Source organism: Zalophus californianus, chromosome 7, assembly GCF_009762305.2.
Source record: "Zalophus californianus isolate mZalCal1 chromosome 7, mZalCal1.pri.v2, whole genome shotgun sequence".
Lineage (NCBI taxonomy): Eukaryota > Metazoa > Chordata > Mammalia > Carnivora > Otariidae > Zalophus > Zalophus californianus.
Genome location: NC_045601.1, coordinates 110,326,119 through 110,398,207, shown reverse-complemented (window position 1 = coordinate 110,398,207; position 72,089 = coordinate 110,326,119).

The following is a 72,089-nucleotide window of genomic DNA, read 5'->3' as shown; positions in this document are numbered from 1 at the left end:
TTGGTAATCTAAGAACTGCCATGATGTTCAAATTGGATGGGACACAGCAGCAAAGAGGACAGCTATGGAAAAACCCAGAAGGATGGATTCCCACTTACCAAGGCCATTCACCACCTACTAATGTCTAACCTGCCAGCATAGAGCAATAGGGAGCCTCTGATAGGTCTCCTTGAGGAACAGTGCTATATCAGCCACTTGGTAGAAACTTTACTCCATTAGATCCTCTCCATCCCAGAAGAGCTAGTAATTGATTATTGCATGGATAGACACCAATTTCAGATATGGGTTCACCTGTCTTGCTCAGAGTTTCAGCCCAGCATTCATCCCCTAGGGACTTACATAGAGCCCTATGTGGTGTTTGATCCACAGCCATGGAATCCCATACAACATGGCATCTGACCAGAGGATCTCCTATATAGTGAAGTTGTGGAAGAACTCCCATGACAATGTGATCCCCTGGTTGTATCACATACCCCAACATCTAAGGGCTGTCTTCCTTATGGAGTAATGGGATGGTCTGAAGGCACAGCCAATGAGTCAGAGGCATAACTTTGCAAAGATGGAAGGCATCACTAAGGATGCGTTATATTCATGTCAGAGAACTTGGTACAGCTTTGTGCTCCAGTAGGAAGATCTAATGGGCCTGGAAATCAAGGGTGCCAAGCAGAAATGGTTTCACTTAACTTTACTGCCTGTGATCCAACTAAGGGACTTTATCTCTACAAGTCTGTTCTGCAGTATTAGTGGTCCTAGTCCCTAAAGGAGAAACACTTTTTCCAGGGGATAAATTGAGGGTCCCAAGGAAGTATAAGCTACAGGTGCTTCTAGGACAGTTTGGACTTCCTGTGTCTATGGAAAAGCAGGTAAAAAGAGAAGACATTCATATCAGGAAGTGATATGGCCTTGGTTACATAGTGGGGGCAGGGAAAAAAGTATGGATTTCATTTGGGTACCTCTTGGTACTATGTTGACCAATTGTGACTAAGGAAGTACAGTTACCCAGTAGAAGTAGGTTATCGAGGGCTCAGGAAACTAGGTTTGGGTCATACCACTAGGTAAACCATGAAGACCAGCAGAGGTATATCTGAGAGCAGATAGAATTAGAGTATATCAGGAAGTGAAGGAATGAGCACTAGTTGTGGCTCTGAGGACAACTAAAGCCATGGGATATAATTCATCCCATTAGTATTTATAAAGTTTTTTTTTTCAGTACAAGACACCCACCAGAACCCTGGAAGACCTGATTTTTGAACATGTATGGGGAGCTAGATCCACATGGCATAGGGATTGGACTGTAACAGCCATAGAGGCATGCCCTCCAAGCTTCCTTTCAAGAAAGAACTGAACACCTGTGAGGAGTAATATCTGACAGCCTCCACCTATAACACTTTTTGGATTCAAGACAGCATATGAACTGATGCTACCTTCTCCAAGCAAGCCCCAGCAGAATGGTAGAGGTTCTAAAGTCTAGCTACCTGTACCCATTGAGGGGAAATTGTCAACAGAAAATATTTGACCTGTTGCTCCCCCATATACTGAGCTGTGGTCTGAGCCTATGCACATTTTTATAAATTCAAGTCTGACACTTGTCAGTCTGGAGGCTTTCTCTGCATATTTCTGGCTCCCTTACCCTCTGACTCAAACATGAGACCAACAAAGCTCTGGTGCTTCCAATTCCATTTGGTGTACTTCCAACACATTTGGTGTATGTCCAGTACCTTGGAGAGTGCCCAGCACAAAGTAGGTATTCAAATATTTGATTAATTGGTACTTGGTGCTGAGATAGAAATGCAGAGGACTTCTCCAGATCTCATTTTGTAAGAGGTTTTGGCAAGGGTGGTTAGAGGATGGATGCAAATACCGGAAGTAAGAGGTGTATTTGTGCTGGATGTTATAGAGACCAGAAGAGTTGAACTTGCATGAGTATTTTTGGTAACTGTCATCTTGCCTTGATAGGAGAGGGAAATAAGATTATTGATGACTCACCACCAGACCCTTTCCAATCCCTGAGATCTTACAGGGACATTGGCCAGAAGAACAATTCTAAAGTCCACCTCTTCACACAGTCATAATCTGAACCCAGGGAAACCCTAGCTATAAGAGCAAGGCATCTACTTGGTTATTGTCTTCTTATCCAGTCAGACTACTTATTCAATAGACCCCTGTTGGGACATTGACATCAACTGAGCAGACTAATACTGATATAAGGGTACCCTCAAGTTCCACTTCCAATGCCTCTGGATGCAGTTCCCAGTCAACAGCAGCAGTGGAACTGCTCATTCACCTACTTGTCTCCATGACTCTCAGACCTCTAATTTCCTCTGGGGGACCTCAGCCTCCACCCTGCTCTTGGCTTCCCCAGACCAAGCCACTGTCATTTAAAGAAGTACCTGGCCAAGCCAATTTTGGCTCCCAAGGAAAGGGAAGTAGAGATGTAAAAATGAGGAGACAAGAGTTGTAACATCACTTAAGATACACTTATATTGTTATGTAAGTACAGGTTCAACAACAACTCATCCTTGTTTTAAGTTCTCTGGAACCAGTACATTTGCCTAGTCCCATTACCTGAACTCCATAGCAAGTAGAGGATTTCAGCAAAACCAAGATGTACTTTCTCTGGGTGTTCCTGTCCTAAGTTTTTTTGTTTTTGTTTTTGTTTTTTTTTACTCGGAATAAATCCAGAGCATTTCATCTCTTAGGATGGAACATCTTCATGATCTTGAAAAGTTTTTTCCTGTAACTGGTTTCTACCATTGGTAGAGACGTTCAAATAGTTGTTTGTAGGTATACACCCAGAACAGAGTGTAGTGCTAAGCAACAAATACAGATGTACCAGCCAAGTTGGCTGCTTGGGAACTGGAAGCCAACCTGAGACTCATCAATATCATCCTAGTCATGCAGTCATCCTTAGACCAAATTCTTCTTCCTAATTGCATCGTGTTTCTGATTATTTGGGATTTTGTCATGGTAGTCTGTGTCAAAAAGGTAGAAATGATAGACAAGTATGAAAATCTAGACAGTTTATGGGATATGAAAATGACTTTCAGCCCCCGATACGTAATAGTATGTGAAGGTTTTATATGCTGTGTAGACACAAAGAAGTAGTCCAGAGTACTGAGCTAGTTGCTAAGCCCACAGACCCTAACTCCAGGCTCACTTCATTCAGAAGCTTGTTAGTTTCCTGAAGTCTTGGCTAGTCCTAGGTCAGGCTGATAGTCTCTCCCATCATTCATAGCACCACAAACAACCAGTACTAAAGGTGCTAGGTCTTTCCCAAACCTGACAGAGGTCTTTAAACTATGGGTCAAGCAGGGCTTTGCCATCAATCACAACTTTAAGACAAAGTTAGTCCACAAGCAGTAAGCTCATGGCAATAGTATGAGAGGCCCCAGAATTCAGTCCTTTCTTTTCAACTTTGACTTGCCTTGAGATACGACCAAAAAAGCCATCCTCTTTCGCTAGATACCAATGGGATCAGGTATCAGCTATGATTACACCGCTCTGAACTGTCTGGCACAAGTCTTTTTTAAATTTTTTATTGTTATGTTAATCACCATACATTACATCATTAGTTTTTGATGTAGTGTTCCATGATTGTTTGTGCATAACACCCAGTGCTCCATGCAGAATGTGCCCTCTTTAATACCCATCACCAGGCTAACCCATGCCCCCACCCCCCTCCCCTCTAGAACCCTCAGTTTGTTTTTCAGAGTCCATTGTCTCTCATGGTTTGTCTCCCCATCCGACTTACTCTCCTTCATTCTTCAAAAGTACAGATCTGTGATTCAACAGTCTTACACAATTCACAGAGGTCACCATAGCACATGCCCTCCCCAATGTCTATCACCCAGCCACCCCATCCCTCCCGCCGCCCACCACTCCAGCAACCCTCAGTTTGTTTTCTGAGATTAGGAATTCCTCATATCAGTGAGGTCATATGATACATGTCTTTCTCTGATTGACTTATTTCACTCAGCATAACACCCTCCAGTTCTAGCCACGTCGTTGCAAATGGCAAGATCTCATTCCTTTTGATGACTGCATAATATTCCATTGTGTATATATACCACTTCTTCTTTATCCATTCATCGGTCGATGGACATCTTGGCTCTTTCCACAGTTTGGCTATTGTGGACATTGCTGCTATAAACATTGGGGTGCACATACCCCTTCAGATCCCTACATTTGTATCTTTGGGGTAAATACCAAGTAGTGCAATTGCTGGATCGTATGGTAGCTCTATTTTCAACCGTTTGAGGAACCTCCATACTGTTTTCCAGAGGGTTTGCACCAGCTTGCATTCCCACCAACAGTGTAGGAGGGTTCCCCTTTCTCCACATCCCCGCCAACATCTGTTGTTCCCTGACTTGTTAATTTTAGCCATTCTGACTGGTGTGAGGTGGTATCTCATTGAGGTTTTGATTTGGATGTCCCTGAGGCCGAGCGATGTTGAGCACTTTTTCATGTGTCTGTTGGCCATTTGGATGTCTTCTTTGGAAAAATGTCCGTTCATGCCATCTGCTCATTTCTTGATTGGATCATTTGTTCTTTGGGTGTTGAGTTTGATAAGTTCTTTATAGATTTTGGATACTAGCCCTTTATCTGATATATCATTTGCAAATATTTTCTCCCATTCTGTCGGTTGTCTTTTGGTTTTGTGGACCGTTTCTTTTGCTGTGCAAAAGCTTTTTATCTTGATGAAATCCCAATAGTTCCTTTTGCCCTTGCTTCCCTTGCCTTTGGCGATGTTTCTAGGAAGAAGTTGCTGTGGCTGAGGTCGAAGAGGTTGCTGCCTGTGTTCTCCTTTAGGATTTGGATGGACTCCTGTCTCACATTGAGGTCTTTCAACCATTTGGAGTCTATTTTTGTGTGTGGTGTAAGGAAATGGTGCAGTTTCATTCTTCTGCATGTAGCTGTCCAATTTTCCCAACCCCATTTGTTGAAGAGACTGTCTTTTTTCCATTGGACATTTTTTCCTGCTTTGTCAAAGATGAGTTGACCATAGAGTTGAGGGTCCATTTCTGGGCTCTCGATTCTGTTCCATTGATCGATGTGTCTGTTTTTGTGCCAGTACCATACTGTCTTGATGATGACAGCTTTGTAATAGAGCTGGAAGTCCGGAATTGTGATGCCACCAGCTTTGCTTTTCTTTTTCAATATTCCTCTGGCTATTCGGGGTCTTTTCTGGTTCCATACAAATTTTAGGATTATTTGTTGCATTTCTTTGAAAAAAGTGGATGGTATTTTGATGGGGATTGCATTGAATGTGTAGATTGCTCTAGGTAGCATTGACATCGTCACAATGTTGGTTCTTCCAATCCATGAGCATGGAATATTTTTCCATTTCTTTGTGTCTTCTTCCATTTCTTTCATGAGTATTTTATAGTTTTCTGAGTACAGATCCTTTGCCTCTTTGGTTAAATTTATTCCTAGGTATCTTATGGTTTTGGGTGCAATTATGAATGGGATCGACTCCTTAATTTGTCTCTCTTCTGTCTTGTTGGTGTATAGGAATGCCACTGATTTCTGTGCATTGATTTTATATCCTGCCACTTTACTGAGTTCCTGTATGAGTTCTAGCAGTTTTGGGGTGGAGTCTTTTGGGTTTTCCACATAAAGTAACATATCATCTGAAAAGAGTGAGAATTTGACTTCCTCTTTGCGGATTTGGATGCCTTTGATTTCTTTTTGTTGTCTGATTGCTGTGGCTAGGACTTCTAATACTATGTTGAATAGCAGTGGTGAGAGTGGACATCCCTGCCGCGTTCCTGACCTTAGGGGGAAAGCTCTCAGCTTTTCCCCATTGAGAATGATATTCGCTGTAGGTTTTTCATAGATGGCTTTTATGATATTGAGGTAGGTACCCTCTATCCCTATACTCTGAAGAGTTTTGATCAAGAAAGGATGTTGTACTTTGTCAAATGCTTTTTCTGCATCTATTGAGAGGATCATATGATTCTTGTTCTTTCTTTTGTTAATATATTGTATCCCGTTGATTGATTTGCAGATGTTGAACCAACCTTGCAGCCCAGGGATAAATCTCACTTGGTCGTGTTGAAAAATCCTTTTAATGTACTGTTGGATCCTATTGGCTAGTATTTTGGTGAGAATTTTTGCATCCATATTCATCAAGGATATTGGTCTGTAGTTCTCCTTTTTGATGGGGTCTTTGTCTGGTTTTGGGATCAAGGTAATGCTGGCCTCATAAAATGAATTTGGAAGTTTTCCTTCCATTTCTATTTTTTGGAACAGTTTCAGGAGAATAGGTATTAATTCTTCTTGAAATGTTTGGTAGAATTCCCCTGGGAAGACTTCTGGCCCTGGGCTTTTGTTTTTTGGGAGATTTTTGATGACTGCTTCAATTTCCTTAGTGGTTTTAGGTCTGTTTAGGTTTTTATTTCTTCCTGGTTCAATTTTGGTAGTTGATACATCTCTGGGAATGCACCCATTTCTTCCAGGTTATCTAATTTGCTGGCATAGAGTTGCTTATAATATGTTCTTATAATTGTATTTCTTTGGTGTTGGTTGTGATCTTTCCTCTTTCATTCATGATTTTGTTGATTTGGGTCATTTCTCTTTTCTTTTTGATAAGTCTGGCCAGGGGTTTATCAATCTTGTTAATTCTTTCAAAGAACCAGCTCTTAGTTTCATTGATCTGTTCTACTGTTCTTTTGTCTGGCGCTAGTTTTGCCCCTATCAACTGCTAAGTGCTGAAAGCCCAAGGGGCTCCAACCTGAGGGTCCACCAAACTGTGTTCTCAGTACAATTTCAAGGACAAACCTAGCCCCTGGGACTGGGACAACATCCTTTACACCAGCAAAGTCCACGTGAAAAAGGAACTCTGCTCCTAATCTACCTTGAAGGTGACAGCCTTCTTCCAGGACATGAAGCAGGGCCTACTGTCCATTGGTCTGACTCTTATTGCTAAGTTATTGTTGTTATTATATATTTTTTACGAGAGTCAAAACTTAGATTCATACCTTAGAGCACAGCTGCTTTATTATTAGGATGCTGAACCACATCTTGTGCCTGGCAATACAAAAATAAGACACATTCTAAGCACTTCTCAATTACCTTCTACTATTTGGCAAGGCAGACAAGTCGGGGCACAGATAATCCATCTGACAGCAAGGATTGACTAGTTACACAAGGAAATCCAAGAGATGCTTTGACACCTGGCACCATTCTCATTGGTATGTCCTCTTCTAGATCAGAGTGAACCAATGCCTAAATTGGGATGAAGAATAAATTATTGGATCTGACTTGCAACTATTTGGGGGGATTCTATCTGTCTTGCAAGGTAGGAGACTACAAGCCAAGCCAATTCCTTGAGAGTTGTGTTAAGCATTTAACTGTTTTAGTCTGACATCAGCAAGAACTAACAATAAGCCTTGGGCACCCTATACCTGAAGTACCACAGGGTCATGCCAGAGGAAGCCAGGAAACAAGAACAGCTCCTCATTCTCTAATACCCTGCAACCATAACTGAACCAGACCAGTCAGGATAGTAAGGGCTGCACAAAAAAAGCATCTCTGGCTGCCGTTTTTTTTTTTTTTTTTTTTTGTTTGTTTGTTTGTTTTAGAGAGTTTTTTTTTTTTGAAGGATTTTATTTGGGAGGGGGAGAGAGTGAGTGAGCACACATGAATGGGGGGGAGGGACAGGCAGAGAGGGAGGGAGAGGGACAAACAGACTCCATGCTGAGTGCAGAGCCAGATCTCATGACCCTGAGATCATGAGATCATGACCTGAGCTGAAACAGAGCTAGATACCCAACCAACTGTGCCATCCAGGCACCCAAAAAATTTATTTTAGGGTGCACACATGTGAGCTGGGGTAGGGGCAGAGGGAGAGAATCCTTAGACTTCCCACTGAGTGCAGAGCCCAACATGGGGCTTGATCCCAGGACCCTGAGATCATGACCTGAGGGGAGAAAATTTGTGGGTCATCTTGAGCTTCATGAACGAGACCTACCATCTCAGCTGATAGAAGCTGCCTATAGTTCATCTTCCTCAAGGCCAGGAACATTATGAATAAGTTGGTGTCAAGATATAAAAGCCTGTTGCTGGAGGAGCTGTCAGACGACCAATGCCAAGTACATGTGGGCCCCACAGACTAGGCTTTCCACCAATGCCAACCTTGCCCAAGTCTACCTACCCAATACTGAGGCTCCAGTGTTGTCCTAGATTGCTACTATCTTTGCTCTTCTTTCTCGCTCTTAGTCAGGAAGACACCAGCCCTGATCGTGGCAACTACCTAGAATCTAGAAGATCTGGTATGCCTGGGCTGTGTTATCAACTGTAAGTTGATGCTAGAGAACATGCTGTGCTCAAGTCCACCTCACTTCCAAGCATCTGGCTCCAGCTCCCATGGTGGGGGTCTGGGAAGAGATGATCTAGAACAGTAGTATACTACTCAGTTAGGTCTGCCCTTCAATTCCTAGGCCATGGCAGAGACAAATATGATAAGTAGACAAGTCTTCTGTGACAACCAAGGGAATACATCTCAGATCTGACTGCAGGGAGCATGACTAACCATGGTCCCACACTACAATGCTCTAAAACCTATCACTCCATTGTACCAAGGCTACACTTTTCATGGCTACTCCCAGGCATTGATCAATAATGGCAGGTATAACTAATGGTCTGTTCCTGGGAGAGGTGGGACTCCTGACAAGCAGCTTTTGCTTGACTCAGTGTAGCCTAAGACCATTCTACCCAAACTTCATTCCCTCTCCATTCACTTGAGGCCAGACTTCTTTTGCAGTCTGACAGTTCTCCAGCCTCTTTGACTCTTTCCATTTTCTTACACGTTTCCCCCAGTGAGTTTCTTCCATGGTTAATCCAGTCTTGGCATCCTTTTTGTAAAAGCTGGACGATCACATTTCCTCAATTTATAGAATTCACCATGTATCAGACACAGAAGTGATTCTGCATAAACTCAGAATGGAATACATCAACTGGTTTTAAAGCCAGAATGACCTTGATATAATTGAAAAGAGTGTCGCAAGAAAACTATAATCAAGATGCCTCAAAGTACTTCAAAGATCCTTAACCTCTTAAATTAAATCCAAGTATAAAACTATCACAACTATGTAAAACTTATCCCAGGAATGCCAGGTTAGTTTAACATGAAAGAAAAAAAAAATCAATTCACCATACTAACAGGAGAGAAATCATAGCTCTGATGCAGGAAAAGCATGTCAAAATTTAATATCCATTCATTACAATTATTCAGCAAACTGGAAATAGGAGACAACCTTCCCAACTGGAAGAATGGTCATAAAATTACCTGTGGCTTGTGAAATCCTTGGTTGTGAAATATTAAGTGTTTTCCTCAAGATTAGAAGGCAACAACTACTTCTATCCAACACCTTGTTAGAGGTCATAGCCAGTGCAAGAAATAAGTTTATAATGTTTATGTCTATGCATAAAAGTGTTTATTTACCCTATGAAAGTGGGCAAGGAGGTAAGCAAGCAGTGGGGTAGATCCAAGTTCAGCACCCACAGCCTCTGCCCCAGTAGACTGAAGAAATGCAATTGGAGGTTCCCAAGACCTTTCACTGCACTTCTCACTTCAGATCCTGGGGCACAGGGTTGCCTCAGTTAGTGCCTTTCCATAAGCCCCCAGAAATACCTCAGGTTCCTGAAAGAGTAAGCACCAAGTGCTGAGGGAAGAAGTATGGTCCAGATAAGCATGGACATCGGCCAGTTGAATGGGGATATTTATTCTAGGGCAGCCCTTCTACTGAGATCCTAGCTATCCTACTTGTGAGTAAGGCTCAGAAGAAGTGGGCAGAGCTTGGAACAGAAAGTTGTGACTAGGTTGATACAAGAAGACATTTTCCCCCAGTTCTAGCCTCTCCTCACCCTCCTTCCCCCCTACTTCCCTGCTTTGGGTCAGCCCCACTCACAGCCTGGGTGTGGGAGGGGGCAGGAAAGCAGAAAACTCCCACCTTAGCTCTTGTCTCCAGAGTCTTCTTTACATCTAGCTCCCTCACCATCTTCCCAAGGCATGGAGCCAAGAGCTCTGTGAAGGGACATATTGAAACCCAGGAGACACAGGCTACTTCTCTTTCACCCCCTTAAGTTGGAAGCATCCTTCCTACTCCAACCCTAAACCAGACAAGTAACTTAGATGTGGTTAGAAAAGTAAAACTGGATAAACCTTGAGGCTCATAGCCTCTCCCCTCCTCTGGTAAGTCTCTGGAGCCCACAAACTCCCCTCATCTGTTAATAGATAATACATCCCCTCCCAGAAAGGGGTGTCCTCCACCTTGATGGCAATTCACAAAACTCTAGGGAGATTCCTAGGTATAATCTGAAACCTCCCCCATATGCAGAGGGCAGAAAGAGTAAAGAGGCAGGTCACTCCAGTTTGGTAGGAGGCAGTTTTAAAAAGGGAACTCATATGAGGCTTGTTTTGTACATCAGCAAGACAAACAGATCCCCTCACTCCCCCAAATCTTAAAATTTATAAAAGAAGCCTTAACTGAGTTCAGTCATTTATACCATGCAGGTATTCAACACCATATTATTATCTAAAGACTAGGTCCTTGGAGCAGCATCTGTAGGTAGAAAAGGCAAGTGAAACCCACATTCCAAGGCCATGATGGTGAGGAGTCTGAGGACCCAGGTCCAGCTCATGGGGCAACTGGTACTCATGTCTTTGATGACCTTCCCCAACACTTAGCCACTGACCCACAGAGTCCTTCCATTCTGCAAGTTGTCTACTAGGTTCCTTCCTTTTCCTGGGAGAGACAGGATGAGCTATCTAGTTTTTATGCATTTAAGATAGAAAAAAAATCCTTGGCTTTGAATATTTTCCATTGTAATGTTTACAGCATTCTCTTAGACTCATTGATTTTTTTCTGTGACTGGCTTACATGTTACTCATGGCCAAGAGAACATTCCTATTCAAGGCTATGCTAAGATGATACATAACAAGGGTAAGATTTGGAAGTAGTCCATAACTTTCAAATGTTTATTGAAATACTAGAAGCATATACAACTTAACATATCTGTTGTCATATACCCCCTGCCCATTGCCGATTTTAGCTGTAGTGCCATGGGAGTGGAGATTGATACACAGGGAACATGACTGAGGTGAATCTACTTCTTGCCTGAGATCTGTTTCCAGTGAGCCACCCAACAGCTCTCAGGCTAAATACTTGAGAGCAACCATCTACCAACAGAATGCAAAAGTCCATTAGGTGGGGGGCGGAGCAAGATGGCGGAGGAGTAGGAGACCTAGATTTCATCTGGTCTCAGGAATTCAGCTGAATAGGGATCAAAACCATTCTGAACACCTACGAACTCAACAGGAGATCGAACAGGAGAATAGCAACAACTCTCTGAACAGAGAAGCGACCACTTACTGGAAGGTAGGGCGTGCGGAGAAGTGAATCCGAGGCGATATTCGGGAGGATAGACGGCGGGGGAGGGGCCTCCGCCAGCCGCTTCTGGCAAGTGCTAGAGCCGCGGAGCACAAAATCGGACCTTTTAGAAGTTGGCTCGGCGGAGGGACGTCGCTGCAGTGGCTAAGCGGGGGGTGGAATCCTCCCGGGACAGTGTGGTCTCAGGACCCTTGGGGTCACATAGAGACCAGGGGTGCCTGAGTGCGCCAGAGCTCTCAGGTATCAGAGCGGGGAAGCCGGCTGCAGAGACGGAGCAGAGTCGCGGGCTCTCAGCTCGGGGTTGCCATAAACTGTGATCTGCGGCCCAGTCGGGGCACGGCTCCTCCAGCAGGGACCCAACAAGCAGCAGATCCGGGGAGACTCCCCTTCCTTCCCGGGGAGGAGCGGTGCGGGAACGCACTGCAGGGATCTGCTGGGTTTGGAGACTCTGCGCGGGGTCGGGTGCCAGAGATAGCAACGCTCGATCACAGGCCGGGTGAGCACAGAGTGTGGCCGGAGACGGGGGACACGGAAGTGACTGCTTTTCTCTGGGGACACACTGAGGAGCGGGGCCCCGAGTTCTCAGCTCCTCTGGGTGGAGATTGGGAGGCCACCATTTCTGCCCTGGTCCTCCAAAGCTGTACCAAGAGCTTGCAGGGAACAAAAGCTCCTGAGAGCAAACCGGAGCAGCTTCCTTAGCCCAGACCGACAAGGGCGGGGCAATTCTGCCTCCGGTAAAGACATTTGGAAACCACAGCAACAGGCCCCTCCCCCAGAAGATCAGCACAAACAGCCAGCAAGCCAAGACCAAGTTGATCGATCAAGGAGAATGGGAGAACTCCAGCACTAGGGGAATACTGCACATAGATTCATGGCTTTTTTTTTTTTTTTTTTTTACCATGATTCATTATTTCATCAAAGTTAATTTTTGTTGACTGTGTTTTTTTTATTTTTCTTTTTCCCTTTTACAACCAACATCTTATCAATCCCCTTCTCAAAAAAAAAAACAGTTTTTATTTTTCATTTTTAGAGTCATATTTTATCCCTTCATAGTAGTTACCCTTATTTTTGGCATATATATATAAGTTGTTCTCTCTTTAAAATTTTGGGGTACAGTTTCTTCTAACAGATCAAAATATACCCTAAATCACTAGTGTATGGCTTTGTTCTAGTCTCCTGCCTGATTACATTCTCTCCCTTTTTCTTTTTTTTTTCTTAAATCTTCTTTCCTTTTTCAAACAACTTATCTTACCAAGTCCTTTTATAAAATCTTTTATAATTTTCATCTTTACAGTCATCTTCCATCCCTTCATTGTATCAACCCTTATTTTGTACATATATGTCTTTCTTCCTTTAAGATTTTAGGAGGCACTTTTTTCTAACAGACCAAAATACGCCCAAAATCTAGTGTGTGGCACTGATCGATGCACTAGCCTGATCATATTTGATCACATTCTGCTTTTTTTGTATTGTTTTGTTTTTGTTTTTATCTTTTTTTTCTCTTTCTTTTTTCTTTCTTTCCCTTTCTTTTCCCCTGGTTTCAGGTCTTTTCTGATATGTATACAGTATATTTGCTGGGAACGTTGTAAACCTGTTAGCATTTTGTTCTCTCATTCATCTATTCTCCTCTGGACAAAATGACAAGACGAAAGAAATCACCTCAGCAAAAAGAACAAGAGGTAGTACCGTCAGCCAGGGACCTATTCAATACGGACATTAGTACGATGTCGGACCTAGAGTTCAGAATCATGACTTTAAAGATACTAGCTGGGCTTGAAAAAAGCGTGGAAGTTATTAGAGAAACCCTTTCTGGAGAAATAAAAGAACTAAAATCTAACCAAATCGAAATCAAAAAGGCTATTGATGAGGTGCAATTAAAAATGGGGGCACTAAATGCTAGGATAAATGAGGCAGAAGAGAGAATCAGCGATATAGAAGACCAAATGATGGAAAATAAAGAGGCTGAGAAAAAGAGAGAGAAACAACTACAGGATCACGAGGGCAGAATTCGAGAGATAAGTGATACGATAAGATGAAACAACATTAGAATAATTGGGATCCCAGAAGAAGAAGAGAGAGAGAGAGGGGCAGAAGGTATATTGGAGCAAATTATAGCAGAGAACTTCCCTAATGTGAGGAAGGAAACAGGCATTAAAATCCAGGAGGCACAAGAGAACCCCTCTCAAAATCAATAATAATAGGTCAACACCCCGACATCTAATAGTAAAACTTACGAGTCTCAGAGACAAAGAGAAAATCCTGAAAGCAGCTCGGGAGAAGAGATATGTAACCTACAATGGTAGAAACATTAGATTGGCAACAGACCTATCCACAGAGACCTGGCAGGCCAGAAAGGACTGGCAAGATATCTTCAGAGCACTAAACAAGAAAACTATGCAGCCAAGAATACTATAGCCAGCTAGGCTCTCATTGAAAATAGAAGGAGAGATAAAAAGCTTCCAGAACAAACAAAAACTAAAGGAATTTGCAAACACGAAACCAGCCCTCCAAGAAATATTGAGAGGGGTCCTCTAAGCAAAGAGAGAACCTAAAAGCAGCAAAGAGCAGAAACGAACACAGACAACAGACAGTTAACAGTCACCTTACAGGTAATACAATGGCACTAAATTCATACCTTTCAATAGTTACCCTGAATGTAAATGGGCTCAATGCCCCAATCAAAAGACACAGGCTATCAGATTGGATTAAAAAACAAGACCCATCCATATGCTGTCTGCAAGAGACTCATTTTAGACCCAAAGACACCCCCAGATTGAAAGTGAGGGGGCGGAAAACCATTTACCATGCTAATGGACACCGAAAGAAAGCTGGGGTGGCAATCCTTATATCAGACAAACTAGATTTTAAAACAAAGACTGTAATAAGAGATGAGGAAGGACACTATATTCTACTTAAAGGGTCTATCCAACAAGAAGATCTAACAATTGTAAATATCTATGCCCCGAACATGGGAGCAGCCAATTATATAAGGCGATTAATAACAAAAGCAAAGAAACACATTGACAACAATACAATAATAGTGGGGGACTTTAACACCCCCCTGACTGAAATGGACAGATCATCTAAGCAAAAGATCAACAAGGAAATAAAGACTTTAAATGACACACTGGACCAAATGGACTTCACAGACATATTCAGAACATTCCATCCCAAAGCAACGGAATACACATTCTTCTCTAGTGCCCATGGAACATTCTCCAGAATTGATCACATCCTAGGTCACAAATCAGGTCTCAATCGGTACCAAAAGATTGGGATCATTCCCTGCATATTTTCAGACCACAATGCTTTGAAACTAGAACTCAACCACAAGAGGAAAGTCAGAAAGAACTCAAATACATGGAGGCTAAAGAGCATCCTACTAAAGAATGAATGGGTCAACCAAGAAATTAAAGAAGAATTAAAAAAAATTCATGGAAACCAATGAAAATGAAAACACAACTGTCCAAAATCTTTGGGATACAGCAAAGGCAGTCCTGAGAGGAAAGTATATAGCAATACAAGCCTTTCTCAAGAAACAAGAAAGGTCTCAAATACACAACCTAATCCTACACCTAAAGGAGCTGGAGAAAGAACAGCAAATAAAGCCTAAACCTAGCAGGAGAAGAGAAATCATTAAGATCAGAGCAGAAATCAATGAACTAGAAACCAAAAGAACAGTAGAACAGATCAACGACACTAGGAGCTGGTTCTTTGAAAGAATTAACAAGATTGATAAACCCCTGGCCAGACAGATCAAAAAGAAAAGAGAAATGACCCAAATCAACAAAATCATGAAGGAAAGAGGAGAGATCACAACCAACACCAAAGAAATACAAACAATTATAAGAACATATTAGGAGCAACTCTATGCCAGCAAATGAGATAACCTGGAAGAAATGGGTGCATTCCTAGAGATGTATCAACTACCAAAATTGAACCAGGAAGAAATAGAAAACCTGAACAGACCTATAACCACTAAGGAAATTGAAACAGTCATCAAAAATCTCCCAAGAAACAAAAGCCCAGGGCCAGATGGCTTCCCAGGGGAATTCTATCAGACATTTCAAGAAGAATTAATACCTATTCTCCTGAAACTGTTCCAAAAAATAGAAATGGAAGGGAAACTTCCAAACTCATTTTATGAGGCCAGCATTACCTTGATCCCCAAACCAGACAAAGACCCCATCAAAAAAGAGAATTACAGACCAATATGCTTGATGAACATGGATGCAAAAATTCTCACCAAAATACTAGCCAATAGGATCCAACAGTACATTAAAAGGATTATTCACCATGACCAAGTGGGATTTATTCCTGGGCTGCAAGGCTGGTTCAACATCCGCAAATCAATCAACGTGATACAATACATTAACAAAAGAAAGAACAAGAATCATATGATCCTCTCCATAGATGCAGAAAAAGCATTTGACAAAGTACAACATCCTTTCTTGATCAAAACTCTTCAGAGTATAGGGATAGAGGGTACCTACCTCAATATCATAAAAGCCATCTATGAAAAACCTACAGCGAATATCATTCTCAATGGGGAAAAGCTGAGAGCTTTCCCCCTAAGGTCAGGAACGCGGCAGGGATGTCCACTCTCACCACTGCTATTCAACATAGTATTAGAAGTCCTAGCCACAGCAATCAGACAACAAAAAGAAATCAAAGGCATCCAAATCCGCAAAGAGGAAGTCAAACTCTCACTCTTTGCAGATGATATGATACCGTATGTGGAAAACCCAAAAGACTCCACCCCAAAACTGCTAGAACTCATACAGGAATTCAGTAAAGTAGCAGGATATAAAATCAATGCACAGAAATCAGTGGCATTCCTATACACCAACAACAAGACAGAAGAGAGACAAATCAAGGAGTCTATCCCATTTACAATTGCACCCAAAACCATTAGATACCTAGGAATAAATCTAACCAAAGAGGCAAAGGATCTGTACTCAGAAAACTATAAAATACTCATGAAAGAAATTGAGGAAGGCACAAAGAAATGGAAAAACGTTCCATGCTCGTGGATTGGGAGAATCAACATTGTGAAGATGTCAATGCTACCTAGAGCAATCTACACATTCAGTGCAATCCCCATCAAAATACCATCCACTTTTTTCAAAGAAATGCAACAAATAATCCTAAAATTTGTATGGAACCAGAAGAGACCCAGAATAGCCAGAGGAATACTGAAAAAGTAAAGCAAAGCTGGCGGCATCACAATTCCGGACTTCCAGCTCTATTACAAAGCTGTCATCATCAAGACAGTATGGTACTGGCACAAAAACAGACACATAGATCAATGGAACAGAATCGAGAGCCCAGAAATGGACCCTCAACTCTATGGTCAACTTGTTTTTGACAAAGCAGGAAAGAATGTCCAATTGCAAAAAGACAGTCTCTTCAACAAATGGTGTTGGGAAAATTGGACAGCCACATGCAGAAGAATGAAACTGGACCATTTCCTTACACCACACACAAAAATAGACTCCAAATGGTTGAAAGACCTAAACGTGAGACAGGAGTCCATCCAAATCCTAAAGGAGAACACAGGTAGCAACCTTTTCGACCTTAGCCGCAGCAACTTCTTCCTAGAAACATCGCCAAAGGCACGGGAAGCCAGGGCAAAAATGAACTATTGGGATTTCATCAAGATAAAAAGCTTTTGCACAGCAAAAGAAACAGTCCACAAAACCGAAAGACAACCGACAGAATGGGAGAAAATATTTGCAAATGACATATCAGATCAAGGGCTAGTATCCAAAATCTATAAAGAACTTATCAAACTCAACACCCAAAGAACAAATAATCCAATCAAGAAATGGGCAGAAGACATGAACAGACATTTCTCTAAAGAAGACATCCAAATGGCCAACAGGCACATGAAAAAGTGCTCCACATCGCTCGGCATCAGGGAAATCCAAATCAAAACCTCAATGAGATACCATCTCACACCCGTCAGAATGGCTAAAATTAACAAGTCAGGGAACGACAGATGTTGGCGGGGATGTGGAGAAAGGGGAACCCTCCTACACTGTTGGTGGGAATGCAAGCTGGTGCAACCCCTCTGGAAAACAGTATGGAGGTTCCTCAAACAGTTGAAATTAGAGCTACCGTTCGATCCAGCAATTGCACTACTGGGTATTTACCACAAAGATACAAAAGTAGGGACCCGAAGGGGTACGTGTACCCCAATGTTTATAGCAGCAATGTCCACCATAGCCAAACTGTGGAAAGAGCCAAGGTGCCCATCGACAGATGAATGGATAAAGAAGAAGTGGTATATATACACAATGGAATATTATGCAGCCATCAAAAGGAATGAGATCTTGCCATTTGCAACGACGTGGATGGAACTGGAGGGTGTTATGCTGAGTGAAATAAGTCAATCAGAGAAAGACATGTATCACATGACCTCACTGATATGAGGAATTCTTAATCTCAGGAAACAAACTGAGTGTTACTGGAGTGGTGGGGGTTGGGAGGGATGGGGTGGCTGGGTGATAGACATTGGGGAGGGTATGTGCTATGGTCAGCGCTGTCAATTGTGCAAGACTGTTGAATCACAGATCTGTACTTCTGAAACAAATAATGCAACATATTTTAAGAAAAAAGATAAAGAAGAAGATAACAGGAGAGCAAGAAAAGGGGAGTATGTTAGAGGGGGAGACGAACCATGAGAGATGATGGACTCTGAAAAACAAACTGAGGGTTCTAGAGGGGAGGGGCGTAGGGAGATGGGTTAGCCTGGTGATGGGTATTGAGGAGGGCACGTTCTGCATGGAGCACTGGGTGTTATGAACAAACAATGAATCATGGAACACTGCATCAAAAACTAATGATGTAATATATGGTGATTAACATAACAATAAAAAAAAGTCCATTAGGTAAGAGAGGTCCCTGCTTCCCAGGTTTCTGGCTGACAGTGCTGCATGGCATCCTATACATTTCAGGAGATTTCAGAGGTATCAAGTTCCCATTGCCCATGGCAGAAACCACAATGCTTTCCTTTTCATGCTTTGGTTTCTTCACACCTACTGTTTGGAATTCATCTTCAAATAGACCACTTACATTGAAGTCTTGGTCTTGGGTTCTGCTTTCAAGGAAGCTGAGCTACAGAACAGAAGAGGCCCTAGAGAGAAAATTTTTGGGTTGCAATTTGTAACTAGAACATTGGGAATAATATTACAATGCTGTTGGTAGGTGGGCTGGTGATAGCTGCCAGTATAATGCAGTATCACAGTTGAGACTCACCTATGATGTATTTGGAGAAGGCACAGAATAAAGGGGAAACGTTTGGGGTTTGCAACAGTTCTAGCACTTCTACAGTATGGGAACAATAGTAATAAGTTCAAGAGTTGGCTGGTACTTGCTAACTGCTTTAGAAACCTGAAAGGAAAGAGGACAGACTCTTAGCTGTCGACTAAACTCAGGGCATGTGGTGACAGCCAGGGCCTATATGGCAATCTTAGAGGCCCTTTTATCTTACACTAAAGGGCTATAATAATTAGATTCTGGGCTTGAATAGCAGAGTTGCAAAAGATTAGATGTATGCTACTAGCAGGTCCTCTGTACTACAGACAAAAACCCAATAAGGGAGGAGTAGGACTCTGAGACCTGGGTCAGGGTTATCCTAAGTAGGTGAGCCCAAGAATATGGGACCAGATTTCTCTGAAACCTCCAGGATGGCAGAAGCAGACCCTTTCACCTGCAAGTGGAGATCCACTGCCCATTGCCCAGAGATTCTCCTAAGATCTCACTTGAAACACTTACAAGATAATGCTTGTCATCAAAGTCATTCCTCTCCCTTTCTCATTTCATTAAGGCAAATAACTAGGGCTGGCTGTTAGCATAGCCTGAAGAGGAAAATAAGCTTGCTTTAGGAAGAAGTAAACATTCAATGAAATATTTCTATTACCTAATCTGTATCAACAGGAATTGGAAAGTAGATCTTGAGGGTGTTAGAAAGGGGGTGGGCTGATTAAAAAGCTGGATAGAATGGCATACCACCATTATATGGGATTTAACATCCTGAAAATGACACCCAAAACTGGTCTTATGCTTCCTTGAAGCTTCAACATCTTAATGACTTTTAACAACTAAGGTAGAAGTTCCAGAACTATCTGAGTACACCGGCAAGGCTTAGATGCTCAGCAGGGTAAGACCAGTCTTAACATAATATACACAATATATGTAATATACCCACCAGCTGATTGCATTCCTTCTAGTAGGTTCAGAGGACATAGCATTTAAGAGGAAAAGTAATTGTTTATGAGCTTAGTGCGGGCTGTCTGTCCCCTGTAGGCCAGAAAGGAGATAGAAGTTGCTCTGAAACAGGAATCCCTAGTATAGATGGGGATAGCAACCAGAATTGGCACTTAGCCTTTAGAGGCAAAGAAATTATTCTAATGAGCAGAAAGCCTGGTGTAGCCACTGGTGTATCCTGACTTGCAGAAAACTTTGATCATGGCTAGTATACAGTGATATTCCTAACGTTCAAGGAAGATGTTCAGATGACTGGAATATTTGACTTGTAGATTGGGGGCAGGGAGAATCCCAGGAGCTGGGAAGGATGGTATTAACCACAGAAGTGTGAAATCCTGATTCTTCACCTAGTTGCCAGATCTAAAGCAATCTTCAAACCAAGACCCCACTGCTTGAAGATAATAAACTGGATCTCACTGAAGGATGTTTCTGGAATGCTGTAAGTATGCTGTAACTATTTTAAACCTTTGTCAAGGCCATTTACCAAAGTTGTACACAAGAGGCTACTTAACATCAGAACTAAAACTCAGACAAAGACTTAAAATGCTGCGACGTTCCTTCAAAGTAGAGGCCAGGTAAGAGTTGTAACTCAGGTCAGTCTCACATAGTCCAGTGGTTCCAGAGACATAGCTTCACCTAATAAAGTATTTCCTGAGTCTAGGAATGCATACTGAGGATGGATAGACCTGAATCTAGAATTACTCAATTGGTTCCTTAGCCTAGGGTGTAAAGGCATGGAGAGGAACAATTTCAAGGGCTTGGAATTATTCCTTCCAGCATACCGATTCTAAGTAATACTGAATTCTGGGATGACACTACAGAGAAATAGTACCAAAGACTCAAAATCACTAGCACTGCATCTCATTTATGGTCTTTAAACAAGATGCATCGTGGCAGATGATAAAGGTTAGTTCTCCATGTGATCCCCAACTGCAGCTGCTTTGCTAGATGTGGTATATTTGATAAAACCAATATGACATGCATGTGATATGCTCTAGGAGCATGGCAGGAAGGTTCTCAATCCCCATGAGATGATTTAAAGCAGTTTACATTTGTGTGGGGAGGTCAACAGTACAGCTTCAAAGCCTTAAAAGTCCATTAACTTTCCTACTCTTTGGCTATATAGGCCATAAGATCCTGATCACCCTGACCTACCACAAGATATCATATTAGTCCTTTATGTTGAGGCCATGCAAATCAGACCTGGTGACAGGAGTAGCAAGTTCCCTGCCTGCCCTAGAAAGACATGTCAGGTGTCAAGAGAAACCCTACCAAGTTAAAGTGTTCCCATATGTGAGGATTTTAAGATTCCAGTCATCTGATATATACCAGGACTTTGGAGATAAAGGACACAGTATCAGACCTTGTACTCCCTACTGCCAGAGAAAGTGACAAAATTTGCTGGGCTTTTAGATGGAAGCAGCATATGACATTTGGGAACATTGTTCCAATATATTTGTCAGGTTATGCCGAAGGTGCAAGTTTCAATAAGAAAAAAAAAACAAGTTTCAAATGGGCCTAGAGATAGACAGCTCTGTAAGGAAATTGAGGCTACTGTGCCAGCTGTTCTGTCACTTGGTCTATGGAACCCAACCAGTTCCAATAAGGGATAGCTTTGGTACAAACAGCAATAGGGAATATCTAGCAAGCCACAGTTTGAAAGCCTTAAGGTTTCTGAAACAGTCATGTTAATTGCAGCATGGAACTATTTAGTCATAGAAGAGCTCCTGACACACTGCTGGGCTCTTGAAGACTAAGGCGTCTATCTTTGTGACTTCTAAGTGACTGGGTACTGGCCATAATGAGCTAATACAGACAGATGCACCAAATCACAAGGTTAGGTGGGCAAAGTAGGAAGTATTTTAAAATGGACATAATACATTCAGGTGGAATGTGAAGTCTTGAGGGCACAAATTACATAAGCCTGTGGTCCAGACCCAGTATCACTTACCTCTTTCCCCAAGTTCACACCCATCGCCTCATGGGGAGTAGTTTCTTACAGTCAACCAACAGGAGGAAAAAGAAAAACAAAAATATGACTCCAGTGCAAAGCTCAGTGAAGGTGCTAGCAGAATGTCCATAGTTGTATTATAGGTGTACTATGGCGTAGTCTGAAATAACACTGATAAGAGGAAAACCTCTTAGTGGACAGAAGCTCAGAGAATACAGACATACATCATCTTATTACACTTTGTTTTATTGTGCTTCATAGTTAAAAAAAAAAAAAACTGAAGTTTTGTGGTAACCCTGCATCAACCAAGTCTATTGGTGCCATTCCCCTTCTCCCAAATATCACTAGTCCGTTAGTGTCACATTTTGTAGTTCTTATAATGAAGTTTGAAATATTACATCTGTTACAGTGATCTGTGATTGATAATCTTTGATGTTATCATTGTAATTGTTTTGGAATGGCATGAACCATGCCCATGAGACTGCAAACTGTTCTGACGGCTCCAACTGGCCTCTCAGGTATTCCCTCTTAATCCCAGAGATACAGTATTAGATTAGGCCAGTTAATAACCCTACAATGGCCTCTAACTATTGAAGTGAAAGGGCACATATCTCTCACTAAGTCAAAACTGCACAATATTAAGCTTAGAAGCTACAACAAGCCAAAAGTTAGGCCTCTTGTATCAGTTAGCAAAGTGAAAGTTCTTGAAGGAAATTAAGAGTACAACTCCAGTGAACACACAAATAAGTGAAACAGCCTTATTGGCGATATGGAGAAAGTTTCAGTGGTCTGGATAGAGATCAAATCAACCACAACATTCCCTTAAGATCACAGTTTAATCCAGAACAAGGCCCTAACTCTTCAATTCTGTGAAGGCTGAAGGTGAGGGAGGTGGTTTTAGAAGTGGTTCATAAGGCTTAAAAACCATGTAAGATGAAACAGCAAGTGCTGATGTAGAAGCTGCAGCAAGTTATCAAGATCTAGCTAGGATAATTAAGGAAGTGGCTACACTAAATAGACATTAATAAGAGGAGAGAGAAGAACCATACGGTCCTCTCAATTGATGCAGAAAAAGCATTTGACAAAATACAGCATCCTTTCCTGATTAAAACTCTTCAGAGTATAGGGATAGAGGGAACATTCCTCATGTTCATAAAATCCATCTATGAAAAACCCAAAGCAAACATTCTCAATGGGGAAAAGCTGAGAGCCTTTCCCTTAAGATCAGGAACACGACAAGGATGCTCACTCTTGTCACTATTGTTCAACATAGTACTAGAAGTCCTAGCAACAGCAATCAGACAACAAAAAGAAAAGGTATTCAAATTGGCAAAGAAGTCAAACTCTTTGCAGATGACATACTTTATGTGAAAAATCCAAAATACTCCACCCCTAAGTTACTAAAACTCATACAATTCCAAAATGTAGGAGCATACAAAAAAAAAAATCAACTCACAGAAATCAGTTGTTTTCCTATACACTAACAATGTAACTGTAGAAAGAGAAATTAGAGAATTGATTCCATTTACAATAGCACCAAAACCCATAAGATACCTTGGAATAAACCTAACCAAAGAGGTAAAGGATTTATACTCTAGGAACTACAGAACACTCATGAAAGAAATTGAAGACACAAAAGGATGGAAAAATATTCCATGCTCATGGATCAGAAGAATGAAAATTGTTAAAATGTCTATGCTACCCAGAGCAATCTACACTTTCAACACCATCCCGATCAAAATTCCAATGACATTTTTCAAAGTGCTGGAAGAAACAATCCTAAAATTTGTATGGAATCAGAAAAGACCCTGAATCACCAAGGAAATGTTGAAAAAGAAAAACAAAGCTGGGGGCATCACGTTGCCTGATTTCAAGCTATATTACAAAGCAGTGATCACCAAGACAGCATGGTACTGGCACAAAAACACACACATAGGCCAATGGAATAGAGAGCCCAGATACAGACCCTCAACTCTACGGTCAAATAATCTTTGACAAAGCTGGAAAAAATATACAATGGAAAAAAGACCATCTCTTCAATAAATGGTGCTGGGAAAATTGGACAGCCACATGAAGAATGAAACTCAACAATTCTCTAACACCATTCACAAAGATAAACTCAAAATGGATGAAAGACCTCAATGTGAGACAGAAATCCATCAAAATCCTAAGGAGAACATAGGCAGTAGCCTCTTTGACATTGGCCACAGCAAATTCTTTCAAGACACGTCTCCAAAGGCAAGGGAAACAAAAGCAAAAATGAACTTCTGGGACTTCATCAAGATAAAAAGCTTCTGCACGGCAAAGGAAACAGTCAGCAAAACAAAGAGGCAACCCACAGAATGGGAGAAGATATTTGCAAATAACATTACAGACAAAGGGCTGGTATCCAAGATCTATAAAGAACTTCTCAAACTCAACACCCAAAAAATAAATAGTCAGGTCAAAAAATGGGCAGAAGACATGAACAGATGCTTCTCCAAAGAAGACATACAAAAGGCTAATAGACATATGAAAAAATGTTCATCATTAGCCATCAGGGAAATTCAAATCAAAACCACATTGAGATACCACCTTACACCAGTTATAATGGCAAAAAATGACATGGCAAGAAACAATTGTTGGAGAGGTTGTGGAGAAAGGGGAACCCTCTTACACTGTTGGTGGGAATGCAAGTTGGTACAGCCACTTTGGAAAACAGTGTGGAGCTTCCTCAAAAAATTAAAAATAGAACAATCCTATGACCCAGCAATTGCACTCCTGGGTATTTACCCACAAAGACACAGATGTAGTGAAAAGATGGGCCACATGCACCCCGATGTTCAGAGCACCAATGTCCACAATAGCCAAACTGTGGAAAGAGCCGAGATCCCCTCCAACAGATGAATGAAGAAAATGTGGTCTATATATACAAAGGAATATTACTCAACCATCAGGAAAGATGAATACCCAACTTTTGCATCAACATGGATGGAACTGGAGGAGATTATGCTAAGTGAAATAAGTCAAGCAGAGAAAGTCAATTATCATATGGTTTCACTTATTTGTGGAACATAAGGAATAGCACGGAGGACATTAGGGGAAGGAAGGAATAAAAGGGGGGGGGATTGGAGGGGGAGAAAAACCATGAGAGACTATGGACTCTGAGAAACAAACTGAGGGTTTTAGAGGGGAGGGGGGTGGGATAGGTTAGCTCAGTGATGGGTGTTAAGGAGGGCACATACTGCATGGAGCCCTGGGTGTTATACAAAAACAATGAATCGTGGATCATCACATCAAAAACTAATGATGTATTGTATGGTGACTAACAATAAAATTAAAAAAAATAGACTTTCAACATAGAAAAACCACCTTCTATTAGAAGATGACATCTAGGACTTTCATAGCTAGAGAAGCAAAGCCAGGTATGGTTTCAGAGCTCCTGAAAGACAGATTGACTCTCTTGTTAGGGACTACTGCAGCCAATGACTTGAATTTGAAGCCAATAGTCTGAAAATCTGAAAATCCCAGAGCCCTTAAGAATTATGCTAACTCTTCTTTCTATGCTCTGTAATTGGAACAGAGCCCAGAACAGCACATCTGTTTATAACATGGTTTACTGAAATTTTAAACCCACTGAGAACTACTGCTCAAGGAAAAGATCCCTTTGAAAATATTACTGCTCATTGACAATACACCTGGTCTCCCAAGAGCTCTGATGGAGGTGTTCAAGGAGATTAGTGTTTTCTTCCCTGTTAACGCTATATCTATTCTGCAGCCCATGGATCAAAAAGTGATTCTGATTTTCAAGTCTTACTATTTAAGAAATACATTTCATAAGGGCATAGCTGCTGTGGATAGTGATTCCTCCCATGAAAAGCCTTCTGGAAAGAGGACTATCTTAGATGGAACATTTGTGATTCATAGGAAGAGGTCAAAACATTAATAGGAGTTTGGAAGAAGAGGATTTCGACCCTCATGGATAACAGAAGTTTAAGAGTTCAGTGAAGATAACTTCAGTGTGGTGGAAAGAGCAAGAGAACTAGAAGTAGAGTCTGAACAGGTGGCTGAATTGCTGCAGTCTCATGATCAAACTTTAACAGAAGTTTGTTTAAAAAAAAAAAAGTTTGAGATGGAATCTACTCCTGGGGAAGATGCTGTGAAGATTGTTGAAGGGACAAAAGATTTAGAATATTACATAAACTTAGTTGATAAAACAGTGACAGGTTTTGAGAGGATGAACTCCAGTTATGAAAGAAGTTCTACTGTGAGTAAAATGCCAGCATAGGTTATTATGTGCTGCAGAGAAATCACTCATGAGAGAGACAATTGATGTGCCAAGTTTCAGTCTTAATGTCCACAGCTGCCTCAACCTTCAACAACCACCACTCTGATCAGTCAGCAACCATCAAGGCAAAACCTTCCACCAGCAAAATTTTGACTCCTTGAAAGCACAAATGGTTAGCATTTAACGATAAATTAAGGTATGTACGCTTAGTAGACTGAGTATGTGTGAACAGCTTATATGCATTGGGAAACTGAAAAATTCATTTGACTCACTTTATTGCAGTGGTGTGCAGCCTTACCTGCAATATCTCCAAAGCATTCCTGCATATCTAACCCTGTATTAGAAGGAAAGTGGCCTGAGGCAAGGATATGCAGGGACTTCTAAGCAAATGGTTTTGATATTTGGCCAGATGTCTGCACGAAATGAGAATGGAAGAATGAATATAAAGTTCTCAGAAAGGGGCATGTCATTTGATCAGTAGAATGATCTGAACGTCTCATGTCAATGTTCATAAGACATTGAAAGATACTGAACAAGATAAAATGATTAACTTGTCTATTTGAAGTCAACCAGCTTCTGTCCTTAGCTACTCTACTGCTTCCTGAACCAATGAAGTAATCATGATGTCAAGAAAGGAGGTTATTGGCATGGGCCCGACAGCATGAGTTTCCTCTCACCAAAACTTACCTAGTTATTGCCACTGCTTAATAACCTGTAAGCTGCATAGGCTTACATCTTGATGAGGCTATGTAGAGAAGGTCACTCTCTCTCAATATTGACTAGTCACTTGGGGACAAGCTGAGTATTGGGTCCCTTTGGTCCTAGAAGGAGTAGTGATTAATCCTTATTAGAAATCTGTATTCTTGGTATGGGCTTGCTTCTCCTGCTCAGTGTCTTCGCCAGCAGCACTACCCAAGGGCTCACTAAATGTTATTTAAATAACAGATCTCAGACTAAGGAATCCATTCTATAAGTAGATATTCAATGGGAATATGACCAAGAATTATTGGTCCTACCAGATGACCTGGAAACTGCAAGCCCAATGATGTTAGAATGGCCTTTTGAAGCTATGACTAAGAAACCAAACAGGACATAGAATCTTTCAGTACTTGGGCACAGTCTTTAAGAATGAGATAGATATTTCAAGCCAATAGCCATTATATGGTATCTTCTCCCCCACTATCTAGAGAACATGGGTCCTGGAGGCAAGGGGTAGAAGGATCCTCCCCCCTTTATCATCATAGATCCACATGAATTTGTGCTTTTCCATATACCTTTAAGTGCTGTTGGACTTGAGGTCTGATTATCTAGGAGGGAAAGTAGAATGCCTCTATCAGGACACAGTAAAGGGTCTACTAGATCTGAACTCATAGATCAGCAGGCAAAGAAAGTTTATTGGCAGGAACAGCTAGCTATTATTGTGTGGAGATAAGTCTGTTGCTACATAACAGGAATAAATGTGTCTGCAACACATGAAGCTTCTGGGTGTTCCCATTTTATGTAACTGTTTAAGTAATTGCAACAATAGTATGATAGGGACTTATTAACTAGGGCCTCAATCCTATTGGAACAGTGGAGTCTAATGTTCTCAATAGGCAAGTAAACCAGATCAGCAGAAGTGCAGAATGGGTGGTAGGAGGAAGGTGAGTATCATCACTGGATAAATTTTAGCAAGAGAAACTGGAGCATATCCTGCTGGCCATTCTGAAGTAATATTTTGTAGGTTTATTAAAAAACAGCTCTGCTTTTTTTGAAAGAAAATTTCAGTAATTTTAGTAATTAATAGACTTTTGCTGCAGCTTTAGGTTTACCAAATAAATGAGCAGATAGGGTTCCATATATCACCCCACCACCAGCCCCATTTATTTTTTTAATTAAACAAATACATGAATACATCATTCACCTTGAAAACAATTAACACAAAATTAACCTGTTTTTTTTTCTCCCCTCCCCAGTAATCACTGTTATCAGTTTGGTGTGTTTTCCTCTAGAAATTTTCCTGTGTATTAAGATATATATGTAGGAGGGCGAAGCAAGATGGCAGAGGAGTAGGAGACTTGATTTCATCTGGTCTCAGGAATTCAGCTTAATAGGGATCAAACCATTTTGAACACCTACGAACTCAAAAGGAGATCAAAGAGGAGAGTAGCAACAACTCTCTGAACAGAGAAGCGACCACTTACTGGAAGGTAGGACATGCGGAGAAGTGAATCCGAGGTGATATTCGGGAGGTTAGACGGCGGGGGAGGGGGCCTCCTCTGGCTGCTTCTGGCAAGTGATAGAGCTGTGGAGCACAAAATCAGAACTTTTAGAAGCCGGCTCCGCTGAGGGACGTCACTGCAGTGGCTAAGTGGGGGGTGGAATCTTCCCAGGACAGTGTGGTCTCAGGACCCTCGGGGTCACAGAAAGATCGGGGGTGCCTGAGTGCGGCAGAGCTCCCAGGTATTGGAGCAGGGAAGCCAGCTGCAGAGACGGAGCCGAGGCGCCGGCTCTCAGCTCGGGGTTGCCATAAACTGTGATCTGCAGCCCAGTCGGGCCACTGCTCCTCCAGCAGGGACCCAACAAGCAGCAGAGCCGGGGAGACTCCCCTTTCTCCCCTGGGAGGAGCAGCGCAGGAACGCACCGCAGGGATCTGCTGGGTTTGGAGGCTCCACAAGGGGTCAGGTGCCAGAGATAGAACTGCTTGGTCACAGGCCGGGTGAGCACGGAGTGCGGCCAGAGACCAGGGAGATGGGAGTGACTGCTTTTCTCTGAGGGCGCACTGAGGAGTGGGGCCCCGAGTTCTCAGCTCCTCCTGGTGGAGATTGGAAAGCCACCATTTTCGCCCTGGTCCTCCAAAGCTGTACCGAGAGCTTGCAGGGAACAAAAGCTCCTGAGAGCAAACCCGAGCAGCTTGCTTAGCCCGGACGACCAGGGCGGGGCAATTCAACCTCCGGCAAAGACTTTTGGAAACCACGGCAACAGGCCCCTCCCCCAGGAGATCAGCCCGAACAGCCAGCAAGCCAAGACCAAGTTTACCGATCAAGGAGAACGGGAGAACTCCAGCGCTAGGGGAATACTGCACATAGAATTCATGGCTTTTTTTTTTTACCATGATTCATTAGTTCATCAAAATTAATTTTTTTAACTGTCTTTTTTAATTTTTATTTTTCCCTTTTCAACCAACATCTTATCAATCCCTTTTTAAAAAAAACATTTTTTATTTTTCATTTTTAGAGTCATATTTTATCCCTTCATAGTAGTTACCCTTATTTTGGGCATATATATACAAATTGTTCTCTCTTTAAAATTTTGAGATACAGTTTCTTCTAACAGATCAAAATATACCCTAAATCACTAGTGTATGGCTTTGTTCTAGTCTCCTGCCTGATCACATTCTCTCCTTTTTTTTTTTAAATCTTCTTCTTTTTTTCAAACAACTTATCTTATCAATTCCTTATATAAAATCTTTTATAATTTTCATCTTTACAGTCATCTTCCATCCCTTCATTGTATCAACATTTATTTTGTACATGTATGTCTTTCTTCCTTTAAAATTTCAGGAGGCACTTTTTCCTAACAGAACAAAATACGCCCAAAATCTAGTGTGTGGCACTGATCTATGCACTAGCCTGATCATATTTGATCATATTCTGCTTTTTTTGTATTGTTCTGTTTTTGTTTTTATCTTTTTTCTTCTTTTTTTTTTCTTTCTTTTTTCTTTCTCTTCCTTTCTTTTCCCCTGGTTTCAGGACTTTTCTGATTTGTATACACTGTATTTGCTGGGGACGTTGTTAACCTGTTAGCATTTTGTTCTCTCATTCATCTATTCTCCTCTGGACAAAATGACAAGAAGAAAAAGATCACCTCAGCAAAAAGAACAAGAGGTAGTACCGTCAGCCAGGGACCTACTCAATACGGACGTTAGTACGATGTCGGACCTAGAGCTCAGAATCATGACTTTAAAGATACTAGCTGGGCTTGAAAAAAGCGTGGAAGTTATTAGAGAAACCCTTTCTGGAGAAATAAAAGAACTAAAATCTAACCAAATCGAAATCAAAAAGGCTATTGATGAGGTGCAATCAAAAATGGGGGCACTAAATGCTAGGATAAATGAGGCAGAAGAGAGAATCAGCGATATAGAAGACCAAATGATGGAAAATAAAGAGGCTGAGAAAAAGAGAGAGAAACAACTACAGGATCACGAGGGCAGAATTCGAGAGATAAGTGATACGATAAGAAGAAACATTAGAATAGTTGGGATCCCAGAAGAAGAAGAGAGAGAAAGGGGGGCAGAAGGTATATTGGAGCAAATAATAGCAGAGAACTTCCCTAATGTTAGGAAGAAAGCAGGCATCAAACTCCAGGAGGCACAGAGAACCCCTCTCAAAATCAATAATAATAGGTCAACACCCCGACATCTAATAGTAAAACTTACGAGTCTCAGAGACAAAGAGAAAATCCTGAAAGCAGCTCGGGAGAAGAGATATGTAACCTACAATGGTAGAAATATTAGATTGGCAACAGACCTATCCACAGAGACCTGGCAGGCCAGAAATGACTGGCAAGATATCTTCAGAGCACTAAACGAGAAAAATATGCAGCCAAGAATAATATATCCAGCTAAGCTGTCATTGAAAATAGAAGGAGAAATAAAAAGCTTCCAGAACAAATAAAAACTAAAGGAATTTGCAAACACAAAACCAGCCTGAAAGAAATATTGAAAGGGGTCCTCTAAGCAAAGAGAGAGCCTAAAAGCAGCATAGACCAGAAAGGAACACAGACAATATACAGTAACAGTCACCTTACAGGCAATACAATGGCACTAAATTCATATCTTTCCATAGTTACCCTGAATGTAAATGGGCTAAATGCCCCAATCGAAAGACACAGGCTATCAGATTGGATTAAAAAACAAGACCCATCAATATGCTGTCTGCAAGAGACTCATTTTAGACCCAGAGACACCCCCAGATTGAAAGTGAGGGGGTGGAAAACCATTTACCATGCTAATGGTAATGGACACCATTACCATTATGGACACCGAAAGAAAGCTGGTGTGGCAATCCTTATATCAGACAAATTAGATTTTAAAACAAAGACTGTAATAAGAGATGAGGAAGGACACTATATCCTCCTTAAAGGGTCTATCCAACAAGAAGATCTGACAATTGTAAATATCTATGCCCTGAACATGGGAGCAGCCAATTACATAAGGCAATTAATAACAAAAGCAAACACATTAACAATACAATAATAGTGGGGGACTTGAACACCCCCCTGACTGAAATGGACAGATCATCTAAGCAAAAGATCAACAAGGAAATAAAGACTTTAAATGACACACTGGACCAAATGGACTTCACAGACATATTCAGAACATTCCATCCCAAAGCAAAGGAATACACATTCTTCTCTAGTGCCCATGGAACATTCTCCAGAATCGATCACATCCTAGGGCACAATTCAGGTCTCAACAGGTACCAAAAGATTGGGATTATTCCCTGCATATTTTCAGACCACAATGCTTTGAAACTAGAACTCAATCACAAGAGGAAAATCGGAAAGAACTCAAATACATGGAGGCTAAAGAGCATCCTACTAAAGAATGGGTCAACCAAGAAATTAAAGAAGAATTAAAAAAATTCATGGAAACCAATGAAAATGAAAACACAATGGTTCAAAATCTTTGGGATAAAGCAAAGGCAGTCCTGAGAGGAAAGTATATAGCAATACAAGCCTTTCTCAAGAAACAAGAAAGGTGGGCGCCTGGGTGGCTCAGATGGTTAAGCATCTGCCTTCGGCTCAGGTCATGATCCCAGGGTCCTGGGATCAAGTCCCGCATCGGGCTCCCTGCTCCTTGGGAGCCTGCTTCTCCCTCTGCTTCTCTCTCTCTCTCTCTCCCTCTCTCTCTCTGTCTCTCATGAATAAATAAATAAAATCTTAAAAAAAAAAAAAAAGAAACAAGAAAGGTCTCAAATAAACAACCTAACCCTACCCCTAAAGCAGCTGGAGAAAGAACAGCAAATAAAGCCTAAACCCAGCAGGAGAAGAGAAATCATAAAGATCAGAGCAGAAATCAATGAAATAGAAACCAAAAGAACAGTAGAACAGATCAACGAAACTAGGAGTTGGTTCTTTGAAAGAATTAACAAGATTGATAAACCGCTAGCCAGACTTATCAAAAAGAAACGAGAAAAGACCCAAATCAACAAAATTATGAATGAAAGAGGAGAGATCACAACCAACACCAAAGACATACAAACAATTATAAGAACATATTATGGGCAACTCTATGCCAGCAAATTAGATAATCTGGAAGAAATGGGTGAATTCCTAGAGATGTATCAACTACCAAAACTGAACCAGGAAGAAATAGAAAACCTGAACAGACCTATAGCCACTAAGGAAATTGAAGCAGTCATCAAAAATCTCCCAACAAACAAAAGCCCAGGGCCAGAAGGCTTCCCAGGGGATTTCTATCAGATATTTAAAGAAGAATTAATACCTATTCTCCTGAAACTGTTCCAAAAATAGAAATGGAAGGAAAACTTACAAATTCATTTTATGAGGCCAGCATTACCTTGATCCCAAAACCAGACAAAGACCCCTTCAAAAAGGAGAATTACAGACCAATATCCTTGATGAACATGGATGCAAAAGTTCTCACCAAAATACTAGCCAATAGGATCCAACAGTTCATTAAAAGGATTATTCACCACGACCAAGTGGGATTTATCCCTGGCTGCACGGATGGTTCAACATCCACAAATCAATCAACGTGATACACTACATTAACAAAAGAAAGAACGAGAATCATATGATCCTCTCAATAGATGCAGAAAAAGCATTTGACAAAGTACAGCATCCTTTCTTGATCAAAACTCTTCAGAGTATAGGGATACAGGGTACATACCTCAATATCATAAAAGCAATCTATGAAAAACCTATAGCGAATATCATTCTCAATGGGGAAAAGCTGAGAGCTTTTCCCCTAAGGTCAGGAATGCAGCAGGGATATCCTCTATCACCACTGCTATTCAACATAGTATTAGAAGGACTAGCCACAGCAATCAGACAACAAAAAGAAATCAAAGGCATCCAAATCCGCAAAGAGGAAGTCAAACTCTCACTCCTTGCAGATGATATGATACTGTATGTGGAAAACCCAAAAGACTCCATCCCGAAACTGCTAGAAATCATACAGGAATTCAGTAAAGTAGCAGGATATAAAATCAATGCACAGAAATCAGTGGCATTCCTATGCACCAACAAGACAGAAGAGAGACAAATCAAGCAGTCGATCCCATTTACAATTGCACCCAAAACCATAAGATACCTAGGAGTAAATTTAACCAAAGAGGCAAAGGATCTGTACTCAGAAAACTATAAAGTACTCATGAAAGAAATTGAAGAAGACACAAAGAAATGGAAAAACGTTCCATGCTCATGGATTGGGAGAACAAACATTGTGAAGATGTCAATGTTACCTAGAGCAATCTACACATTCAATGCAAACCCCATCAAAATACCAACCACTTTTTTCAATGAAATGGAACAAATAATCCTAAAATTTGTATGGAACCGGAAGAGACCCCGAATAGCCAGAGGAATGTTGAAAAAGAAAAGCAAAGCTGGTGGCATCACAATTCCGCACTTCCAGCTCTATTACAAAGCTGTCATCATCAAGACAGTATGGTACTGGCACAAAAACAGACACATAGATCAATGGAACAGAATCGAGACCCCAGAAGTGAACCCTCAAATCTATGGTCAACTCATCTTTGACAAAGCAGGAAAGAATGTCCAATGGCAAAAAGACAGTGTCTTCAAAAAATGGTGTTGGGAAAATTGGACAGCCACATGCAGAGGAATGAAACTGGACCATTTCCTTACACCACACACAAAAATAGACTCCAAATGGTTGAAAGACCTAAACGTGAGACAGGAGTCCATCAAAATCCTAAAGGAGAACACAGGCAGCAACCTCTTCGACCTCAGCCACAGCAACTTCTTCCTAGAAACATCGCCAAAGGCACGGGAAGCTAGGGCAAAAATGAACTATTGGGATTTCATCAAGATAAAAAGCTTTGCAGAGCAAAAGAAACAGTCCACAAAACCAAAAGACAACCGACAGAATGGGAGAAAATATTTGCAAATGACATATCGGATAAAGGGCTAGTGTCCAAAATCTATAAAGAACTTATCAAACTCAACACCCAAAGAACAAATAATCCAATCAAGAAATGGGCAGAAGACATGAACAGACATTTTTCCAAAGAAGACATCCAAATGGCCAACAGACACATGAAAAAGTGCTCTACATCGCTCGGCATCAGGGAAATCCAAATCAAAACCTCAATGAGATACCACCTCACACCAGTCAGAATGGCTAAAATGAACAAGTCAGGAAACGACAGATGTTGGCTGGGATGTGGAGAAAGGGGAACCCTCCTACACTGTTGGTGGGAATGCAAGCTGGTGCAAACGCTCTGGAAAACAGTATGGAGGTTCCTCAAACAGTTGAAAATAGAGCTACCATTCGATCTAGCATTTGCACTACTGGGTATTTACCCCAAAGATACAAATGTAGGGATCCGAAGGGGTACCTGCACCCCAATGTTTATAGCAGCAATGTCCACAATAGCCAAACTGTGGAAAGATCCAAGATATACATCGACAGATGAATGGATAAAGAAAAAGTGGTATCTATACACAATGGAATATTATGCAGCCATCAAAAGGAATGAGATCTTGCCATTTGCAACGACGTGGGTGGAAGTGGAGGGTGTTATGCTGAGTGAAATCAGTCAATCAGAGAAAGACATGTATCATATGACCTCACTGATATGAGGAATTCCTAATCTCAGGAAACAAACTGAGTGTTGCTGGAGTGGTGGTGGTTGGGAGGGACGGGGTGGCTGGGTGATAGACATTGGGGAGGGTATGTGCTATGGTGAGCGCTGTGAATTGTGCAAGACTGTTGAATCACAAATCTGTACTTCTGAAACAAATAATGCAACATATGTTAAGAAAAAAAAAAAGAAGATAGCAGAAGGGGAAGAATGAAGGGGAGTAAGTCAGAGGGGGAGACGAACCATGAGAGACGATGGACTCTGAAAAACAAACTGAGGATTCTAGAGGGGAGTAGGGTATGGGGATGGGTTAGCCTGGTGATGGGTGTATAAAGAGGGCACATTCTGCATGGAGCACTGGGTGTTATGCACAAACAAGGAATCATGGAACACTACATCAAAAACTAATGATGTAATATATGGTGATTAACATAACAATAAAAAATTTAAAAAAGATATATATGTAGATGTATTCTAGCAAGTATAATTATTATTATTCTGAAGTAAATTCGTGTACTGCATATTTTGGTGTGTAGCTTGTTTTCTATAATTAACATACTTCGAAGATCTTTCCACGTTAGTTTATTTGTTTACCAATGGATCGATATTCAGTCATTTTTATTATTTTATTTTTTATTTATTTTTTATTTTTTTTATTATGTTGTGTTAGTCACCATACAGTATATCATTAGTTTTTGATGTGTTCCATGATTCATTGTGTATAACACCCGGTGCTCCATGCAATACATGCCCTCCTTAATACCCACCTCCCCTCTAAAACCCTCAGTTTGTTTCTCAGAGTCCATAGTCTCTCATGTTTCGTCTCCCCTTCTGATTTTTCCTCCCCTTCATTTTTCTCCTTCCTTCTCCTAAGGTCCTCCATGCTATTTCTTATGTTCCACAAATAAGTGAAGCCATATGATAATTGACTTTCTCTGCTTGACTTATTTCACTTAGCACAATCTCCTCCAGTTCCAACCATGTTGATGCAAAAGTTGGTTATTCATCCTTTCTGATGGCTGAATATTCCATTGTATATGTAGACCACATCTTTATCCATTCATCTCTTGGAGGGCATCTCAGCCAGCTCTTTCCTCAGTTTGGCTATTGTGGACATTGCTATGAACATTGGGGTGCATGTGGCCCTTTTCCCTACATCTGTATCTTTGGGGTAAATGCCCAGTAATGCAATTGCTAGGTCATAGCGTAGCTCTATTTAACTTTATTTATTTTTAACTTTTTGAGTAACCTCCATCTCTGCTTTTAGTATGCCAAGACTCAGGGAAGTAACAGGACCATTGGTCTACTCTCAGAAAAAGGTGTCCTAATAACGTCAGAAGCAAATTTAAATCAAGTCCACAATTTTTTTTAAGTTTAATTTTATTATATTATGTTAGTCACCATACAACACAACATTAGTTTTTTTGTTTTTTTTGTTATGTTATGTTAATCACCATACATTACATCATTAGTTTTTGATGTAGTGTTCCATGATTCATTGTTTGCATATAACACCTTGTGCTCCATGCAGTATGTGCCCTCCTTAATACCCATCATGGGGATAACCCATCCCCCCACTCCCCTCCCTCAGTTTGTTACTTGGAGTCCATAGTCTCTCATGGTTCATCTCCCTCTCCGATTCCCCCCCCCTTCATTTTTCCCTTCCTTCTCCTAATGTCCTCCATGCTATTCCTTATGTTCCACAAATAAGTGAAGCCATATGATAATTGACTTCCTCTGCTTGACTTATTTCACTTAGCATAATCTCCTCCAGTCCCATCCATGCTGATGGGAAAGTTGGGTATTCATCCTTTCTGATGGCTGATTAATATTCCATTGTATATATGGATCACACCTTCTTTATCCATTCATCTGTTGAAGGACACCTTGGCTCTTTCCACAGTTTAGCTATTGCAGACATTGCTGCTATGAACACTGGGGTGCATATGGCCCTTTTCACTACATCTGTGTATTTGGGGTAAATATCCAAGAGTGCAATTGCTGGGTCATAGGGTAGCTCTATTTTTAAATTTTTGAGGAACCTCCACACTGTTTTCCAAAGTGGCTGTACCAACTTGCATTCCCACCAACAGTGTAAGAGTGTTCCACTTTCTCCACAACCTCTCCAACATTTGTTGTTTCTTTCCCTGTCCATTTTTGCCATTCTAACTTGTGTAAGGTGGTATCTAAATGTGGTTTTGATTTGAATTTCCCTGATGGCTAATGATGATGAACATTTTTTCATGTGTCTTTTGGCCATTTGTATGTCTTCTTCAGAGAAATGTCTTTTCATATCTTCTGCCCACTTTTTGACTTTATTATTTGTTTTTTGGGTGTTGAGTTTGAGAAGTTAATAGATCTTGGATACCAGCCCTTTATCTGTAGTGTCATTTGCAAAGATCTTCTCCCATTCTGTGGGTTGTCTCTTTGTTTTATGGACTATTTCCTTTGCTGTGCAGAGGCTTTTTATCTTGATGAAGTCCCAAAAGTTCATTTTTGCTTTTGTTTCACTAGCTTTTGGAGGTGTATCTTGAAAGAAGTTGCTGTGGGTGATGTCAGAGAGGTTATTGCCTATGTTCTCCTCTAGGATTTTGATGGATTCCTGTCTCACATTGAGGTCTTTCATCCATTTTGAGTTTGAAAGCCTTTCCCTTAAGATCAGGAATATGTCAAGGATGCCCACTCTCGCTACTATTGTTCAACATAATACTAGAAGTCCTAGCAACAGCAATCAGACAACAAAAAGAAATAAAATTTATTCAAATTGGCAAAGAAGATGCTCTTTTTGCAGATAACATGATACTTTATGTGGAAAACCCAAAAGACTCCACCCCCAAATTACTAGAACTCATACAGCAATTCAGTAATGTGGCAGGATACAAAATCAATGCACAGAAATCAGTTGCTTTCTTATACACTAACAACACAACTGTAGAAAGAGAAATTAGAGAAATTATTCCATTTACAATAGCACCAAAAACCATAAGATACCTCGGAATAAACCTAACCAAAGAGATAAAGGATCTATACTCTAGGAACTATAGAACACTCATGAAAGAAATTGAAGACACAAAAAGATGGAATATTCCATGCTCATGGATCAGAAGAATAAATGTTGTTAAATATCTGTGCTACCCAGAGCAATCTACACCTTTAATGCCATCCCGATCAAAATTCCAATGACATTTTTCAAAGTGCTGGCACAAACAATCCTAAAATTTATATGTAATCAGAAAAGACCTGAACTGCCAACGAAATGTTGAAAGAGAAAAACAAAGCTGGGGGCATTACATTGCCTGATTTCAAGCTATATTACAAAGCTGTGATCACCAAGACAGCATGGTACTGGCACAAAAACAGACATAGACCAATGGAACAGAATAGAGAGCCCAGATATGGACCCTCAACTCTATGTTCAAATAATCTTTGACAAAGCAGGAAAAAACATGCAATGGAAAAAAAGACAGTCTCTTCAATAAATGGTGCTGGGAAAATTGGACAGCCACATGCAGGAGAATGAAAACTTGACCATTCTCTAACACCAGATTGTTTTATTTAAATTCAATCAGGTTATGTTGAGAGCTGGGACATTCTTTCTAGAAAGACTACCATTTCTCTAACAAGATTTAAACAAGATTGTGATTGGGTTAGGTTTTTCCTTCACAGGGGTGGGGTACTGCTGTTAGAACTAGGCTTTCCTTATACAAGACTTTCCATCCTCAAGATGGGTTTGTAGATTGCATCCTTTGAACCATTGCACGAGTGTCCTAGTTCTTGTCAGTGTGTCATCTCTAGAGATATGGCCATCTTCGATCATAAAGACAAGATTTACTGTGCCCTCATCAACATAAATCTGCTATTAAATAATGGCAGAACGGTTAGCAATATTGAACCTTGTCCCCCATGCTTGTGAAAGCCAAAACCTGGCAAATACTAAGAACTTACTAGACAAATAGGCCAAATGTAGACCCAGATTTAGAAATAGAGCCAGCAAGCAAGATATTACATCTTTGGCATCCTTATCAGACTGAGAAACATTTTAAGGAATGCAGATCAAAACAGGTGTCCTTGCTCTCAGCTTCAGACCTAGGTCAGTGACCACTTACTGGTATTTGCTTGAATTCTGCACTGGTCTTGAATTCACTCCTTGTTTTCATCCCATGCATCTCAGGATGCTTAAACTCCTCTAAGCAGATTAATACACTCTCCCCTCAAAGGGCAAGACATTCTTGAAGTTAGGGTCAAGCTGATGGAAACTGCTAGTTATCCCCTCAATGTTCCTCCCTTCTATGATAACAGGTTTTCTCTAGGCACATGGACATACAACTAGAAACTGCCTTTCCAGGTCTTTCTTGCAGCTAGCTATAGATGCATGACTAGACAATAGTTAAAAAGATTGAAGAGTTGGATACAATTTTGGAGTCATTCCCTTGAAGGTGTATCTCCCAACCCCTTTCTTGCCTCCAGTTTATTGGACTAGAAGTATTTTGAACTCAGAGAAGCCTAATGTGGCATGCTGCCTCCATAATGGCATTTGAGCCTGATAATTCAAGAACTAGGTGCCACTTAAGAGCAAGACACCTACAGCCCTATCCCAGGAACGTTTCACAAGTAAACTTTACCCCTTTACTCTCTACCTTTCTCCCACCGGGCTCAGAGTTGATCCTTGAAGATCTACCAAGAAGCTACTAAGGTAGATACAGGATTAGACAGGACCATGAAGAATGGAAAAGTAACCCCAGTAGAATAAGGAAGTAGAGGCATCAAATTAACAAGTAGAAGACTGGCAAGCTAATATTTTTGTTACAGATTCAGGGAAACCAGAAAAAGCTTGTGTACCAATGGTTTACTTAGGGACATGATCATAGGAATGACTGAAGGATAAAGACAGAGGGAGGCCAAGAAAAGTTTGCATTATTAAGTTGGCCACCAATACCAGCAACTGTTTGCTCCTCCAACAGAATTACCTGAGAAGCCTTATGAAGTCTCCATCCCAGGACTCAGGAGAAGATAAAGGGATGCATTTATCCATTGGCTCCCAGCTCCCATCTGTCAAGGAGTGCCTCCAAATGCTAAGTACCCCATACTACCAGGTTCCTTGGCATGAATACCCAGTGGATTCTGAACATCTTATGCCTCCAAGTTAGAGAAAAGTTCTGAGGCAGAAATTACAAAGTAGTTGGTATGAGACTGAAATAAGGTACTACCAGGTTATACCAGCAACCATAGCAGGATTAGAAGTGAGGCAGAAGGAATGCAAAATGGGACACAAGAGGAATCAATACACCAACTGATGTGAGAAAGGATTAAGTATGAAAGATATAAATCTGGGTGCCTGGGTGGCTCAGTTGGTTAAGCGACTGCCTTTGGCTCAGGTCACGATCCTGGAGTCCCGGGATCAAGTCCCGCATCAGGCTCCCTGCTCAGCAGGGCGTCTGCTTCTCCCTCTGACTTTCCTCCCTCTCATGCTCTCTCTACCATTCTCTCTCTCTCAAAAAATAAATAAAAAATCTTAAAAAAAGATAAATCAAATCAGGTTTCAGGTACAGAATGACATTTCCTATGCCACAGGTTTTATCCATTTTATTTAGAAACATGACTTGCAGTTGTAGGGAATGTGAAATAACAGAAGTAACCAAAACTAACATATGCCAAGTACTAATACAGTAATAAGAAATTGAGTAACACAAAATAAAACCAGAAGCATTAAAAGCTGTGACAAAGAATGGTAATGATTTTAGATGTATTTTAGTGGATTGTAAGTCTATGCTTAGGTTTTGAAGTGAGAATTGCTAGAAACTTAACTTCCTTGAAAGATCAAGAAATCCAAGATATGGAAAGTTTGAAGAACTTTGAAAGTATGAAGAACTACTAGCTCAATACGGTACACATATAGAACTTCACACCTTACCAGAGGTACGTTCTTATCTCTGAATATTGACCCAGCTCTGAGTAGGAGCCTTTCAACATCCCTTTGCCAACACAGTGTGGCCACCGGAATTAAGTTGAATAGCATTGTCTTATTCTGGTTTTTGATCTTTGCTTCTGCCTTTACAGGGCCTGAAACCCTTCCATTCTGAATCTCATAACCAACATTCATTTTTCCCTTTGGGGTCAGCCTTGCTTTGGACTGTGTTATTTTGATCAACTGACTCTTTAACTGACCCTGAGGACCTGCCCAGCTTTGATGGTGCCCCTGGTTCCCAGCAGGGAGAGCCTGATAGAGCTTGGATGCCATTTGAGTTTTAGTTTACCTTGACATCTGACTTCCTAGTAACATGATGTTTAGCTAGAGGCAACAGGTAACAGGTACTTCCAACACTGAACTCATGAGACAGCTTCATACAAGTCATTACCTCACTCCCCAGGTACACTGTTGTAGGAGCAGTATGCAGAATGTTACCCTAGGAGTACTGAGCTAAATCCCCCTAAGGGATATAGGCTCCAAAAACCAAGCTCTCTATGCTCCACAATAGGGATTATGTTAGGCTATGCAAACAGGTGAAAACTCAGGGGAAGAATCTTGGGACAATCCCCTAGACCAATTCCAAGTGAGCTTGGAAGGAGAGGTCGGCTTTGTCAAGTTTAATCTCACCCCCAAAATGAGATCTATTTTTTTATTATGCTATGTTAATCACCATACATTACATCATTAGTTTTTGATGTATTGTTCCATGATTCATTATTTGCACATAACACCCAGTGCTCCATGCAGTCTGTGCCCTCCTTAATACCTATCACTGGGCTAACCCATCCCCCCACCCCCTTCCCCCTAAAACCCTGTTTCTCAGAGTCCATAGTCTCTCATGGTACATCTCTCCCTCTGATTCCCCCCCTTCATTTTTCCCTTCCTTCTCCTAATGTCCTCCATGCTATTCCTTATGTTCCACAAATAAGTGAAACCATGATAATTGACTTTCTCTGCTTGACTTATTTCACTTAGCATCATCTCCAATCCCAACCTACTCTTGTGGTAGTAGGAATCCTTTAACATGGAGGCCACATAAAATTACTGTTCAGATGTTGAACATATTCCTTATTGCCTTTGGGCATAAGGCTTTATGGATGATAGGACTATTATGCTTTGGGTTCTGTGACTCATTTTAAAGAGTTAAGAGTCCCTTATCTTCTTAGATTAGATGAACCTAATTTGAGCAGATGCTTACTGCCCCTCTATTCCATCCTACAATCTGAATTCTGCCAAACTAGACTGTTCCTCAAATATAGTACATTTCACTCTTGCCAAAACAAAGCCAACCAACCATGATTACTGTAGTGCCCACAGTTCTGCTTAGAATATTTGAAGTTAGATAACTATCATCTCTTGGTTCAAGTGCTCACATGAACAGTAACTATAGCGATGAGTTTCTATGGTTGAGACCAAGACCAACTGTCTTGCCACTAAATCCACGAAGGATAAACTATCTTGTACCATTTTCATCACTCAAAATCTGACTGACTTCAACTCTAAGTATTAAGGCTTTGATTTCTGATCACATATGCCTCCTTCCACAGTTCAAACTGACTACCATGTTGTACACAGGGTCTCCCTGCCGTGAGGGGAGTAGGTGCAGGGAGTAGTGATCTATAGTCTTCAGACTAGGAAAGGTTCATGGATTCTTGCCTACTTTGAAGGCTGTGGGTGAATCTGTGTTCTACTCATCCCCTGAGAGCTGTTTTGCTATCCTTGTGGCAGGGAGCCAACTTTGGACTGCAAGAACTTGCTTATGTGCAAAGAGCCTGAAGTGCCTGGGGAACTTCTATTCCCCTGTAACATTCAAGACTAGCATATGGAAATGTCCATTCCTACCATCTTGATCCCTCAATCCTACATTGAATCAGCTAGACAAATCCACTACAACCCTGCTAGCCCATGGAAACTTTACACCAGTTCCAGTGAGTCAATTCAATAGCCAGCTACTTGATAACTTTATCATCCAAATCCTCAAAGTTGGGGTCGAAGATGACCCCAGTAAGTCATCTCTAGCCTGTCCAGAATTTGGTTCCTTATCCTAGCATATAGACTTTGGTTTTTCTTTGGCCTTTTACTTTGGTTTTTCAGTTCTGTTTACTAAGGAACTCCTTATCCTGCCTTAGGCCTCTGAAATGGTCCTGGCCCTGGCCACCTGTGGACATACTTGCACATCCTATATTCCGTTACTCAATATACCTGAGCCGTGTTCATTCACAAGGCTTCTCCCAGTCCATTGACAACACCAGCCTCAGGTACAAATAAACATCTGGAGGGGCTAAAACATCTAGTACCAGGAATTAGTCCAAAGCACTTGCTAGTTGGCCAGGGATGCCAAGAAAGAGTCCTAGCTGGCAGTGCCAACATTTGGTAATTTTTACCATAGGTCTTTCATGAAGGCTAACAACTTACTTGCATTGGCCAAATTGTGGAGACATTTAAGCAAATGTTTCTATCTTCAGGCAACATGCATCATCTTTAGCTGTGCTTTATCTAGGGTGCCCAACAAGTTCTGGTTTACCAGGGATGCTCCTTTAGCAATGCAAGTGCCTTCTTCCCAGGGAAACTGGGACACTCACTCACCATTTTTATGGCAAGCTCATGAAGTCACTCTCTCTGCCCCCACCCCGGCTTAACAATCCAAGACTAGTAACCAAAGTACATACTAGAAACAGGGGTATGGCTGCTTTTAAGCATGTATACTCCTTTTCAGTGTGTTTTCTGCAGGGAGATCAGGAACTCCCAAATTTTGCCCCAAATAGCCTACCAGGGTGATTTCAGTGGATTATAATGGAGTTATAATCTCAATTCCCTCGGGGAATACTGTGTGTGTGTGTGTGTGTGTGTGCACGTGCACGCGCGTGTGCAAACACACACACATGCATACACACACCCTTCTGGTCAAAAAGCTAATAAGCCTGGACACAACCTGTGAATAGAGCATTAGAGAGCCTAAGAACTTGCTCAGGACTCTAGTACAGGGATTCTCAACACCTTAGCTGCCATGTAAAGATGAGTAAAAGCTATAACTCATGAGAAGTAATTTGGACCTACAAACCCAGGTATAGGTATGTCAAGAGTGAAGGTTAGACATTCAACCCCGTGCAAGAAGGGCTGTGGCTGTTAGGTGCTCTCCCTTTTGGGGATAAGATGCTGGAGCTGACAAGGACCCCCAACTACAGACTAGTAACTATTGTTGACAGTTTGGTGCACAATAGAAGAATCCCTCTGCTAGGTCACAGCAAGCAGTCATTTTTCTGAACAAATCTCAGAGCTGTGTGAGAATGCCATTCACGCCCTGTGTCCTCAGGGATATTAGTGTCCATTTTGATGGTAGTACTGTCAGCCAGCCTAAGTCAGTCCCAATCTTAGAACTAAATTCTCACAGGACTTTGAAAAATGCATTCAGTAATTCTAATTCCAGTGTAATCATGCAGTATTTTGCTCATTTCTTTGGGTTCTCCCACCACTATCAAAGCACACACATGTGTTATCACTACTGGAGAGTTTTATTCTGTGTTTTAGGTAAGTTTAGTTAATGCCATGGTTTAGTCTGACCAATCTTATTGCCACAATGCACACAGTTTTACTGCTTTTCCCCAACCCCACCACTTCCACTTAGGAGATTGAAATGGGCCAGAAGACTGTTTATGGTTACTATAACCTCTGAAAAGCAATTTGCTAACTTAGATCATTAACGCCTGAAAGGGCCAAATTGAATTGGGTGCACAGATGACACTTCTACATCACCCATTTAGCATGAAGTTAATGGCACTGATCTTTATTTTGCTTAAACTATTTGTTTAAACTGTTGAGCTTGAGGATTTCCCTGAGAGTTTGTCCCTACTCTTGACTGCATGGTCACTGGATTATGCCTATCCCCAAGTAGGATCTACATCTTGATAAGTTTTGCAGATACTGCCATTTAGTATACAGAAGTTTTGCTTTCAAAACAATGGAAAAAGACTATGTGTCCAAGATTTTGGTAGATAATTTTAAAGTAAACTCTTGGACCAAAAGTAAGTCTTCAGAGAAGATATGACAGGAGGCAAGTAGCAAAGTGACTTTGCAGGTTGCTAAACAACCTTGTCAGGCCATTCTTAATCCTTCACCAGCTTGATAACAATGCTCCCTTCACAATAAGGAGTAGTGTACATATATTGTTCCTGGCTTCATGACTTAGATCAGTAGAACAGATCAAAATTTTGTTAGCTGAGAGTGCACAAGTAGACTAGCCACAGAAGTATCCATCTTTACTACTCTAGTGGAAGTAATAGGTCAAGTTTATATTTGTCAATGGGCTAAGGAATCCTGTATAAGGGTTTATCCCTTAAGAGGAGTCTGAGCCAGTGAGCTGGTTTCCAAAGCTCCAGAGCCAGTAGGGTTTCAAATCAGGTCTTCAGAGTTTTTCCTCTACATGTCAGTTGCCATTCTGGCTTCTTCCATTCTGACATCCAGTAGTTAATCTTGATTCACAGCTAACTGCATTTGATGATCCAGTTCTTATTTCTGAGATTGGTGCACCAGTTTGCTTCTGGTAGAATCAGGGCACAGTGGTATTCCAAAGGACCAGAATCACCTTTGGGAAAGCTAGTCAAGGCTCTGGCTACTTCTCATACCCCATGGGGAAGCCCTTTCTGACGTTCTTCGGTGTGCTACTTCATGGTTGAAACCACTTTTTGGGTACAGCCATCCCTATATCACAATGCTCAGCAGCTCCTAGGCTTATGTATATCCTAAGAGGCCCCCATGAACTCCATGAATCCAGAGGAGTTGGTACCCACTTCCTGTGGAATGGAATGGGTGGGCATTATCAGGTACTGGAGTTGGAAGAGTGATTCTACAACAGGACATTCAGTTTGTTTTGGAAGAAGGATCTGGGGGTTTCCAGGAAAACTGTACCAGCATATCATGCTCCATGTTCATCAAGAAAACCCTAGTCTGAGTCACTATGCCCTACCAGTTAGATCAGAATTGACTTCAGTGCTTTTTGAGATAAATTGGCTTATATACCCATGGCCAGCCTATAGCCTGGTAGATTGATTACCCTGAATCTGACATAAAAGGAGGTTGAGCCAAGATATGCTTCAAAACAGTGAGAAGTTCAGTTCAAGTTTGGTATCTAGCCTCTAGATATCTTGTTCCAGGACTCTAAGAGGAACAGATCAGATAAAGGATAGGCCATAAGTTAGGTCAAGCAGATTAAACTTGATGCAAAGGTTATATTTAAATCCACTTGGGCCCATTAAGTTAGGTCAGGGTTCCATCTCCACAAATGTCACAAATAAGCAACTGGATTAAGTGCCCTTCAGTCATCCATACTATTCAATACAGCAAGTAATCAGAAGTTATCAATAAGATGGATAAAACATGACAAGTTAATGTCAGCACTGGATAGTAATTAAATGTTACACTAGTCCATGCAGGAGGATAAGACAGATGCTCTTTATCTTTACTGACAATACCTGTTTCAGGGCATGTTATGCCCCCATATAGGGCTATGTATACTTGTAGTATGTTTCCCTACTTTTACATGGAATATCTAGTCTGTAAGCTTTTTCCTGCACACACATATAGAGAGCTGAAACAGGGATCAGAGACCCCTTGATTGAGAGCTTTGGCCTACTAATCAAGTTCACTGGATTTATAAGCCTGCCTCTCATTACAAGTTAAGGCAGACTTTATCTGTGGTCTGGGAGTTAGATTTCTAGATCCTTACCCTACCAAGCTCATAGAGCTGGTATCCTGGATCATTCAGGCAGAGTCCCAGTTGTTAAAGACGTGGTGAGATATAGGCCTGGAATATCTAGGAATTTAACTTGTACCTAATACCCTGACCTCAATGTTTTCTGATCCTACTCTAACTTATGCTCTACCATGGCTGGGGTTGAAGGATGCTATAGTGAAAGTGACCAAGGAGTTGGGTGACTTTTTCTTCACTCCTTTGCTGTTTACAACCACCAACCCTTAGAATTCTTCCATTCTGATCCCATTAACCTGCCTTAGCATTTCTTCCTTCAAGCTAGACCAAATTTCCATGGCTACCTCATGCCCATGAGGATTGGGTTTTAAGGAGTTCTTGCCCTGTCCTATAGTTGGACTGACTATTCCAATTTAGTAGACACATTGGATGTTCTCAGCTCCAATAAAGAGTACATTGGATTAGATCTCTATCCCTTAATCTCCTTCAAATAAAGTCTAACTTTTAGGAGTTGGCTTTTAATAACTGCTCTGAGATTGTTCTCTAAGTAGATTCAGGTAAGAAGTTTTTCATGGACCATGTTGAAATTTATATGATCACATAAGGAATATAAGTCCCTGAGGGTTCAGTTCTAATGAGTGATGGAACTAGTCTCAAAACCAGGCCTTCATGAACATCTAGGACATCGCAAAAAGCCAGCACAGGCAGCTAAGCAAGATATATTTGTGCTATCTGAACACTCTGGATTATCTAAAGTCAGGTAGAGGCACCAGTTAACAAGGTTAGGTTAATAACATGGAATGGACAGTAGTGTCTCTAATGGGAGAAAGTGGTTTATTCCCTGAAAAAATGTAGGAACTAGCTAACATAAGCAGGACCTGGAATATTTTGGAGAAGGGCAGAATACAGGCTGTATGGAAGAGAGTATTAATCAGGAGTATCTTCTTATGACTCAGCAGTTAACATCTCAGCAAGAGTGCCTGAAGCTAGTCCTAACATGCTACTAGGATGGTTCCTTGATGTTTGAAAACAGTGGCCTTTCATAAGAAGGGATGAGTGGTAATTAGGGGGCCAAAAGACTCAAAGATGGTCATGATAGCATAACAATTGGGGAAGCCACCACCTGACCATGTTTCTGGAAAAAACAGGCAGATACACACATAGCAACTGATGGAAACCACACACTAGTCCCCAACCCATGGAACAAAAGCAATCATAATGGGCAAGGCCAAGTAGAATCTCTTAAAACCGCTCTCCACACAGCCAGAAGTAATTTAGGAGCATATCCTATCCCAATTTAAAGATAGTTCTGGGGAAGGGGTTTCCTATCAACTGCTTGATTCACTAGGATGGCTCCTAGAGAAGTGAGCTGAATTATGGCATAAACTCAAGATGGTATCTCAATTATAGTCTGCTGTGCTAGATGTGGCATTTCTACTGAAAAGTCCCTTTGGACACTTAGTCAAAGCTATTGATCTAGAAAACTCATTCTCCTCAACTCCTTTGGGGAGATTGAAAGCCATGTTTACTTGGGATAAGCAGCAGTATACTATCTTAAATCAGGGTTCTATAGGTTCTTCCTGTTCTGCCACAATAGTCTCAAGTGAATTCTATAGTCTTGAGATTCTGAAGACCACCACAGTCCACATTGGTCTATCATGTCAGTGACAAGTGTTCAACCTGATGAGCAGAAAGAAGTTATGGATGTCCTTACTAGGACACCTGCATGCCAAAGAGTAGATTAATCCTTTAGATATTCAGAAGCCAGCCATATTTGAGGGAGCCAGTAGTTTGGGGTATGACAGAACATCTACCCCATAAAAGAGTAGTTACTGTTATAGCACCCTTACACCTCCTACCCCTTGGTAGGTCTCTTTGGATTTGAAGAGCAGCACCATCTTATGCTTGGGAATAGTGGAGTAAGGCCTAAAATGAAAGCTCTACAACAGGTCCAGGATTCAATATAATCTTCCCTATGGTTTGGGCCCCATGATCCTACTTATTAGAGATGTCAAAGGTGTACATGGTAGATAGAGACAGCATATAGGGTTCTTGAGCAACAGACACATTCTGCAGCACAGAACCACTCAGTGTTCATAAAAGTAGCTCCTGATCTGATTCTAGTCTCTAAGAGGGGAATAAAGACTATAAAACATCAAGGAACTATAGAGCTGCCATTTTATGCATGGTATTTGACTCAAGTCTGAGTATAATTGGAAGCTTGAACAAACATGTTAGAGGGTGCAATACATAGGGGTCCAGAGCTTCAGGTCACTTATAAGTCCCCAACTCACATCTAGGCCTTACTGAGTAGGGCAGAGGTGGGGAGGCAGTCCTCTTGACTGCTTAAAACACTCTGGTTCAAGATGGTCACCTAGATATGTCAGCCAAAAAGATGCTATACTAAAGTCTCATTCATAGTCCTGAGAGCAGTGCTGATAAAAGTCCTCCCAATGGGCAAAGACTCAAGCATTGTATTTGGTCACCTGCTTCAGGAGGAAGGAGAAGTAGACAAGGGTAAAGATACACATTCCTGAGTAGTGAGTAATGACTGGTTTTAGGTGGGTGGTCAGGAGCCTAGAAGGGACAAGATTGCAAAGTGAGAGACAAGGAGCCCTGAGAGAAGGATGTAGTTAAGCCTATGGGAGATGGCAAAGTATGTGCCTTGATACTTCTGTAGCTCAGAATCCTATCAAAGGCTGTCAACCTTGTGCTTGGCCCCAGGAGTCTCTCTGGAGCAGTGAATAGACACTGGAGGATACTGAACCAGATATCCATGTTGGGCAATTTGAGCTGAAGCATGACCCCAAGTCTTTCCAGGAGCAAATTTAGGGTATGCCCTTTCCAGAAATAAGACCCTCAGGCTGCAGCTTCCAAGATTAATTTGATGTTCAGAGATAGACCTGCATCTGTGTATATGGATATTCAGATCCTGTATCAGCTATAGTTTGAGACCCCTGGTCCATCCCCTTCTTCACCTATCGTGTCGTGGGTTGGGTTCTTTTGCTGAACTAGTTACTTAGAAACATTAGGTGGAGACTCTCCCACCTCCTTCCATTCAGAGGCTGTCAGGCATATCTCCCAAGAGGCCAAGAAGGGACTCTTTGTATATACCAGATAAAGGAAGAGGAACGCTACTTCTCCTAGTATGGAAGGGCAAAAAGATAGTAGGGAGCCCCGCTTTTCTCTAAACTGAGAAGATAGAAAGTTCTAGGTGTCAGGTAACAGAACTTAAATGGTTTAAACAAAAAAATATTGGAAAGCCTCAGTGGGACATAAAGGATTAAGGGAACAAAGGATGAGGGAACAAGGGGCTAGCAGTGGTGAGAAGTTACTACCAACAAATAAAGCCAAAAGGCAGCAAGAGTTAACTGAATTCAGTGAAAGCCAGAACTATGGGGTCCTATACATGGCAAGCGCAGCAGGTTTGGAGGGACATACTTATGGTCTGAGATATCCCTATAAAGCCAAATGAGTTGGGAATTAGGGCCCCGTATCTTTTCTAGCCAATACCTCCCAGTAGCCAAACCCATCAAGATATCAGCTTTCAGGGGCTACTGGATGATGCATAAGGGTCTACCCCTACTGCAACACAAAACAGGGTAGAGAATGTATCTGTTAAGAAGGGTTGGAGAGATAGACATTGAGGAGGGTATGTGCTATGGTGAGTGATGTGTATTGTGTAAGACTGTTGAATCACAGACCTGTACCTCTGAAACAAATACATTATATGTTAGAAAAAAAAGATAGCAGGAAGGGAAAAAATGAAGGGGAGGAAATTGAAGGGGGAGACGAACCATGAGAGACTATCGACTCTGAGAAACAAACAGGTTTCTAGAAGGGGGGGTAGGGGGATAGGTTAGCCTGGTGATGGGTATTAAAGAGGGCACATAATGAATGGAGCACTGGGTGTTATACGCAAACAATGAATCATGGAACACGACATCAAAAACTAATGATGTAATGTATGGTGATTAACAATTATAAAAGAAAAGGTTGGAGAACTGATAGTTCACTTGTGGACTAATGAGGGAGGTGAGAATTGGAAAGTAATAGCTAGCCACCATTGCCCTAGCCAATGGATGTTCTCAGCACATGGCTTTCAGGCTCAGGGCAGTTCCCCTACTCCTTTGCTCCCTGAACAGGGTTAAGCTCATTTTCTTAGTCCTATTACCAGGGAGGTCTTCTACCTTTGTAATGGAGTTAGATCAGATAAATCATTCCTGATTAAGAAGGCATTATCCTGTTAAAAAGGTGCCAGAATCTCAGCTTGGGAAATCTGTATTGGGGACAATGAGAAAGATTACCACTCCAGGGATTGTTCTCTACTTAAGCATTTAAAAATAGGCCTTCAGTTTGCTTTTGGTTTAGCATAGCACTGTTCGCTATTTGAAAACGTTGCCAATGCTATACAAATGTGATTTTTTCCTCATTCTCCTAGAAATACCTTCTCTCCTCTCCTCTGTCTGTACAAATTCTATCTTTCCTCTGAGTCTGTTTTGCAATCCTCTCCCACTCCCTTTCGAAATGCACCAGTCGACCCCAATCTCTTTCTTCTTGGAAATCTGATTGCACTTACAGCCCAATGATTAATGGCTACTCTACTTCTTCCCTAATGTGTAAGGCTTTCTGTCTCACTATTATTCCCACTAGATTCTAAGCTCACTAAAGCTGACCAAAGAGTGAACACTTTAGGGGCACCTTTAGACGGCTCAGTTGGTTGAGCGTCCAGCACATGATTTCAGCTTAGGTCATGATCCCAGGGTCCTGAGATCGAGCTCCACATCAGGCTCTGTGCTCAGCGGGGAGTCTGCTTGGGATTCTCTCTCTCTCCCTTTCCCTCTGCCCCTCCCCCTGCTTGTGCACTCAAGCTCTCTGTGTCAAAGTCTTAAAAATTTCAATTTTGTGTTTGGCTTAGGCAAAAAGTCACTTCATTTCCACCTCAAGTTCATTTCTATCAACTAATGGTTGCCTACCACTGCTTGGGCACCTGTCTCCTAGAAGATTTAACAAGTTTATAAAGGAGAAAGTTCTAGGAGGATAGGACAACGTTTGAAGTTCAAGGGTCAGAACACAGACATGTGAGTTAATTCCAGCACTCCACCCTCCCCTCCATTTAAGGGGAATGGTCTTTCCAATTCTCTCTAGCTTCTCCCTTGTTCTTTGTTACTTGGTTATTGGCCAACTGAATAGCTTCCCCACATCTCAATCTTTCAGACCTGAGACCTTTTCTTCAAGGGCCACTTAGAAAACCTTGAATCTTAACAGCAAGAGCAGGATGGGTGGGAAGGATTCCAATCCCTTTCCAGGAAATGGGCATTTGACAAGTGCACACCCTACACAAAATTTAGGTCTTGAAGCAAATGGGGTTGGTGATGGGCAAGTACAAAAGACAGACTGAATCTAATTAGGCACTTCAAGGAGGAAGGCTCAGGAAAAAGGCATACATGCACACATTAAGGGATTCTTTAGGCAAGTCCACCTTGACATTACCTGGTATAACTACTTACTCGACTGCCATCACTATGGCATCTTCAGTATGTTCAGTCCTCTGAACTCCAGGTCATATTCTGCCATTCCATTAGTACTTACACTTTATTTTTTTTTTAAAGATTTTATTTATTTATTCATGAGAGACAGAGAGAGAGAGAGAGAGAGGCAGAGGGAGAAGCAGGCTCCCAAGGAGCAGGGAGCCTGATGCGGGACTCGATCCCAGGACCCTGGGATCATGACCTGAGCCGAAGGCAGACGCTTAACCATCTGAGCCACCCAGGCGCCCTAGTACTTACACTTTAGAGTTTTACTGCCAGCCATAAGCATTCTGAGATCTTACATGACTAAGCAGTTGATGAATATACTGTTTGCTCACTTAAGTTTCCCTTTACATAATTCTGTAGAGTTGCTTGTAAACATTGGTGGGTATTAATAGTCCCAATTTACTCAACTCCTATACAATTCAAGTCTTTGAATAGACAGTGGCAATATTCAATACTTCCCCTTGAACTTAATTTCACATAAAAGTTAAAACTTCACCAGTTCCAAGACTTAGAGCATCTTAATCTAGATCTAAGTTACTGCTTGTCTTTAAGTTGGGGACTGGTGAGCATTGGCTAGACATGTATGTGTGCCCCTTTGGTAGAACACCAAGAGTGCCATCAGTGTGAGGTAGGGTAGAAGTATCTAAAAGTGTTCTCAGGATTGAATTTCTTGGAGCTTTGACCATTTTAAGGAAGCATGCTAAGCTTCCCTCATGACTAAGCCCATGGTATATCCAATTTGAAGAAGCTCATAGGAAAGATGGCTGTCATATTGTATCTAGAGCTAGTTTTAAGGAATCTCAGAAAGGTTATAAACCATCTTCAAATGATGTTACTGTTAAGGTTAATTTTTAGTTCTGATAGTGAAAGTCTAAGAATAGAAAGGTGACTAAGTTTGAAACTAGCTTTCACTTTCAGATTTCCTGGTTAACAGAAATGGGGACAAAAACCAGAAATCCTGGGCAGAGGCTAAAGTGCAAATGAAGGCTCAGGTTAGCAAGGACAGTACATAACTGGACAGGGTGCTAAAAGCCTGGTTCATTCCCTGCCCAAACCCAACTTTCTCAATAGCCCCAGGCTGCTGGAGTAGACCCAGAGAAAGCCCCCAGGTTTTTCTGGAGAGATGGTTAGGTCTGGCACTCACCTCAAGGCATCTCTAATAAAATGCGTTTTGTTGATCTAAGTGTTTCCCACTAGCACATTTTCTACATTTCTTTTTAGAATTTCTTTTAACTCATCCCACTGCACAGTCAGTACAGTGTTAGGGAGTGTCTGAGGCCCTTAGGTTATAGCCTCTGAAGTATTTATCCTATGGTTTATCAACCACATTCTGATCCATCTACATTCTTGGCTTCTGATATTGGATTTCCTCTCCCACTTGGTTTTATCTTGCCTCTGCTGCCAGTGCCTACTACTATTCCTTTAGAGAGGGCATTCCTTCAAGTTGGACAATTCACATTCTCTTTAATCCCCATGTGTGCCTGTAGAACTCTCTTCACTGCTTCTTGTCCAACTCTGCAGGTGGTACTTAGTTACACGTATAGAGGTTAGAGTTGTACAATTCCAATACTGACCAATTCTAAGCATGGCCTCCCTTGAGTTTAGCGACCAAGATGGAAGACCCTTTAGTTTCTCGTACTGTGCTTCTAGCTCTAACAATGACCCTTTAAAAGAGAGGTAAGGCTCCAGTAACTGTCTTCTACTTCTTTGATAAGTCAGAGAAGGTTCTACTCACATCTTGCCCCTCAAGGAGGATTCATTGGTGCTGCTCCCAAGTATCCTAGGAGTGCTCTTCTCACATGTAATACTGCTCATCTGCCCACTTACGCAATTACTAACAGGTGGGTTTGTCATTTCTCCTAGTCAGCATGAATGTTTGCCTCTTAGATATGGATCTTCATTTCCAAGTGGTTATATAACTAATGAATCATTGAACACTGCATCAAAAACTAATGATGTACTATATACCATGTTGGCTAACAGAAAAAAAAGCTCATCTTTAAAAAAAAAGTGTGATACCTAGTTAAGATTTTTTTTTTTTAAGCCTTAAGGTTTTTTTCTATTAAGCCAGAAAAAGATTGCTAGAGTTTTTGTTTGTTTTTCCACCTGAGTTTAAGAACAGCTGAGGACATAATTCCCATCTCTACATTGGGATGTCTCCCAAACTAGTTCTCTCGGAAGTATCCATTTCTAATTTCCATATAGTGCCTAATAAGGGTAAGTAGATCTTATCCTTCCAAAATGTGTTGACCCGAGGTCCTTAATGCTGCTCAGGAGGCTCAAGTTAGGAACAGAGCTGACTCAAGTAGTGAGGAAGACCTAGGTACATCCATGAAGCTACTGTAATTTCCTAGGAATGTCTCTCCATTCAAGTTCATTTAGCATTACCTGGGTAATGTAGGGAATCAACCTATGTGTCCAATACCAAGGGGGCACATAAGTAAGGAGATGTGGGGAAAAAAGCCAGAAAAGGTCTACTTTTATAATGGTAGATGCATGTTTAATTACTGATTTCAAATATAGGAGTGAATATTTGCCTATGATGAGGAAGTGGGTAAGAAAATAACCATGAAGAGGGCTTGCATGCACCATGTATGCCATGAACTAATACAGCCACCATCTATTCTTGATCAATAAACTATAATCTGGAATAAGGTAATTAAGTCCATGAATTCTATGAAAAGTTAAGAGGTTCACAAGGCCTGTATCAGATTCTGAGGAGCATAAGTCAAATTCTCTACTATTTCCTGGCTCCACTTAGACTCCAAGCATGAGCCACCACAGAACCTTCAAGATGAACTTACCCATGAGGATAAGCCAAATTTCTTTAAGTTTAAAAGTCTAATTATGGACCCTACACAGGGTACTTCAACTCATGCCATAGGATCACAAAACCATTTTATTGAAATCTCAAGGACCGATTGGCACCTGGACTGCTTTGCCTTCAGCATAGTGTCCTCAAATTTGAGTTTCATCATTAAGAAAGGAAGCAGTTGTAGCACATTTGGAACATTTTGCTTTAGTTTGAAGTCTTCAATTCTTCCAGTGGGGAATGAGTTCTAAGGGATGTGTGGCACCATGGTTGGCTCACCTTTGAGGCAGCCACTAGACAAGCAGAGGAAGAATCCATTTTTTGGATCCTTGGTTAGTTCATTAGCCAGCTGATTTATGAGCCTTGCCTAGCTGATGATATGAGACATTCCTGGCCAGAGGAGGGAAGAAAAGGGGTCATCAGGTATCAAATGGAGGTCTAGAGATCCTGTTGACATGGGGGAGGGGATACTTGACATGGCAGCTTAGGAACACGAAATGGAGTTTCAAAAGTTAAACACAAACCTCATAGAACTTGTCAACACTCCCATCCATGCCTGCTCATTAAACAAATGGTACTCAAAGAAATTTGACTCAGAGTTGGGCAGGTTAGGAGTCTTGCCCTTAGCTGGAATCCTTCCCAATAAGACCTTTTGCAGTGTTCTGAATGAGCAGCTCAAATAGAATATTTAATAACCGGCCTTTATTCTTTTTAAAAATGCAAAAATCAGAACAAGGGTTTACCTATGGTGAAGTATCAATGGGCTGGATTTAAGGAGACCATGTCCCCTCACTGTAAGACTCAAGTCCATATAGGTGACCAGGTCAGGCAATGCACAACTTCCAATGGACTTAAAGTGCTTGTAAGTTGTGAGCCAGAAGGGAGAATTTAGTCCTGAGGAGTTTTAAGGGCTTTTTCTAATCATTCTGAAGATTTATGCCCTACTTACCATCTATCCAAATGCTAGCAACTAAGGAGTAGGCATCTGAGAGATTACTCTAGCAACACAAGACAACTGTACCTGTGAAGGTCTGAAGCTTCAGCTCTGCTTTTCACAGGGAAGCAAGGCAGGATAGAGCATAGAAACCCTTGGGCTGGAGCCTAGAAACAGGACTGTCTGACAAAGCACCAGAAAAAGCCCTTCTGTTAAAATGTATGGAGTTCTAAAAGCTTGGATAGCAGATTCCCAAGTGCCCCTCACAGATACTTCCTGCCCCATTCCAGCCAAATTGCAATGCTGGCTTACAAGGCTGGGCAGGACCTATGGATCCTCAGACTGACATGTTAGACTTTCTCACCCTTCCTTTCTGCTTGCGCCAATGCTTGGGTTTCTGTCTTCCTAGGTAGCCAAGGTAGATCTCCAGGAGATTGTTCCATCAGGCTGGCTACTTCTCTTAAAGACCCAGGACCACCTTCTCCATGCCTAAACAGCCCACCTAGGAGGTAAAACTCATGAAAGTGTGGGGATCTCCTAAAACTGAGTCCCCAGAATTAACTCAAGCTAGTCCACAGAGCCTCCAGCAGTTTTTCAATTGTCCCTTAAATGTTCCTACTGATTGGTTGCTAGTTCCAGCTCTGGCTTTTGTTCCTGGAAAGCTAAGATTCTCTATCTCTCCCACCAGTTTTCAGGGCAGATGTTTACCCTGTGACCTCAATTCTGTCAATCTAAGAGCTGATTCACTTGATTTAGCAGTTCTGTCCCTACAGCAAGAAAGCTGACTTCTAAGCCCTTTCATATTGGAACAGAAAGTGGAAGTCCACTTAGGTTAATTTAGAATAAAAGCATCTCAGATCAATAAGGAAATGTTGACAACCCAATAAAGGTCATTGAAACATTTAATGGTTTAGAACAATTTAGACTCCCTTTGTATTTAAAAAGGGATGGAAGCCTAAAAGTTGTCCTATGTTTCATTCTGTTACTGAAGCAAGGAAGGCATTTTCAAAGCAAGAGAAACTCCAGCAGCCCCCCAAAAAGCCACTGGGCACACTAGATAGGAAACAAGTCTTTAATATACAAGGTAATCCTAGTGACTGACAAAAAGTCTGCAACATCCCTAATACAAAGTGCTTCTTTCCAAGCAAAGGGCCTGGAAGGACTTGTGTTTGGACATTTAAATAGAGTTAGGATGGGAAAATGAACTAGTTCTGAAGTTTGAGTATGGACAGATCTGAATGATCTTGAACTTCTCTGGAATTCACATCTTATGAAGAACCATTTATTCAAATGTTTTTTCATCTTCTGCCAATTATGGTTTTCCTCAAAGAACACCAAGATAAGAGGACTGTCAGATTAGAGTGTGCATGAGATTCTGGAGACCTGGAATAGCCAGCTCCAGAAGAGCTTTTTTAGTGGTAAAAACATGCTATCTGGGAATTGGTTGAAATAAGTATCAGTCCTCTCTGTCCTGCTTAAACCCTGCAAAGTTGCCACAAAGAAAGGTCATTTTGGGGCAAACAGGAGTAGATGGAACCAGCAACTAGCTCTGAAACAAGTGTTCAAGGGGTCAGCAGTTTGCTTTCACCTCAATTTCCTGAAAAACTTCTCAAAGGAAAAAGGATGACAAGAGACCATTTCCTCCCCCCAGGGCTACCTCTTTAGTCTAAGGCTTTCATGCAGTTTCCACACTATCTCAAATCACCTCAAGAGCTTTCAATGCCATGGTGCCACCATTTTTGGTAAAGACAATAGGACCAGACAGGTCACAAGCAGGTCCAACATCTACCCCATGCTCATAAAGGAAGCCTGCTGGGCTGGAGGATCATCAAGTGTTCAGGGACTAGGCTCTCTGTAGGAGCCCAAGTGTTGTGACAAGTGGAGTTCAGCCAAGAGGTGGGAGCCCTTGCAGCCAGGGCTGTCTTCAAGAGGATCTCCTTCCCCAAGGGCACAAGAAGGGCAGCTTACTACTCAAAGAGTGGGCTTCTGTTCTTCTGTTCTTCCCACTAGGAGGCCTCCACTTGAAGAGGACCCAGCTACAAGAACCCACTTTCCTACTGCCCCTCACCTACTGCTGCTTCCAAAATAAGGAGTTACCCAACAAAGGGTTATGCAGCTTAGTGATGAAGAGGGAAAACCAGGAACCAAGCTGGAAAAAAGGAATATGCTAACCAGGTAAGGCTGGAGGGTAGCTTATGCTAGGAGGAGGGAGCTATGCAAAGGATAGGAGTCTCTTGACCACACTTGGAATGGAGACAAGGGGACTTAGGCAGGGGAAGTACAAGGTTGATCAACTGATATTTACTGGTTATAGGATGGACAGCAGTAAGCCAAGCTCCCCAGGATTATAGCTGAAGCCTCATGGCTCAGAAATAGGCTTTAGTGTTTTCATTTTAAGAGGCCAAATGTTCAGCCAGCTTAATCAATTCACTTAAAACAAGAAAAATGGCAGAATCCAGGCTGAAGCAACACTTAGCCCTGATGCCTACAGCACATCAACTTTTTGGCTTTATGACCCACCACATTTCTCTGCCATTGAGGGCCTTTTAGGGAAAGCCTAAAAGCCAAGCTTTGTCATAAGTAGGTTCCCTGGAGAACATCTACAATCTAGATTTTGCCTCATTCTGGACCCAACCTCCTCTCCACTCAGTTCTCCTAAAGTATGACACAGAAAGCCCAGACAAGCCATTGTATTTACCAGCCCATTTTCAGCAACAACTGGCAGCCCTGAGTTGGCCCTCACCTAGCTTACACCTAACCCGACTACCACCTGAGTAAGCTGGGACCCCCTTCAGGGATATAATGCCCAACTGTGGGATCTTAAGGCTTGTGACTTGGCACAAAGCCCAGTGTCATCCAAGTGAAGTTAGCTCTGAGTAGAAGCCCAGGCTATAGCTCCTGGGCCCTGTCAGTCTCTGGCATGTGCTAGATCTGGGTTTAAGTCACTAAGTCACTACCATGTACCTCCATCTCATCACCTATCTGCCTTCCCCCCAGGGACTTGCTGCTAAGCTGCATGCTAGAGCTGATTGTGTAGGAGTTCTTGGATATCTTTATGGCTTTTAACCAAGGGTAAGTTATCAAGGGTGAGTTATAGCCATGGCTACAGAATGTAGATCACGAATTCAGAGGTTGCATCAAGTGGCACCTGTAGCCTACAATAAGAACCTGTTTGTCAGTTTCTTCAACCTACAGGAATCAACCTATCCAGGCCCTGGTTTTAGTCCTTCACTAAGGAAGGTAGTTGCAGTCTTAAGTGAGTCCTCCATATTACTGGCCTAGCTCTGACCTTGTAAGATCCATCCTCACCACCCACACTTTGATCCCTAAGCAATTAACAAGCAACATTCTTAAGATATTTGAAGCAATTTCTCAGGACAAGAACAGGTTTATGTAATCTCAGGTACAAAGAGTCTACCCGGGAAGAGGAGGGAGGTAAGCAAAGCATGAGGTACCAAGCTGGATTTAGAGTAACAGGCTACAGAGGTTATACGGAACTAAGTTCAAGTGAAGTTCTATGATGCAGGGAAAGGGCACGTGCCAAGTCAGACACCCATGACAGAACCATAGGAGCTCACACTGGGCAGGATACTCTGTCACTTAGCTAATATTTATTGAGCATATACTAGATGGGCCTTGGTCTGCATCTGGTGTCATTTAATCACAAAGCCTCAGTTTAAGCCAATTTCCCTGAATCAGTAATTTGCCCAGGTTCTGAGCTAGTAAATACCAAATCTGAGACTGAACCCAGGTGAGTGCAAGCTCACCGTCCTACACCACACTGCTGTGAAGGAATTTTATTTTTTATTTATTTTTATTTGTTTATTTTCACATGAAGGATCAGATTGAGGCTCTGGTCAACAGTGGTTTCCACCACAAGAGTACATCAGCTCCTGCCAGTCCTGAATCCAAACCCCACCACTCACACATTCGAAGAGAAGCAACAGCTCCTGAAGAACTTTAAGTTGCTCTCAGAGGAGCTGCCCTAGGAGCTCATATTTAAGCCTTTGTCAAGTTTGGCCCAGAACTGGCTCAGCTGTGCAAACTATGCCAACTGGCATTGCCTGATTCTCAGGTAAGGTCAGCACTTCCCACTCAGCATCCTAGTTTAGCAGGTTGACTACCTCCAGGCCTCAGGTTCTCCTGCTTCTCGGGCTACCACATCATGTAGTCAGTTGCCTGACAGCTCCCTAGGGTTCCCCTCATGTGTACTTAGACTTAAGTTGCTTCTCTCAGGCCTTCTTCATCTTCTAAGTCTGCTTTAGTACTAGGCCCTCCAGGCAGGCTGGGCTCATCACCAGGATGCAGTGGTGCACCTATAGTTGCAGCTGTGTGAGGGCTCTACACACTACTTCCTCTCAAGGGAAGCAGAGAAGTGCATGGGATTCTCAGACTAGGCCAGCAGGGAGCTGTTTGGCTAGAATTCTGTTAGAGAAACTCTGGTCAGTCCAGTTTCTACACTGCCACTCCCCTGGAATGGATCTCGGAGGATTGGAGTAGCACCATCCCTAGAAGAAAGCTATCTTTAAGGGCTGATGCCTTAACTACCATTTACTGTCCCAGTTCAACCCACATTGATATTTTCAGCTGGAGGAGAGAAACATGTGGGTCTCCAAACTTTTGAGTTTTGCCAGGTTTGAGTTTACATCTGTCCTGGCTTTTCCAACAACACTTCTATCATGTAGCAGCTTTTTCACCCAGAGGATAGCTTAAGGGAGCTTAAAGACTCAGGAGGAAATGTTCAGAAGCAAGCAAAGAGCAGCCATCTCGAAGACCCAAGACTCCAGGCTAAAATTTCCTTGGAACAGAGGAGTTTTGGCTGATACAAGGAGGAAAGTCTCGAGTTTGTCACCCTGTCAGGGGAAAGCCTAAGGAGAAGTTGTTGTCCCCCAGGAACTTGAGATTTGGCTCTTGGGAGTGTGAGACAGCAAATCATCCCCTTAGGTCCATACACTCCAGCTCAGGCCCCCAGGTGTACCAACGTGTACAAGCTTTTCACGTTACTTAAGTTTACAGCTGGAGTTCAGCAGAGCTAACCTTCTCCACCCTCACCCCACCAACAAAGCCAGTAGTTACTGGAACAACCCATTCACAAAGGTCATTCCTGGGAGAAAAGACAGTTTTCTCAAGAAAGAGATGTAACTTTGCTTTAACTACCACGAGAGTTTTAAGGCTTCTTCATTGAGAGAAGTAAACCCATGAAGAAAGGTTTTTCAGACTTAAGGAAGATAGGCAGAAAAAGTCCCCTAAGCAGAAAGGGGCAAGTGCCCCTATTCTTATCAGCCCAGGACCTCCGTGAAGAGAACAGAAGAAAAAGCTCATACAGGAGAGTGCCAAGAGAGACTGGCTTTTGGAGAGAACTGCCAGAACCCCCTTTCCCAAATGCTTTCTCCTTTTAAAGCAAAAAAGCTCTTTATAACCCACCCTTCCAACTTTTTCTGCTTCACTCTACTCCAACTCAGGTGAGCTTCAGCAGATACAACTATCTTATCAACTTCTAGAAGCCGCCACCACCTCTACCAATGCAACACTACCCTTCATGCTACAGAGTGTGGGTTTTATATGCTGTGGAGCCTTAGTCCCACCCCTGGCCCTAAAAAACATCCTGGGTGGGCAGTGGCTCCTGTTTTTCTCATTGGTTCCCTTCCTTTCAATCAGGTACTACCTCCCACACCCTCCACTTGTTTCCTATTCCATAAAATACCAATAGCGTGGAAAGGTAGGGGAGGTTTTAATCTCAGGCTGTGCCCAACCCCTGGCGGGGGGGGGGGATGTGGCTTTCCACCCTGGCTGCAGTCTTGATTGGAAAACAAGTGCCATTGCCCAGCAAAAAAAACAGTCCACAAAACCAAAAGACAACCGACAGAATGGGAGAAAATATTTGCAAATGACATATCGGATAAAGGGCTAGTGTCCAAAATCTATAAAGAACTTATCAAACTCAACACCCAAAGAACAAATAATCCAATCAAGAAATGGGCAGAAGACATGAACAGATATTTTTCCAAAGAAGACATCCAAATGGCCAACAGACACAAGAAAAAGTGCTCAACATCGCTCGGCATCAGGGAAATCCAAATCAAAACCTCAATGAGATACCACCTCACACCAGTCAGAATGGCTAAAATGAACAAGTCAGGAAACGACAGATGTTGACTGGGATGTGGAGAAAGGGGAACCCTCCTACACTGTTGGTGGGAATGCAAGCTGGTGCAACCCCTCTGGAAAACAGTATGGAGGTTCCTCAAACAGTTGAAAATAGAGCTACCATATGATCCAGCAATTGCATTACTGGGTATTTACCCCACAGATACAAATGTAGGGATCCGAAGGGGTACGTGCACCCCAATGTTTATAGCAGCAATGTCCACAATAGCCAAACTGTGGAAAGAGCCAAGATGTCCATTGACAGATGAATGGATAAAGAAAAAGTGGTATATATACACAATGGAATATTATGCAGCCATCAAAAGGAATGAGATCTTGCCATTTGCAACGACGTGGATGGAAGTGGAGGGTGTTATGCTGAGTGAAATAAGTCAATCAGAGAAAGACATGTATCATATGACCTCACTGATATGAGGAGTTCTTAATCTCAGGAAACAAACTGAGTGTTGCTGGAGTGGTGGGGGGTGGGAGAGATGGGGTGGCTGGCTGATAGACATTGGGGAGGGTATGTGCTATGGTAAGCGCTGTGAATTGTGCAAGACTGTTGAGTCGCAGATCTGTACTTCTGTGACAAATAATGCAACATATGTTAAGAAAAAAGAAAAAGAAGAAAATAGCAGGAGGGGAAGAATGAGGGGGAGTAAGTCAGAGGGGGAGACGAACCATGAGAGACGATGGACTCTGAAAAACAAACTGAGGGTTCTAGAGGGGAGGAGAGTGGGGGGATGGGTTACCCTGGTGATGGGTATTCAAGGGGGCACGTTCTGCATGGAGCACTGGGTGTTATGCACAAACAATGAATCATGGAACACTTCATCAAAAACTAATGATGTAATATATGGTGATTAACATAACAATAAAAAAAGAAAAAGAAAAAGAAAAAGAAAACAAGTGCCAGCCTGTTCAGAGGCAGAATACATAATTATCTTGTGTTCAACTTTCCTGTTAAAAATCACCTGAAGTGCTGATAAATCCCAGGTTATCAGGGCTCTGCCCTGGAAATTATGGTTCAGTAAATCTTGGGTGAAGGCCTGGGAGTCTATGGTTTACATAAGCATCCCCAGGATTTGTGTCTTTAGGGAAAGTTGGTGTAATACTGAAAGGTAATATTCAAAATTCCCTTCGAAGAAATTGCTTCTGTTAACCTATTATAGTTATCCCAATATTTCCTATTAGTTTGTTCTTTGGATTTGAATTTCCCTAGTAGCTGCCCCAAATAAGCATTGTTTCTGGAAAGAAAGAAAAATGCAGGGTTTAAGAGGGGCTGCCTAGTCCCGATTTTCACAGCCCCTCTGCCCTCCCCCATCCCTTCAAAGGATGAGCCACAGGAGGAGTCACATCCTTTATAAGCCAATTCACCTGACTCAGTTTATGAGCTTAGGTGCAGGTTTCCCTCTGGACCTGCTAAGTGATAAAGTAGGGCAGGAGCCTTTTAACCAGAGGAACTGTAGTGGGAAGTGAGAAAGTTTGAGGAACCTCAAGGTCAGACTTGTGCAGCCAGAAGAAGGTGGAGACACAGGACACTTTAGGCAAGAAGGTGGCTTTCTGTGCACCATGCCTGTGGCAAGTGAACATGATATAAGACACTCAACCTGGGATCAGAAAAACTCCAGGAAAGGAAAAATGTTAAACTCAGTGGTTAATTCTTATTCTTGTAGTACATTTGAAAATTAATTCTGTAAACACTTGTTTCCTAAATGAAATCACTGTCAATTCTCTCCTCTCAATAGGTCCTTCATTTTCCTGGCTTCTTGTATTTACTCCTGCTGTTCCACTAGCCAGGGATGTCCTTTTCCTCATTTTCTGCCACAAATCAAAATTCTACTATATTTGAGTCCCAGCTGAGATGCTAAATCTTTACAGCGCCTTCTCTTCTAATCTTCCAGTTTGATTCCACCTGCTCACCAGATGCTTTGTCAAGCACTTTCTGAGTTCCAGTGGTTAGGGAAATTGAGATGGCCAAGGTCCGGTCTCCCTAGAGGACTTCACACCCTGATTAATAAGTTGTTCTTTCCTTTGCTCTGTTGTAGCATCACTTGCATCTCCATATAACACATATTCTATTTCCCTTGTATTCAACTGCAAGCATACTTGTTTATATCATTACATTGTAAGCACCCAGAAGGATGGTAGAATGACTTCCACTCTGAGTCAAGACTGTGGTAAAAGTGTGATGTATGTTTCCTGAGTGGATAGATGAAGAAGGAAAAAGAGGAGGAGATGGCTGCAAAGAAATCAAATAAGTTCTGCCTCTTATGGGACATGAGAGAAAGTTCTGGACCTCCGTGGACAACTCCATCTACATAAAACTGGCCTGCAAGATCAGGAAGCGCAAATATCATTAGAGTGATAGAGGGAAGATACTTCAGAGCAAGAACTCAGCCTCTTCTCTCTATCCATAGTTTATAAGTTCAAGTCCTACCTGACACAGCTATGAATAAATTCTGAGAACTTGGGAGGTGGTTTAGTATAGTGGTTAAACATTAGGAATCTGGGTTCATATCTTGGCTTTGTGGCTCACTAGACATGTGCCTCTATGCGTCCTTGTACAAGTTATGTAATCTCTTGAGGCTTCAGTTTTTTTATAGGTAAAATGGGGATGATTATGTTAGTATTCACCTCCCAGGGTTATTGGAAGTTTTAAATGAGCTAATACATAGAAAACACTTAGAATAGTGACTGGTACATTATAAGTACTAAGCTATTATTATTAGCATTGTCTGCCATATAATATTCTTGGCTAAATAATATGTAGCTCCATAAGATTTAGCTGTTATCATTCATAAGCTTTAACTGAAAAACTGCAAAGCCTAGGCAACAGAGGCATATTAAGAATCACTGGGAAGTTCAAGACATCTTGGTAAGAGTCCCTAACCCATTAAAGTGTGCCCATGCCTTTCCCCCACTTAATCCGCATGTTCCTGGTAGAGTCGGAGCCCTGAACACCAGAGGGTCTTGTGTAGTTCAAGGTAGAGAGGCTCGCTGATGTGTTCATGTTCTTGGTATTGGAGAAAATGACTTCTCATCCCTTTACAGAGAAATAACATAGATTATAAAAATGATTAATTTTTTCTGTGATGCATAATGACCTTGCTTCATGAGAGCTGTCATGGTATAATTACAATAAGACAAAATTATCTTACTGGTCTCTAATTACTTTCTGGATGAGTTTCTAGAAGCAAAAGGGGAAAAATGGCTGCCTGCCTCCCTCTCCAAGGAGGAACAGACAAGCAACTATAGGACTGAGACAGCTGTGGCAGGTATCTTTAGGGGAACAGAGGTGCTAACAATAAGCTTAGAACCAGTGGGTAGAGTCTTCCCAGCAAAATTCCCCAGGAAAAACATCTATACCAGAGCTGGGGCCCTGGCAGAGATGAGCAATGAGATAATTCTCATTGGTGGTGACTGTAGAGGGTGTGAGTGTGTGTGAGAAGGGAGGGGTGGGGGCTGTTCTGAAAAAACTGGTTTCCTGTCACATCCCTGGCAGGATGGGACAGTCATCCCTCTCAGCTTGCTCTCAACTCCTTGCTTACCTAGAACCTCAAGAGCATTCCACTAAACTAGTGCTCACATATTACTGCACACACGATCTTGTTAAATTGTGGATTCTAATTCAGCCGATCTGCGCTGAGATCGGCAATTCTGCATTTCTAGCATGTGTTCAGGTAATGCTCATGCTGCTGGTTACTGAGAACATACTTTGAATAACAAAGACCTTGTATCCCACAGCAGCATCATCACAGGGAACTTTTAGAAGGGCCCTACCTAAGAATCAGAGATTTGTTTTAACAAGCCCTCCAGGAGATGTTGGTGCATGCTCAAGTTTGAGAACAACTGTTATAGACTATACATGAAGGACAGATGAGGTTTTAGAAAAATGGTATTTAACTAGTGGAGAACCCCAGGGTGAGGAGATGTGCTCAAGACGTTACCCACCCAAGTCTTCCCCCAGGTTGGCCCTGAGAAAAGTTCTTTGCCCAGGGTGTGGCTGGCAGAGGGTCCTGGCATCCACACCTTTCCTGGAACCTTCTGTAAAATGAACAGTTGGATCATTCATCCTGATGATAGGGGCATTCCTGCAATGCTGGTGCCTGGCATCCATGAAGTGAAGTCTTATGGTGGGCAATTTATGGAAAGTGGAGAAGGGAGAAGGATTTCTTGAGGTTAGTAGAGAGAAAGTAGATGCAGAGAAAGGGGGCATCTCTGGCCTTGCTGCTGATACAGTGCAATATATGCAAAATTATATGGCCCTTTGTTGATGAACAGAACTGACCTCTACATTGGGTTGGAGACAAACCAAGTTTTCAAGGCCTGGGTGGGGTCCTCTAGCCCAGAGGAGAGAAAGTAAGGACAATGGAATCCTGTTCACAAAATTCACCAGCTATATTTGCATCCAGTTAATTAATGAGGAAAACTAAATTAAACCCTAAAGTCTTACCCATTTTAAAGGGTACCTTTGATGTTTCTGAGTACCAAGATGAGGAAAGTGGGCAGTGCTGGGCTGAGAACAATTCCCATGGATGGCCAAATAGCATTCTGTTAATTGTAGCTATTAAACTGCTTTCTTGGGAGTTGTTTTTGATTCATGTGGAATAGATTAAGAGTCTGTTTTGAATCCCCCAGGGGTTCCTGTGGCGCATAATTATAGATGCATGGGAATAGGAATTCAGGTCAACAATTACTTTAATGAGATGTCTGAAGAGCATGGCCCAGCAAGGGGGAGGGCAGAGGAAGGCAGGGGAGAGAAGGTGTGTTGGGGAGGGAGACAAGAGAAATTGGGAGGAGGTGAGGGCAGGATGAAGGGGGAAAAGAGATGAAAATGTTTGTGAGGAGTAAGCTAATGAGGGGAGCAGCATTCACTGCATCCCCTACCATGTGCCTGACATTATTTTTTTAAGATGAAGACAGAACAATTCAATAAACAAGAGGATGATATTGGGTATCCACAGAGAGGTGCACGGTCTTAGATTCTGATGTTCCTTTCTTGACTCTGTCTGCAGACAGTGGGGAGATATGGAGGGGCTTTGGAGTCAAATAGGCTTGTTTGATCCCTGATCCCACCCTTTTTGAGCTGCGGGACTTTTGGCAAGTTCCTCAACTTCTCTGAGCCTGTTTCCTCATCTGTAAAATGAAGGTTAACTATATAAGGTATATATCTTAGACCATTTGGGCTGCTATAACAATACACCATAGACTGGATAGCTTATAAACAACAGATATTTATTTCTTCTAATTCAAGGCAGATTCAGTGTCTGCTGAGAGCCTGCTTTCCGGTTCATGGACAGCTATCTTACATGGCCAAAGGAGTGAGGGATCCTACCGGGAACTTGTTTAATAAGGGTGCTAATCTCATTCATGAGGGCTCCATTCTCCTAATCACCTCCCGAAGACCCCACTTCCCCAAATTCATATTGGGGATTAAGTTTCAACATATGCATTTTGGTGGGACACAAATACTTAGTCCATAACAGTGGAAAGGGGAGAAGGGAGAAGGATCCAAGAATGGCCTATTGTCTGACATCTAGTAGATGCTTAATAAATTGTTCTAATGAGGAATCTGAGTGTGAGAAGCTAGTTTTTTCCTAAAGGCTCATAGCTAATTAATAGCAGAATTGAAATCTAAATTCAGGTTTATCTGATCTCCACTGCTACTAAGGAAAATGTATGACTGTCGGTGGGGGGGGAATGTCTGCTCTCCAGGGGTGACCCTCAGTCCAAGAGGACAGTCCTTATAAGCTGGTGCTGGGGCTCAGAGGAACACCAAACTGGCCTTAGCCAGCTTCAATCCAGTCATGGCAGGATTTTAAAATAAAACACAGATTTAAAAGTATGACTTCCACAAGCTGTTTTGTTTTTTTTTTTCCAGGTCATGTTCTTGCTTACCTTTCCCCACAGGTATATAAAGGTGTACTCATTCCCAAGTTCATCCAGGGCTTACTGAGTCTCCATAATATGGCCCCCAACAGGCTCCCGGTCTCTATATGTGTTTCATTAAGGGGCCCAGGTCTGCTTCCTGGAGCACAGAGCAGCACCAACAGTGAATCCAGAGGCAAAAAGGAAATATCTGGCACAATTGTGTCTTGCTCAAAGCTTTGTAAAACTTTGTTATACCCCACTCAACCCTTTTAATCTTTCTCCTCATTGAAACCAGAATGAAAATTTTAAGATAGTGCTAACCCTCCCAGCTACTTAAGTGCATTCAGTGGCTTCCCATACACTTAGGATCAAGGATCTGGCCACCCTCATGTTCTCACTCCAGCTCCACCTTAGGTGGTAATAAAAGCCTGACCTCATTCTGTTCTCTGGAATGCTCTCCCCTTTCCCTCTCCACAGTCCCTCACCTAGTATCTCCAATTCATCCTTCAGGATTCAGCCTGCCCTTTTATACCAAACTAGGTCAGATTCCTCTAGGTCCTCTCATGGTTCCTGAATTTGGCTTTCATAGAACTCATTAGTTTGCAAATATTTGTTTACATATGGGGCTATTTGATGAATGACACCTCCTAGGAGAACTAATTTCTGCAAGGTCAAGGATTTTGTCTGCCTGGCTCAAGGTTGCATTCCCTGAGCCTAGAACAGTGTAGCATCCCACAGATACTAGTTTTTTGTTTTGTTTTGTTTTTCTGTTCTTTTTTTTTTTTAAGTAGGCTCCATGCCCAGCATGGAGTATGCAGCCCAGTGCAGGCTTGAACTCATGACTCTGAGATTGAGACCTGAACTTAGATCAAGAGTCAGATGCTTAACCAACTGAGCCACCCAGGCGCCCATCCACAGATACTTCTTTGATGAAATAAAATGCTGTGGATAAACCATAGTATTTGAGTCCAGAATGGTACTGATTTCAGACATTTCTTCCTCTTACTCCCAAATATTGAAAAGTCCTGGAGTTCTCAGTATTTATATCCAAAGCCTATGTCCACAGGGCACACATTATGGGCTGGCCACTGTGAAAATGTTTTGTTGATTCACAAACTGTCTACGGCCATACCACCCTGAATGCGCCCGATCTCATCTGTCCTTGTATACAGAAAGCAAGGAAAGATTGAAGCAACAAGCCACTCCAGATTGGTAAGTGGCAGGTTTAATAAACAAGGGAACTTACATACGGGGTTTGTCTTGGGTAGCTGCAAGATAAGTAGATCTCCACACCCACCAGCCAAATCTTAAAAGTTTATATAAAAGCCTTAACTGAGTTCAGTCCCATATACCTTCCAGATGGTCTTAACAACATCTCACTCTCTCAAGGCTATATCCTTGGAACAACTCCCACTGTGTCAATGGTAGGCAGAATGTACATTCCAAGGATGGGGAGGGAGTGAGGAGCCTCCGTTTGCCTGAGTCTAGCTCTAGAGTCAACCAGTGGTTACATCCTTTTGATTACCTCCTCCAACAATTTTCTGAATAGGATCACTAATCCGAACAGTTAGTGCACCTATGTGTCTTTGCACATTAGGAAATAGTCCCAGAAGTAAGAAACAAGTTTCCTATTGACTATCTGGCATCCTGATCCAGGATAACATCCAATTCTTTCACTCTTCCAAGCTGCCCTCCCCTCAGGCACATCTTCTTCCAGATGCATCTTCCTATTGGGATTGCAATAAGGATTAAGTAAATGAACTCATGTAAATAACTAAAACAGTGCTTGGACCACCGTAAATGTGCAATCACTGTTATCCTTATTAACAGGTCATCATCTTCTTCCTCCTTCAACTCCAAGCTTTAGTATGGAATATTATTCCACCAAGTGGACCCTTCCCTACCACATAGCCCATCATGTTGATGTAATTTCATATAATGATCTGTTCAAGACTTATGGCTTCATGGATGCTGTCCAAGGCTTACGGTTCCTAATTGTATTGGCTCCAGGAACTTCAAATAATTTATATTAATAGTTCTGAGGAATGACAGCATGGTCCAACCTCTCTTAAATGAGAAAGCTGAGTCCCAGAAAGGGACCTGACCTGTCCTCATGTCAGGAAACCCCACATATTTACCCACTTCCCAGTCCTTCTACTGGCTTTTAACTCCATTCCTGCCTCCTCTGCCCCCTTGGGCTCCACTGCTCTCTGAGCATGTGCTCAGAAGGGACACAGCCCCCAGCATTTCTCCTTTCTCATCCCCACAGTCAGACACTGCAGCCTCCTCATCGGAAGTGTTTACTATAAGTCAGCACATCACGTGTATATCCTCTCCCCCTCTCCCCCTTTCTCCTTTCCTCTTTTCCTGCTCCCACTATCTGTACATGCTGAATTACCTGCCCATATGTAGCTGTGGTCACTTGAGATGCCCTTACTGCAGCAGAATGTCTCAAGCTTCTGGAATGGGACCTCTCTTGGGCACCACTTCCCATTCTGTTGGTCCCCCTTCTTCCCCTAGCACCCCACAGGCTCAGAGCAGGTATTCTGTGTTCTCTAACAGCACCTCACCTTAGCCTGCATTGCACACCTTGGATTCCTGCCTTGGGACTTTTCTGATATCCAGGTAGCTTTGGACACCTACAGGGGTCCAATGAACACTCCCACAGAAACACCTGGCAGTTTGAGAGGAGCTAACACTCTTGACTGCTGGAGGTGGGAGTTAAAGGTCTTCTGTTTTGTCCTCTGTTGTACAGGCCTAAGGTGCACTGCATGAGGCACCCATGGGGAGGGCACTTCTAGCCGGGCAACCCTGCAGCCTATTCCTAGCTGGTGCTCCCTCCTTCCTGAATTCACTCCCCTGGTCCCTTTTGTTCTCTGAGTTCACTTCCCATGTAAACTACTTACACACAAAACCTTACTCAGTCTGCTTTTAGGGAATCCAAACTAAGTCACCAATGTCTCCTGAAGTTACAATATCCCCCCCACCCACCAGGCTCTTCCTTGGAATTCCTCATGAGCTCCTTTCTACCTTGCAAAATTCTACCCATCTTTCAAGAATCATCTAAAATTCCACCCCCTCTAATCACATCAACCCATAAGTATCTCTTCTTTCTCTGCATAGCTATATCCATTTCTAAGCCCTTAAAACAGTTTCTTGTTCTCATTTTCTTCTCAACAATAACAATGAATAATAGCTAACCACTATTGATGGCTCACAATTGCCAGCTTCCATTCTAAACCCTAATATTTATAAACACCTTGAGGCCAGGACCTGTGCCTATGTCCCTTTAGAGCATAGCATGAGGTATAGCCTGAATTCTGCAATTCTGCCAAACTATTTCAGTAAGGGATAGCTTTGCCCTGGGGACCAGAGCCAGGTGGGGAAATCCTCCTTTCCTCTCCCTGCTGTACCTGGTTTCTCAACTACCAGAAACATGAGCTCCTTGCAGCCTTCTTAAATGCTCTATCAAGAGAAGTGAAGTGTTGCTCACACCACTTTGAGTATGGAAATTATACTTGACCTCTAAGGCCCAGCTCAAACATTACCTCCTCATGAAGTCACCACCATTCCTTCCAGAAAGAACTCTCAATGCCCTGAATTTCTGAAGCCCTTTATCTGTGCTTTTTTTTTATGAAGCTTCTTAATTTTAAACAAATATTGCAATTAGTTATATCAATAACTTGTCTCTCCTTTTAGCAATGAGTTAGTTAATTATTTTACCAAGCCCCAGGGCTTACCATTTAGTAGCTACTCAGTACATTTTGAATGAATGAAGAATTGAAGACAAGAAGAGAGGCCAAGAGCCTACAGACAGAAGATTATCAGGCCTCCTGGCATCCTGATAAGTCTGAGAAGCCCCACAGTTGCAGATTTATAGATTATGGCAGGGTTTACTACTTGTGTCCCCAATCCCATCCTTCCCGTCTTACCTAAAATGTATAGGTGGGCATGCATCGCCACCAGAATACATTTCCCAGCCTCCTGTGCAGCTGATGATTAAGTGCTGATATGTGTGAACAGAAGTGATGTGAACAAATTACAAATAATGTCTTTAAATGGAATGGCCCTGCGTTCCCTGGGAGGATGGAGCTGTTGCGGCCATGAGACAGGTGCTGCAAGAGGCTGGCGGAGCAAGAAGATAAAAGGAGTCCTAATGATTACGGAGCTACCGTACCACTACTAGACCTGTCACTGAGACCTCTATGGGAGAGAAAAGTAACTTCTATGTTATTTAAGCTGTTATTATTCGGTCTCTCTGTTAAAGCAGCTGAATTTGTATTTTAGTTGGAATCAGAAACACTCTGTATGTCTGATCAGTCCTGAAGGAGTGAGAGGAAGGTATATGCCAGAGATATATTGAGCCCAGGATTCAAGGTAGGTGTAGGGTGAGG